We start from the raw sequence: 58,633 nt of genomic DNA on the forward strand, positions 1-58,633 counted from the left end.
CTCCAAGAAATACAGATGAGTGGGTGATTTGATTCAGGGCTTTCACATCTTGAATTCAACTCTGCTCCGGGCTGTTCAAAAAAACCTGCCCAAGCCTGTTCTCCTCCCGCGAATGATAGAGTAGGTCACAGAGCAGTGTGTGGGAACAGAGCTCTCCTTCCCGTGATGACAGCCAGGCTAGGAATGTCCGGCGTGCTCGGATTGGATGTCTCCAGATCGGATTCCATTGTTCAGTGGGAGGGGCGGGACGTCGGCGTCACCCGCAATGAATGAAACTTTTTTTTTGGCAAAAGTTTGCTCGCTCCAACTTTCTTTTCGAAGTTCGTCCGAGTCCGGCAGGCCAGCGGCGTGCGTGCAATGGAGCAGCAGCAGTTCTACCTCGCCACTCTGTTCCCACTGCTCCTTCTCTCCCACGTTGGCCCCACTCTCCAGACCAATGAGGGTAAGAGTCGGTTTTCGCCTCTTGTTAACGTCTACTCGGCCACTGGGCGATGATGGCCCCGATCCTCGAATTCTGGGGGGCGAAGGGGTTTGATTTTCCTTTGGGAATGTCCGGGGTTGCTGTTCTCCGTACGTGTCTTCATTACCGTAATGAAGAGCTCAAGACCGAAACGTTGGTTATATCAAGGGTACTGTTTGACCTGCTGAGTTTCTCCAGCATTATTTCAACCACGGTGTCTGCAGATTTTAATGTTTTACTCCGGGGAATTAGAATTCCCACCTGCTGAGTTTCTCCAGCATTATTTCAACCACGGTGTCTGCAGATTTTAGTGTTTTACTCCGGGGAATTAGAATTCCCTGGTCGAGCGACCCTTGTTAATACAATCCATGAGAAGTTTCACCGACCTGGACGGATTGCCCTCTCTTTCCCTCGGATTGGCGGCGAGGGTTCCAGCAGCTTGCACCTGCAACTCCCTTGTCGAGCGAGCGAGAGCTAAGCATGCTCCTGCCTAAGGATGTTTAACCCTTTGGACCCCGGGTCCCCACTTTCCGGGATTGGATTTTTTAAAATCCCTAACCACCAGCTGGTTCGTACTGTATACCCATAGACCCTGTCGGAGTAGGTATTATGAAAGGTTAAAAGTGGTCGGAGTCCAAAGGGTTCAAATCTTCCGATCCATCGTGTCTGTGGTTGCCCCGAAGTTCACTCCCACTCATGTTTCAATTCTGTGGTTTTTTTTAAAAAGTGTCATTTGCAGAAGCATTGGACCCACTTAGAGGGGTATTTTGGGGAATGAGGCGGCGCAGAATGCAATATGGATATTGTCGGAAATATTCAAAGGTGCGGTCAACGCCTGGAGTTGGATGTTTCCGATTGAACTTTCAGCTGAAAGTTCCCGATTCTCTCCCGCACTGCTCTTGTCAGGAGCCGGTCAGTTAGAAGCCTTTGGTGGAGTAAAACACGAAAGTCTGGAGACCCCTTGATTGAATTTAAAACACAACGCTGGAGAAACTCAGCAGGTCAAACAGGATACTTTATGCAACAAAGAGAAAGATACACTTTGGTGAGGGGCTCAAACCCGAAATGTATCTTTATCTTTGCTACATAAAGTTCTCTGGCTGTTTGACCTGCTGAGTTTCTCCAGCGTTGAGATTTTACAGTCCTGGTGGAATGCGCTAGGAAAGTTTAACCAAGTCCGACACGGATGGAAGGGCGCGTCCGTGGACTGACTCCTGCCTGTGTACCGGTCAAGGGAGAGGTGGTGTCCGGGGGAGGGGGGTTGGGGTTGAACAGGCGCACACCTGTGGGCCGCTGCAAGAGGCCACTCGACCCCAGGAGCCAGGAAGGGGAGGGCGATCATCGTCGACAGAGGATTCCAGTGTTTGAAGTCGTTGCGCGGTGTGAAATGGAAGGTGCTGGTTTAGATTTCAAAGGACTGATTCAACCCTTTGAAGGTTTAACGACCCATTTTCCACGAGGAAACATTAACAGGCTTGGAATAGTCACAGGTTGTAATTCCCTGTGTTGCAATTGAGTGTCATTCCTTTATCTTGTCTCGTTGGTTTTAAGGAGTTGTATATTCGCACATCACGGCACACCCCTTCGGCCCTCGATGGGGTGCCCACCTATATGTTCTTACGAAAAAAAGCGAAACCCTTCCTAATTTGCACTCCTCTATTTTTCTTTCATCCATGTACCTAAGAGTCTCTTAAATGCCCCCTAATGTTTCAGTCTCGCCACCCCCCCCCCCCGGCAATGTATTCCACAACTCTCTGTGTGTAAAAACTTACCCCCAACGTACAGATCTCCTTTGGTATTTGCTACTCCTGCCCTGGGGAAAAGGCGCCGGCTCTCTACCTTCCTCTCAGAATCCTATTAATTCATCCTTCTTCTCCAAAGAGAAAAGTCCCGGCTCTGCTCACCTTGCCTCATAAGACCTGGGAAATCTCCTCTGTGCCCTCTCCATCTTTCCTATAATGTGGTGACCACAACTCAGAGATTTGTAGAGTTGCAACATGATCTCTGGACCCTTGAATTGAGTTCCTCGACTAATGAAGCCCAGCATCCCATCGGCCTTCTCAACCATCCTATCAACCTGCCGGGCCACCATGAGATGACGATATCAGAACGCTAGACTGATGATTCTTTCACTAATGACCCTCGCTTAATTTTCAATCAATTCCTCCCCAACTCTCAGCACTTTTCACTGCAGTCCTCATCCGGTTGCCATGCGGGACAAAATGCTCTCCAACCACAAAAAAGATTCCTGTTTTCAGGAAATGTGAGGCTGTGGAAGTTGGGTCAGACTCTTCCCTTTTCCGCGACAGCGTCTTCCCCTTTGGTGCAGTCCAGGAGGATGTGAACGATGCCGCTCCTGAACCGCTTTTCCTGCTCGCTGAAGCAACAAGACGTCCTCGGGGAGATCCGCGGGCATCCTGCTACAAGATCTTTGAAGTGGCCCCACCGGATACCTGCCTGCATCTTGTGGTCCCTGACAGTCAACCCCATCGTGTATCCGTACACAACAGTCTCTGCGGCTTCCGAAGGGTTATTTGATTCTTGGGATGCGAGGGTAACTGGAGAGCCCTGTAAAAACCTTGAGGCTCCGCAGTCGCCATGTGCCCAGAGTGGGGGCTCTCTGGAGAGAAGCGCGGCTCCGTGTGTAACTGGAGACCTGAACGCTGCGGTCAGCGCGGTCTGTCTCAACTGTAGCGAGAGGCCAGGGTGACTGTCCCAGCCCCTCGCTATTCTGGATTTTTATCTTTTGGTTCTTTAAACTCTTCTCTCTCTCCCCCACCCCCCCCCCCCTCCGTGGTGCTGGATTCCCGGTTCCAGTGGAGGGACCCTGGACCCAGTCGGTGGCGGCTTCGCGACAGATTTCATTTCAGCCCTTTCTAATGGTGAGGAGTGCGGCACCTTCTCCAGTTCGCTGAAACTGAAACCCCCTTTGATTTATATATAAAAAATAAACGTCTGTGGAAAGTCCCCCATGCAATAAAGCGCCTTGGAAGTTTTTGAGTGTTAAATGCTCCCGGGTTCAGTCTACATCTCCTTTTCCCTTTGCCCTCCATGTCCCGCCGCCGCACCACCCGTCCCACCCGTATTGCTCTCAGAATCCTGGAGTTCGGAGGAGGGACGTGAATTCGTGCAAACGGGGTAGCACCGGCTCGGTGGGCCGAAGGGCCACGTGTCGCGCTGTCTGACAGTATAACACAGAAATGTGGCGGTGTATCTTTTTTTTAAGAAAGTGTTCAACTTGGAGAATCCAGCTCAGTTGAGTTAAACAAGAATGTCTGCAATGCTGGGGTGGAGAGCATGGAGAAACCCAGCATCCATTGGAAGTGAACGTGAACGTTTCCAGCCAAGCCCTTGTTCAGGTCCGAAATCTTGGTTACCCTTTCGTTCACTGGTTCTCAATGTTCCCCCCCATCCCATCCCCTCTCACGAGCACCTTAAGTAATCCCTTACCAACTACAGAGCACCAATGGCATAGTTGAGAACCACTGCTTTAGTCCCTGTGGATGTTGCATGACCTGCTGAGTCTCTCCTCCACCTTTGTGTATTGCACAGAATGCAGCTCTGATCCTTTTCCCATCCTATAAAGGTTATTGAAGCACTGGAGAGGATGCAGTAAAAGTGCTTGAGGTTAAGCATACCAGGAAAGGTTGAATAAACTTGTAGCAAAAAGGCTGACCTATAACCCTAGTCTTTAATGTGAAGGGAGTTGACAGAAATGGGACCAGAATCTTTAGGTGGAGATTGTTAATAAACCCACTTAACTCTGAGCCAGCTTGCTTTAGATTTTATGTCCATCTTCAATTTAGATCAGCCTACCATGCAGGACTTTGTCAAATGCCTAAATAAGATGCATATAGACCATGTCCACTTCTTTCACCAATTTAAAATGTTTAATTTAAATTTAAAAAAAATTAAATTTAGATATACAGCATGGTAACATAGGGAGAACATACAAACTCCTTACAGTCAGCACGGGATTCGAACCCCAGTCCCAATCCCTGTCACTGTAACAGTTTGCGCTAAATGCTACGCTAAGGTGCTGCCTTTGGTTCTTGGTTAGCTCCTCTAAAGACTCAATCATCTGTGTGGTAGAATTTCCCCTGCACAAAATCATACCTAATCGATCCCTGACTTTCCAAATAAAAGGACGTCCTAGCTAGTTGAATATTTTAGAATAATTTCTCTACCTAAGACTCACCAGCTACAGGGCTAATCCTTGTTGATTTAAATTAAAGAATATTAGCAATCCGTTCAAATATTGGGGACTTCACCTGCGGCTTACTACAGGCAGTGGTGAGTATTTATGAAAAGCAGGTGGCTTGAATGAGTTACACTGTGAATCATCACTTACACAACTTCCTCGCTTGCGGCCAGTCTTATCCTGGGTGCGTTTGCTGTTCAGGTCTGAATTTCCTCCACCATCACCCAATCCTCTCCGTCAAGCCCTGTTACAATTTTCTTACTTGATCCTTTGAATGGGTTCCTTCCTTGCCCACAACACTGACTTCAAGCTGGAAGACACTGTCAGTTGCTGACCCGTGACGGTGAAATGGGCAGGTTTGCTGAGCATGCACCGTGGCCTTTGCAGACATGATGCAGAGATTGGAGAAATCAATGTTGCATTGTTGAAGGATAAAGTCCCCGATTAATGTAACAGGTTTGCCTGCTTCCAACTCTCAGTCCACACCACTGCCACTCACACTGGGTCCAATGTAACACCTCTCAAATGTTGTAATCTTCATACCTTGAGGGGTTCAAGCCTGAAACATTGGTTAAGTATCTTTATCTTTGCTCTCTTTTCTCCAGCATTAGTGTATTTACTTCTGCAGACGTTTGTGTTTTACTTCCTTAGTGATGTTGATGTTGTGTGAACATATTGAATTGCTTGGTTCAGTGAGTGGAGTCCTGATTATATTTCTTCGTGTGTTCGAAATGAGATAGCCTTCTTCCCACGGTAGAATCTAAAACTTAAGATGAGAGGGGAAAGATTTAAAATAGGCCCGAGGAGCACCTTCTCCCTCCACAGAGGGTACTTGGTGCGGGTTGCCTTGAGAAGTGGGGATAATCATAATGTTCAAAACAGATTTAGGCAGGTATGTGGATAGGAACTTGGGCAGAATGTGGAGAAATGGGACTAGCTTGGTCAGTCTGTGCAAATTAGCCCTGTGTCTGTGCTGGGAAGGGAGGTGGACAGGGTGGGGTGGGGGGGGGGGGGGCTCCTAAATTACATATGAATGTTGGGTGATGTGTCATTCTCTGGAGGCCTTATGGGACTTGGTGGGTATTGGTTGGGCTGGAATATTTTAACGATAATTTAACTAAACATTTGTAAATAATGAATTGAGAATGATTAAATTATGTAGGGTTACTTAAAAAGTGTTGACTCCAGAATCCAGCTTCCCTTTGGTGTTGACTTGGGAAGGCAGCTGACACCTTGGGGAGCCTCGACAGTGGCCCGAAAAGTGGTGATGGGATGAGATGAATGAAACGGTCGAGGGGGGTTGGGTAAAGTGCTACACCTCCCTGCCTGTTGGCGTCATCGTATTGCCAGTTCCTAGGAAGTCTCACACGGAAGACCACCACTTTATGGAATCTTGCTGGCAGGGATTTTTAAAAGCCCAGTCTGGATCAGGCATCCGTTGTTTCCAAGAGGTTGACTCATTCAAACAGTAAAAAGGAGTTTAGTTACTCAACAGCGTAAATCTCTTAGCCACCTCCAGTTGATTACAATGTGAACTTTTGAATTTCAGAGGTTGCTCCATTTTGCTTTACATCTTGTAGTGCAGTTGGTGAGCAAAGGGGATGGTGCAGTACAACATAACCTGAGGTTTAAAATGATAAGGTTTCTGGAGGTATTTTTAATCAGGAGATATCCATAGGTTAATAAAGGTGGAACCCATCTGAGAGCATTAATTCAATAACTTTGAATATGAACTTTGGAAATGGGAGGAACCAGGGTCGGCATCATGGAGGGGGGTGGGGGGGGGAAATTTGCGAGCTATGCCCCCAAATGAGTTATTTCCCCCCCCCCACCTGCAGAACTAGCATCACTAGGGGGTTACGGACCACACTGGGTGACGCCATCGGAGAGGGTGAGATCAAAATGAATCACGTGGTTTCATCTCCACACGTGAAATGTGACAGTGCAGCGAATGAAGGTGGTCCATGGCAGTTTCTGCCCTCCACCCACTCCCTGTGGTTACCCTAATTGCCTCCCCACCCCACTCCACCGATAGATCTCTTCTAATGCTGACTCTGGTCCAGAGCATCTTGATAGAACAAGGCTGGATGAGGGAAGATTTTGCAGGCTTTGGAAGATGGAGCCTGGCAGGAATGGGGGTTGTCTTGTGAAACACTAACCAAAATATTGGTTCTACATTTATTTATATGGGTGTTTTTCTTGTTCTGGCAAGTAGGGTTTCTGCCTGGGGATTCGGGGACTGGCCTGAGTGAAAAACAATGTGTTGTATATCTCGACCATGGCTTGGAGCTTCATGACTCTCGGTTATACACATTGTGATTCTGTGCAATGCCCCTTGTAAATACTCTGGGACATTTTGAGTAAGATCCCCCAAATTAATTTTAAGGCGGCATGGTTAACTTAGTGGTTAATGCAGCATTGTTACAGCACCAGTGATTTGGGTTCAAATGGGGCACAGTCTATAAGGAGTGCTACGTTTTCCCTGTGTCTGTGGGTTTCCTCTGAGTGCTTGGATTTCCTCCCACCCTCCAAAAACTTGTGGGGTTTGTATGTTAATTGGATGGTGTAGACTCATGGGACATAGGGCCTGTTAGCATGCTGTATCAGTAAAATGTATAAATTCAGCACAGTGTTGAGTGGGGACGAGGTTGGTCTGCGCTGTACCATTTTATGTTTGACTGTTTTGACCCACTCCTATTTTTTATTTGTTCTTCAGTTGTCCTCTTGGATTTTGCCTCGGCACATGGAGAACTTGGCTGGCTCACCAATCCGTACAATGCAGCCGTAAGTATTCGATGGATAGCATCCTTCCCACAGAATAACCCGAACTGAAATCTGTTTGGAAGAGAGGTTGTTGAAGTGGTAGTTTTAAGATCTGTGAAATTAGCATGGGGATACGTCTTGAAAGGATGCCTGGCATCCAGGTGATATCAAGGCTTTTGGCCAGTCCCTAGGAAGTCTCACACGGAAGACCACCACTTTATGGAATCTTGCTGGCAGGGATTTCTAAAAGCCCAGTCTGGATCAGGCATCCGTTGTTTCAAAAAAAAAACTGCTGGAAATACTGAAAAGGCAATTTCCGAAGGGAGGAACTTTACAGATTAATAACTTTTTATCAAACTCAAAGGATTAATACATTTTAAAGATTAGAAAGCTGTGAGAATGAAAAGCAAGTGTAAAAACTAAGAGCTGTGATACAGAGGAATGTGAGAGATTAAATCACAGGCTGGTGGAACGAGGTCAAGGACAGTGTTTTTATTTGTTTTTATTTCCCGTTCTCTTCCTCTTGTGTAATGGAAGGGACTGCAGTCATGTAGATGGGAAGTTGATGAGAGGAGGGGAAGTGGGGATATTTAAGTTTATTAGTAGAAAATAACTAGTGCAATGAGAAGGGTTCTTCTGCCAGCCATCTAACAGTATTCTCTTGTATTCATAATGAGCACAATTTAAAGACTAGAGTTGCAATGAAAAGGAAGGTCATTTAGTCCCAGTCAAGGGCAACAGGATGGCTCTGTTAATGGTATTCATTCAGGGGACTGAATGTGGGGGAGAAACCATCTTTAAGCCTATTGGTGTGTTGTTGAACCTTCTCCTCAATTGGCAGGAGGGGGAAGAGAGCGTGTCCAGGGTTGTGATGGGTTTGAGTGCAGGCTCGGGTAATTGCTTTCCTTCTCTTCTGAAACCTTTTGACCATAGCTCTGAATCGTTGACATGACTTTTAAAATCTCTTCTCTTGAAGTGGGATCTCCTGCAGAATGTTTGGAATGACACACCCATATACATGTACAGCGTGTGCAATGTGGTGGAAGGCGATCAGGACAACTGGCTACGGACTAACTGGATCTATCGCGGAGAGGCACAGCGTATATTTGTCGAGCTCAAGTTCACCGTGCGCGATTGCAACAGTTTCCCCAGCATCGCCACGACCTGCAAGGAGACTTTCAATCTTTTCTATGCAGAGTCAGACTTTGATTACGGAACAATATTCAGAAAGAGCCAGTTCAAAAAAATTGATACCATAGCACCCGATGAGATCACAGGGAAAGAGGACTTGAATTCCAGAAATGTTAAGGTGAACGTCGAGGTGCGTTCAGTTGGTATGCTGAAACGGAAAGGCTTCTATTTGGCGTTTCAAGATGTCGGTGCCTGCGTTGCCCTCATATCTGTGCGTGTGTACTACAAGAAGTGCCCGTCCATGATGCGCAATATGGCTGTCTTTCCTGAGACGACTGCAGGGGCAGATTCTCAGCCACTCTCCGAAGTGACGGGCACTTGCATCGACCACGCAGTGGCTCAGGAGCCACCCAAGATGCATTGCAACACCGATGGCAAGTGGCTGGTGCCAGTTGGTCAGTGCGTGTGCGAGGCTGGATACGAGATGGCGAATGGTAAATGCAAAGGTAAGCATGGCGATTGAAAGTTAAACAAGGCCCAGCCTGACCCCTCCTTTCTGATAGAATCAACATTAAGTGGTGTTTGGAATGAGTAGCTGATGGATGGGTCAGATAAGGATTTGTTTGAGAGTTCTTCATGATCCACATCTTCCACCTGTTGGACTGGGATCTCCCAGTGGCTGACCATTTTAATTCCACAAACTCTTTTAACATTGACATGGCCCACATGCACTGCCAAACCAAGGCTACATGCAAGTTGAGGGAACAACTCCTAATATTCCATCTGGGCACTCTCTAACCAGGCGGCATTAATATCGACTTCTCCAGTTTCCATTAAATCCCTCCGTGAGTCTCTCTCTTTCCCCCTCCTTTCAGAGAGCTACCTCCTCCCCAATCACTTCTCAGCCTTTATTTCTTTTCTACCCTCCCGCCCATAGCCATCCATGACCTCTTGCATGTTAGCTTGTGCTGCACTCCTGCCCCTCACCTCCTTTTTATTCAGGAGTCTGGCTGCTGTTTGTCAAACCTTGGTGAAGGGTTGGCTACCTTTTATTTCCCATAGAAGCTGGTGACCTGCTGAGTTTCTCCAGCACTTTTGTGTATTGAGCTCCTGCTCCTCCCCCCGCCCTTCCTCCCGCGTCTCCTTATTCCTTCTCCCCACACCACCACCCCCCCACCCCCCAACCTTTCACTTGGGCACCTGCCTGTTTTTGCTTATACTTGGACTAAGGACTTGGGCCCAAAACGTTGGTTACCTGTCACTTCCTGTGTGTCTCCAGCATGTTTGTGTACTGCACTCAACCCCAGCATCTGTTGAACTCTTCATTCTCCTGCACCCTCCCCTGAAGATCAATGCTATTAAATAGGGGTAGGAAGTGGCCATTCAGCCCCTTGAACCTGTGGACTGTTCAATATCATGGTGATAGAACTGCCCCAGTCTTCTCTTGTGCCCGTTCTCCTTGGTCCTCAATTCCCTGATCTTTCAACAAGGGGATTATTTAAAAATTGATTTGTTTATTTTTTTGTGATTTAATGGGATGTGTGCCCTTTTAATGGGATGGAGGCTGTAGGCTAATTGGGTGTAATTAGGCAGAATGGTCTTGTGGGCCGGAGGGGCCTGTTACCATGTTGTATGCCTATGCGGAATGGGTCCTCGTGATAAAGGTACTTCCACAGTGCTGAAGGATCACTGAAATTTAAAGTTCCGAAGGAAGCATTCTCTCTTGTGTCCATATTGGTTGACACTGGGTTACTCACCAGTCCCAGTGCTTGCTTAATAGTAGGGATTTCCAAAATTTTGGCCCAACAATGATAATGGATCATTTCAAACTTTCCTGTTAACAACTACACTTTTTTTAGATATACAGCACGGTAACAGGCCAATTCAGCCCTACAAGTCCATGCTGCCAAATTTATGCCCCATTAACCCACACCCCCCGGTACGTTTTGAAGGGTGGGAGAAAACTGGAGTCCCCGGGGAAAACCCACGCAGATACGGGGAGGATGTACAAACTCCTTACAGACAGCGTGGGATTCTAACCCAAGTCCGCTCCCGATCACAGGCGCTGTAAAGGCGTTGGGGTAACTGCTACGTCAACCCTTTATATTTTCACATGATCCAAAAAATTATTTTCATAAATGCAGTTCTGGACACTTATTTTCTCTGCTCCACGCCTGGACTGTTCGATTTGCTTTTTGTGGCTTGCATTTCTGAGTGAAATTGTGGCTTGGTTTATAATGACAACACAGCACAGCATCTCATTAGATCTACTTGGATATGCCCAACTCTACCTGATGCCAGCTTTTTGTTTGCAGGATCTGGAATTCATACGTATGATCCACTTCATTTTAAATTACACTGAGATAGTTCTGATCTCAGGAGCTGCTTTATAACTGGGAGGAACCCAAGGAGGTGGTAAAGCAGACAGGAGCTATTTGTTGAGTCCTGCTTTAATGTTGGACAAAGAGCTTTCCACGAGGACTGGCTAGTAGGGGGGATGGGGTGGGGGTGAAAAGGGAGCTGCAGAAAGAATTCATAGGACAATGGGCACTGTTGTGCAGCGAGTTTGTTTAATGAGATATGGCCTCCATCATTCATCGGTGATTTATGGAGACCCTCCCTATTTCTGTGCATTAGTGAAATTCCATAACTGTATGTGATAAACAGGCATTCCACAAGATTTGCCTGCCTATTACTAGGGAAGGCTTGCGGATAGATTTTCTTCCTTGGACTCGAGACAAGTTCTGAGGATTGCGACGGGGGTGTGGTGGAGCGGACCAGAATTGCTCTGTGCCTCATGTAACCGACCGGCTTATCCAAGAGGTGTTGGATAAGCCTTGGAGACCTTTAGCTCTCCTGCCTACTGTGAGTGAAGTTGGAATGTTAACCATTTAGTTTTGATCTTGTGGTTTAGCTGAGCTGGGCAGGGTTAATTGCTGACCTTGCCAGCAGCAACAAATTTCCTGGAGCAGTCATAGGTCAGTAACCCTGCCCCTCTTTAATAGATTAATCCACCTACTTGCCTTTATCCTTTCATCTTGTTTTTAACTCTGTAAAACATATGTAAGTGTCTCTCTATTTTATTTACTTTGGCTGCTGCAATGCCCTTGCTTGTTAACAACTCTCCTTGGGAAGATAATTCCCCAGGCTGCCTTCTTCAGTGGAGCCCTCGCTTTAACTTGTGTTCCTTGATGGAGCTTCTTGACACCAGATCAATTCTGTTCAACTCACTCAATCACGCTGAAGTTGGGTTGTTTTGATGTCTACTTTGATTTGTTACTTCAGCTTTGGAAACAAATTTCCTCCCTGCAGGGGAGTAGAGCAGAACAAATCCATTCTTTTTTTTCTGAACTCATCAGGAGCTCCCTGCGGGTTGGGGTGGGATGGTCTAATTGGAGCACCTGCATTTGATTTGACTGTCCCTGTCTTTCTTCAGGTATTAAGATCAGAAAATACTTTCAGCACCCATCTGACCTGATCATATTACCTGCATTTACTTTAAATTTTAAGCATCTGCTGCTTTTAAAATAGTCTTTACAGGGTAGTTTTGGTACTGGGCTCCACAACTTCAGAAGAGCGCAAGATGTTTTGGTTAGGAATCCAAAACCTTCTCTGGTTTCTGCTAGCCCACTCTCTGTCTCCCTCCCTTCCCTTTCTCTCTTTTCTCCAGCTCACCACCCTTTCCCTCTCCATTTACAGAACTACCCCTCCTCCCACTGTTTGCTGCTGTGCCCTCCCTCCCTTATCCACCTATTTCAGTTCTGTGTGCCGCTCACAAGTCTGTCCATGGCCTCATCTACTGTCCCACCAAGACCACCCGTAAATTGGAGGAACAACACCTGATTTTCCATCTTGGGCATTCTCTGGCTGGACTGCATTAACGTCGATATCCCTGGTGTCTACTACTCTCCTTTCTCCCTCTATTCCCTTCCCCTGTCTTCTTTCCTATAGCTCTCCACTCCCTTTCCTCTCATTTCACCTCACCATCCCTCCTCCTCTTGCTGCTCTGCCCTCCCTCCCTTCTGCACCTATTACCTCTTGCCTTTGGAACCATACTCCTTCCCCCACCCCTCTCACCCTTACCTTTTTTTATTTGGACACCTGTCGACATTTTCTCCACTCCTTGATGAAGGGGTCAAGCCCAAAATGTTGGTTCTGTATCCTTATCTTTGCTACCTAAAGTAGACTGTTTGACCTGCTGAGTTTCTCCAGTGTTGGGTTTTTATTAATGAATGATTAACCTGCCTCCCGAGACTCCAGTCCATTTGGGAGTAGGCGTTGGTTGCCTGTGGAGGCGGCAAGGAACGAGTAGTGAACCTTTGCGGTGACCCATTCCATACATTGTGGCTGCAACCAGGATTTGTGTACCACTCAGCTACTTACAGGCTGTTGCTCTGTGCAATGGCCTTCCCTTGCAAAACAGGAAGTTCATTACATATCGAGCTAGATCTGACAAAGGCATTGACTTCAGTAGTTCTGAGGAGCTCTAGGTCCTTGGGAACTATGCACTTGATCTTTAACTGCGCAGCGTCTTTGTCAGATGACCAGGAACTCCAAGGTCCTTTAGAATTGGTGCAAGTTAACAAAATGGCTTATGAGGGAGGCTTCCATTGTTTTAAAATTTGGAGATACAGTAACAGGCTCCTTTGGCCAATGAGTGCACACTGCCCAAATACACCATGTGACCCCGTACACCTTTGGAATGTGGGAGGAAACCGGAGTGCCCTGATGAACCCATGCAGACACAGGGAGAATGTACAAACTCCTGATAGACTGCCAGGTTCAAACCTGGATCATTGACATTGCAGTAGTCTTGTGCTTGCCTCGAGACTAACCATGCCTTGGCTGCTGCTTTTGCAGAGAGAGATGGGGTGGGATTTGATTTTGTACAAAATGTGATTTATCCAATGAGTGGGAAAATTTGGCGAATGAGCGGCATCCTGTTTGATGTTTTCAGTGAACTGGTTTTGAAGTTCAAATCCTTTCAAGTTAAAGGCTGACACGGGTGTAAGAATGATTGGCATCAGGCTTTATTTAAAGGTCTTTTAAAATCTGGTATAAAGCTCCTCTGATAGTTATACCAGCTTATGTTTATGTAAGATTTTACTGAGTGTAAATAGGCATACCTCAAAACAAGTTCCTGCGATTATATTTCCCAAAGACCTTTCTCTTTTTTAAAATTTTTTTTATTTTTCACACTATGAACCATATTGACCAAGATACACATAAACATTTCCCTCTTGAATATACACAGTGTCATTTTCTCCCCTTTTTCCCCCTCCCTTTCCTCTCTCCTTCCCACCCCCCTCCCCACCCACTCAACGTTCAACATATATGATACATTAAACAATGTCACCACCCAATGAAAATAAACAAGAAAATTGTGTCATCTACTTTTACACACTGGGTCAGTTCATTTCGTCTTCTTCTCATTCTGTCATTTTAGGTGGTGGAGGTCCACGGTAGGACTTCTCTGTTGTGTTCCATGTATGGTTCCCAAATTTGTTCGAATTCTGTGATGTTATTTCTTAAATTATATGTTATTTTTTCCAATGGAATACATTTATTCATTTCTATGTACCATTGCTGTATTCTCAGGCTACCTTCTGATTTCCAGGTTGACATAATATAATTTTTTGCTACAGCTAAGGCTATCATAATAAATCTTTTTTGTGCTTCATCCAAATCGAGTCCAAGTTCTTTACTTCTTATATTACTTAGAAGAAAGATCTCTGGATTTTTTGGTATGTTGCTTTTTGTGATCCAAAGACCTTTCTCAATGTGGGTAGGAGCATCTTCTGCTTTTGCTCTTGGTGTAGCATTGGGTTTCACAGGACTAAAGGTCCCATCTTGGTTCCCATTCTGTATTGCATTGACTGAATTTTGGGCCTTTCCAAGATCTTACCCAATGCTTCGCGGAGGACTGGACTGACTTTACATGATGCTTTGTGTGGCCTAATAGCTCTCAGTACTCGGGGTAAATTTCTGTTGAAGTAAACCAGGTTCTGTGAAGATCTTTATTTGCCATGGACTACAAAGGGGTAGAATCCCAATTGATGGCATGACAAGAGGCAGCCTCTCCTCCAGTACCTAGACTAACTAATCTGATGAAACACCTCTGCCCCAAAGTGCTATACCCAAGGTTGGATGTATCAATGCCTCCTCCCGCCATGTCATTTCAGTATCCGTAGGATATTTTGTGTTCCAGATTACATTAAACCAGCCATTCTCAACCTTGTTTTTGGCTTTGGCCCCTTTGGGACTTTGCTCAAAGTTTATAGTCCCTTGTCCCTGTGAATCATTTTGGTTTCTTCCGTAGTTCTCTGCTACCGAATACTTTTTAAAAAAAACATTAAAAAATATATACGAGGTGAAAAGAAAACAAGGCTTTTACTTAAATGTGCTGTAGCCCCCAGGTGGCCTTAGGGACCCAGTTCGGAATGGCTGCATTAAACAAATAAACAGAACGTCCTTTATTGAAGGCAGGGACTCCGCTAAATAGCCATATCTGGTACAGCAGCATCTCCATGTCATGTTCACTCTGTTCCTTGGTGACATGCCTGCACCAATTGTTTCTCTTCACCAAAGCATCAGGAACCAGAGATTGAAGATGTGAGGATAAAAAGACAGGGGTTGCCAGACCTTCACACAGCATTAGACATTACTCTAGATTAAAAACCAGTGGGAATGAATTCAGTTAGTCCACAAAGGGGGGAAAAAAATATTGCAGGTGTGTAGGAAAGGAGTGGGGACAGGGAACATGGTGCGGAACCACCCTGTGCACCTGTGGTTCGATTACTGTGCTGGATACAAGTATGAATGAACCTTTCAGAATGGAAAGAAAAAGGTCCAATGCTTTGACATTATTATTGCCAGTACAGAGGTTTAGTTAAGGGTCACTGTCCTTCAGCGAAGGGCTTTCTGTTTATATCTTGACCTCATTTTATTTGATTGCAAACAGCAGCCCAAAGGAGACTTCCTGACAGCAAGTTTGGATGAGTGCAGTGATCTTGCGCAAAGAAAAAAGCAGAATGTGGATCTGTTTTTGGAGGAGGAAGACTGATGGCGGGTCAGATAGATCAGTTAGTTTGAGGTATGAGCCTTTGGAGTAAATGTAGTGTAGAGGCTGTGGAGCAGGTATTGGTCAGTGGGGTTACGATGGACAGACGTGATGATCAGCAAGGACATGGTGATGTAGGACCCGCTGACTCTAATCCTTATCGTTCTTGTATACATTAAGTACAATAGCAGCTCTTCCACTCAATCCACACAATCTACAGTGATTTTAGTCAGACATTTTTACACCCTCTCCATGTCTTTCACACCCATTGTATTTTGTTGTGCCCAGAACTAGGTGAAAATCTGGGGCTTTAGGAGTATTTCAGAGATTCCACATTCACTTAATTGTAAAGCCTGGTATCAGGCATGCCCTTTTGATTAATTTTCTCCTGCCTACCATTTGGATCCACGTGCCCTGACCCTCAGTCCCTTCACAGTTGTCCCTTTTATATTCTTTCTTTGGCTTGGCTTCGCGGACGAAGATTTATGGAGGGGGTAAAAAGTCCACGTCAGCTGCAGGCTCGTTTGTGGCTGACAAGTCCGATGCGGGACAGGCAGACACGATTGCAGCGGTTGCAAGGGAAAATTGGTTGGTTGGGGTTGGGTGTTGGGTTTTTCCTCCTTTGCCTTTTGTCAGTGAGGTGGGCTCTGCGGTCTTCTTCAAAGGAGGTTGCTGCCCGCCAAACTGTGAGGCGCCAAGATGCACGGTTTGAGGCGTTATCAGCCCACTGGCGGTGGTCAATGTGGCAGGCACCAAGAGATTTCTTTAGGCAGTCCTTGTACCTTTTCTTTGGTGCACCTCTGTCACGGTGGCCAGTGGAGAGCTCGCCATATAACACGATCTTGGGAAGGCGATGGTCCTCCATTCTGGAGACGTGACCCATCCAGCGCAGCTGGATCTTCAGCAGCGTGGACTCGATGCTGTCGACCTCTGCCATCTCGAGTACTTCGACGTTAGGGGTGTAAGCGCTCCAATGGATGTTGAGGATGGAGCGGAGACAACGCTGGTGGAAGCGTTCTAGGAGCCGTAGGTGGTGCCGGTAGAGGACCCATGATTCGGAGCCGAACAGGAGTGTGGGTATGACAACGGCTCTGTATACGCTTATCTTTGTGAGGTTTTTCAGTTGGTTGTTTTTCCAGACTCTTTTGTGTAGTCTTCCAAAGGCGCTATTTGCCTTGGCGAGTCTGTTGTCTATCTCATTGTCGATCCTTGCATCTGATGAAATGGTGCAGCCGAGATAGGTAAACTGGTTGACCGTTTTGAGTTTTATGTGCCCGATGGAGATGTGGGGGGGCTGGTAGTCATGGTGGGGAGCTGGCTGATGGAGGACCTCAGTTTTCTTCAGGCTGACTTCCAGGCCAAACATTTTGGCAGTTTCCGCAAAGCAGGACGTCAAGCGCTGAAGAGCTGGCTCTGAATGGGCAACTAAAGCGGCATCATCTGCAATTATATTACAGTTAAATTTATTGTTACATTCGCAGGTCAAGAGCACAGATACAGAGTATGTATAGCCTTTTTATTTCTAGCATGGTGTATTCCTCTGTACATCTGTTAAAATGTCCTCTGTTGCAGGGGTACAGTCCATCTCAACGCATTTGAAGTCTCTGCCTGTCCTCCTGTTTTCTGCCGTTTGTAATTATTCTTATAACACTGGATTCATTTTCAGCTTGAAGAGACATCTTTATGAAAGTCATAAATGAACGAAGGGGAAATTTGCTATTTTATGCAGCTGGATGGAGGAAGGTTGGCGTCTCTACATGGCATTCTAACGAGGGCTTGGTTATCCAGCCCTGTGAGAACTCTGACCTTCAGCTTGGCCTTGCCTACTCCATTCAAAGAGTCCTGGCACTAATTTCCCTACCAGATAAATACTTTTACTAACAAACAAAGTAAACTTCCATTTCATGTGGTATCAATCACAGGGCGGGTGTCTGAAGGGCTCTGCTAATGGGCGGTGCATCTAGAATGAAGATCAGAAGCAGTGATTACCTGACGCCAGTTAGTATAATGAATATGGCCTCTCCTACAGCTTTAATCTTGAAACTGCTACAGAATACAGACCCCAATCTAACACCCATATTTCTTCATGATGTGGGAGGGGAAATTGACTTCGCTTCATTTTGATACCTTGCTGTGACAATGTGATGCTGATACAGGATATGAATTTTGGCTTTTGCATTTGTTTCTAATGTATCTCATGTTGAGGTGTGCACAAACAAGCGCCTTTTGCAACTGAGTCTCTGCGCCAGAACCCTGCGTTCAATCCTGACCTTTGGTGCACTTTCTCTCTTTAACATTTACTATTAAATTGTTGTTTACCTTCTCAGTCAGAGGAATGATTAATTTGGATATGATAATGAAATGGGATACCACAGGAAACAGTCAGACTGACCAAACATAAAGCAGTTCTCATTAACTGTGATCGTAGTTAATTGGAATGTCCCACGTACCCTACCTCCTGTTTGTGGGTTGGCAGGAGGCAACATCTTCAGTATTCTCCCACCACGCTGAACATGTGGCTGGACCATCTACTTTGGATATCAGCCTGGGGCTATGAAAACTGCCAGTCCACATTTGGTGGCGGAATAGGTCTTGGGCCCTGTCTAATATGTCATTCTCCCTTCAAATACTGGAACTTTCCATGAACATTAATGAGCAATTTTAACTTCAGTGTCAGACTTCTTGCTCTGAATTGTCTTTCAAAAGCAGCAACCCTTCCCACTGCAGTTTGCTTGCTCGGAGCAAGTGTTTAACCGAAGAATCTCCACTCCAGATCCCCCGTTCTCCTTGTGACTTTTGTCGTCTTCAGTCATTACCTTTCTTTTCTTTGGCTTGGCTTCGCGGACGAAGATTTATGGAGGGGGTAAAAGTCCACGTCAGCTGCAGGCTCGTTTGTGGCTGACAAGTCCGATGCGGGACAGCGGCTGCAGGGGAAAATTGGTTGGTTGGGGTTGGGTGTTGGGTTTTTCCTCCTTTGCCTTTTGTCAGTGAGGTTTGTTTGGGAAATATCTGGTCTTGATGCATCAGAGTGCAAGTCACTTACTGCCTCGATACAGGGCCTGATAAGTGGCACACACATTGCTCTGCCCCAGACAAATCTTTCTTGCATGAGTCACCCCTGATTATCTTTTTTAGTTGAGTGTGGATCAGTTCCTTCCTTAACTGTGAGGTTGATTTTCTTGCTGTGGGTGTGGTAGGAGTTCGCTTGGTACATTGTTGCAACATTTTTCAGTCTGCCTTTCATTCCAACTCAAAATTCATCTGGGATCAAACCTATTTTGGGCCTGGAAGTTTTTCTTTCATCATATTTACCAGTAGAGATAATTCAACTGTGAAATACATTTCTGCGGGACTTTTTGTGAGGAATCGAGCAGGACTGTAACTGTGGCAACATTTACAATCCATTGGGATGCTTCCTGAGTTGGGAGACGGAACCTGGAGAATAATGACAAAACTGATTTAAATTTTCCTGCTGGAAAATTTAAGGTCTGTCTCCATTCACCTCTTTTCATTGTGGTTTTCCCCGCTAATCTGTAAAACATCTGGAGGAATTTCATCTCCCCCAGCGGCCCGTGCCTACTTTGCGGATGTAGCTCATGAGTAAAATGCACAAAAGTCGAGGTGATCTCGGATGCCAAACTGGTCTGACTTGTTCATTCTGGTGAAATGATGAGCTTGGCGTCTGACCAGGTCATGTGCACCATGAGTAACAAGTCTTGGCTGTGAAACCAGGGGTCCTTGATCTGATTTGGTTTAGGCAACTCCAATCCCAGTTCAATCTGGTTATTCTACTATTAGCAAACTCATTTAAGAGTGAATCCAACTTCCAGGAGAGTTGCCACCTGTGGGGCCAGGGCAAACAGAGGCAAGAGATGCCACCTCAGCGTTTGCCGCTCACACACTGAGCGAGAAGCGAATTTTCAATTAACTGCTCTCATTTGGGGAGAAGCAATACCTTGAGGCAGAGGAAGGAAGCCATTAAGGGTAGACAGCTGTGCAGAGGCTCCTGCATGATCAATGCAGGCTGATGAGGGGTTTGGGATGCATACCAACCATGGAGCTGCCCTCCAGTTACAACCAATACATGCAGTGAAGGGAAGGAAAAAAATATAGCATGTACTGATCAGACAAGTGTTTTCCTGTGATAGGCAGATTGGGCATCATCACTGGCTGAGATGTGGCAACCAGTCCATGGGCAGGGATAGTAGTACATCAGCCCACACCTTTGCCCTCAGCTGGAGTACTCGCACATGTAACATTTAACCTGGGTTTCTGTGACTCTTGCCCTTGACCTATTGCTACATCCTGTAGTAAATGAGAATACTTTTAATTTTCAATGTGCTAATTTATGGTGAGCTCAGCTGTAATTATGTTTTTAATTTCCTCCCTCTTTGGAGCTCTCCCTGTCTCCAATTTTACTGAATGGCTCCAGGGCAGCGCCACGATAAATGTGCACTTAAACTGCAGATTTGCACCAGCCCCAGCCAGCCCCTTCACAGTGGGAGAGGAGACACATAACCAGCTGGGCTGTGACCTGGAGGCTAAAGGGCTCTTCAGTGTTTTGCCTCTTGGCTGTGTACGGGAGAAGGAAGATCTTGGTCCTTTCTGCTGGGCTGAATTTTAATCCATCTCAGCTTTCCAGTCCTCTATAAACTATGGTAAGCAACGGACTGATGGAGGTGGGGGTAAAGAAAAACCCTTTGGCCAGCCAGAAGGGTTAGAGTAAAGAGATAGCCCAGTAGGTTTATTAGTGTTTCAAAGTGTTACTTAACCATATAACCATTTACGGAGCGGAAACAGGCCATGTCGGCCTTTCAAGTCTAGAACAACTCCACTAGCTCAAACCTCCCGCTCACCGCCACGTGATGTTCAGCTTGAAATTTTTTGATGCATTGATAAACATATCCAGATCTTGGTTTTGTTGTAATAGACAATTGCAAAACTATTCATATTTCTACAGTTGACTATAAAGGCACCCTCCTACCCTCTCCCTCATCCCCCAAACTCCTCCATCATCCCTCCCTCATCCCCAATCCCTCATCTCCCCACCCCTCCCTCATCCCCAATCCCTCATCTCCCCACCCCTCCCTCATCCTCAATCCCTCATCTCCCCACCCCTCATCCTCAATCCCTCATCTCCCCACCCCTCCCTCATCCCTAATCCCTCATCTCCCCACCCCTCCCTCATCCCTTCAACCCCCCACCCCTCTCATCCCCAATCCATTCCCCACTCCCCTCCATCGTCCCTCCCTCATTCCCACCCCCTCCCTCATCCAGCCACCAGTGCTCCGTGATTAGTAAGGGATTATTTTTATGTATTACTGCATGACCTAAAATGAACCTTCAGTAACTTGCAAGAGTAGATATAACATCAGAACTAATTGAAAACCATTGAATATACAGCATCTACACTCTGGAACGAAGCTTCCCCAAACCTCAGTTGTCGAGCTTCATTATATGAATGATTCTTATGTTTGAAGCCAGGGCTTCAGTCCATTTTAATCATACAGTACGGAACAAGCCCTTTGGCCCAACTCATCTAACTAACCAAATTGGCATTCCAGGATAGTTCCATTGTCCTGTTGAATTTCTATTGCTTCTAGGTTTTGCGGTCCTCTGGGCTCATAACAATATACATACTTGGTTATCGTTCTTATCATACAGGGTTCAAATTCTAATAACCAATCTATCTTTTCTTGAAGTATCATCTCATTTCCCTTGAGTTTTCAGATCAAAGGCTGGGGTGGATTTCACAGCCTTTTATGCAGATGTATTTGGTCTTGATGTGTGCCTTTTTCAGTGTTGTAGACTTGGGGCCTGATTCTGAGGGTTTGTAACCCAGATGAAATAAATAGAAATATATTGTCCTCACTGACACTGCAGTGTAATTGACATTGCCCAAAAATGTTTGTAATAATGGGATGTTTCACAGTCTCTGTTGAATGGATATTTTCTGCTCACCACCGCTTGTTTCAGTGGCGTTCCAGAGCTGGGGTTTATGCATTGTGGCGAATGGCAAGGATTGTGCAGTGACTAAATGGGTAGAAATACTTCCTCAGCGATTTTGCTAATGAACACTCCCAAGTGTCTGAGCCATTCATGGGGAAGTTCCAAAAGCCACTTGGTCTCTTCCTGCATTAAAGTCCAGGATTGGGTTGGTCCATTTGAACTGACCAGGAGTTGAGAAAGGAATCTCCAGGATGGTTAAGAAAAGAACAGGACTTCTTCATGATGTAGCTCCCAAATAAACATCCCCCTCATACATATGAACTGTGGCTCCACATCTCCACTTGGGGAAGGGCTGGGGTTGAAGGCAGACTGTGGGACAGTTGTCCAGATAATGACATTACCTTTGTGGAAAGGTTGGAGGAGATTGGGGGGAGGGGGTGTGTTGGTAGGGATGGAAACATCTCGTAAGAAATGGAGAAATTCACTTTGACATTTATTGAGTTAATCTGCAGCCACTTTGGATACGCCCTGATTAGTAAGAGCAAAATTTAAAAAAAATCTATAGAGCAAGTTGTGTTTGAACTTGCCCAGATGTGCCTCATAAGTGCGACAGAGTCTGAAGGTGTGATGTGGCATCGGAAACCAAATTCTTCTAAACATTGTTGCGGAGTTTACTCACTTCCTTGATTATAGGATAAAATTGGTGCTGGATATGTCTGGTCTTGTCCATCCCAGAGTCCTGTCACCACATTCTTTCAGAGCCTGGCTATGCATCTGAATTGCTAATCTTATCACTGGGTATGGTACCGCCAAAGAAATTCATACTCCAAGCTTTAATCCTCACTTGGTAGACTGAGTCAGTTGAACCCAACTTAGTTTTATAAACCTTTTAGCCATACTTGTCTTGCCTGTTTCAGCTTGTCATTGAGTCATGCGGCATATCAAGGGCCCATTTGCCACCAATTCCATTTGGCCTTCGCAGTTCCAATGGTTTGTCCAGATACACCATAACTGCTGTGAGAGTACCTGCCCCCACCACCCCTTCAAGCAGTGTGTTTAAGATTCAGTATTCCTTTATTGTCATGTAATAATGGGGAAAATGTAATACTGCACAAAATTTCCTTCTGCTTGTCATAAGGCAAAGAGTCACCATTAGTAATGCGTGGTGCCTTATATAATAAAAGAGCAGAAGAGAATCCCATCAGAGACACTTCATGGATTCACCTCCAGCACTCCTGAAGCCCCTGCAACTGCACAGACCCTGTTTGAGCCATTGGCAGCCTGTGCGCCAGTTCCGAAGCCTTTTGGGGGTCCTTCTAGCCTTCAGCATGCTCATGAATCCTGGATCCTTGAGTCCCTTCATTGCAAGTTGATGACCGCCCAGAGCCCGTGTGCATCCTTCAGTTGCTGAGCCCCTCGCAGGTCCGCTGCTGTGGTTACCGACCTGCCAGGTCATCTCCTCTGCTTCTCCTTAACCGGGGTGGGGTGTTCTCCCCTTTTTTTGGTTCCCTGCGCCGGTCTGGTGCTTGCCCAGATCCTGCAACCCTTTGGGACCACTGCCGAGCACAGGCGCCACTATCTTGGGCACAGAGCCCGACATGGCAGGACTTTAATTAAAAATATTGTTGGCTCTTTTAACAGGACATTTAAAGACTGTACAGACCTCCTGACATTGGGTGGTTGGACCCTGTGGAGCAGCACTGTGTCTCTGCTCCCCGCTCTTCTGGGTCCAGCTTGTCTGGAAAGTACTGGAAATCACAGCAGTGTCAGATGGAGTAAAAGTGTGCATTTCAGATAGAGTCAAGTTTATTGTCATCTGATTGTACAAATACAACCCGACGAAACAGCATTCTCCAGTCCTCCGTGCAAGACACGCAGACACACAACCAAATATTGCACACATACAGCAAAATCCATATGCAGGACAAATACTTCATTCATACAAATAAATAAATGAACATTGTTTCATGAATATGAGACTCTCGGATGGTCAGTGTGAGCAGCTCCTATAGTTATTTAGCATTCTCATTGCCTGTGAGAAGAAGCTATTTCTCAGCCTGGTGGTGCTGGCTCTGATCTCTTCCCCGATGGGAGCAGCTGAAAGATGCTGTGTACAGGGTGGAAGAGGTTCTCTGCGATTTTTTGTGAGCCCTTTTCATACAATGATTCTGGTAAATCACATCAAAGGGAGTCTCCAGCAATCCTCTCTGCCACTCTCATTGTCTTCCTAGATTGACCTCCAATCAAGAATGCAGGATAGTACAGCACAGTCCCTTCAGCCCATCAGGTCTATTCATATCATGGTGCCAAGTTAAATGCATTCCATCTGCCTGATTACAGTCCGTATCCCCCTATTTTCTGCCTGCTAACACGTCTGTCACTTCAACATTGCCACTGAATCTGCCTCTACCATTTCCCTTGGCTCAAAGCACCTATGACCCTCTGCATGCATAAAAACAAGAACATATTATATTTGCAGGTTGGATTTTTTTTAAATTAAAAATCCTGAGTTGCAAGTGGAACTTGCGACTGGTTGGTAGTGGATGACCTCATTCTATTCATGATTTGAATGACTGGTTCCACAGGATGTGCAAAGCAATTCCAAACTTCCTCACCAGATGCAGAACGCCATCAGGAAAACACTGACTTGTCCTCCCGAAAAGGAGAGAGGCTTCTTGGATTGAGGCCAAGCCCCTTTGTTTTTCCTTGCCCTCCTATTTTGCAAGGACCGGTTTCTCCTGTCACAAAGTAAATATAGGGGCCTTAACACAATTGGTTGGGTCGAGCAGCATCAGCAGGAGAGAAAGGATCATCACCTTTTCGGATGTGAACCCCTCCAGTTTTTAACTGGGCTGCTTCAGTTATGTAGGTAATGAGGAGAGTGGACTGTCAGCACCGTGTGACCAGGCAGTACATTGTGCTGGTGACCCAGCTCCGACAGATCACTGGCACCTCTGCACCTACACTGCTTTTCCTGCTCTAAATGGTCCCAGCTCTTCCTCTGCACTGTTCTTTTGGATGCCCTGTGTGTTACCATCTACATGTCGCAGTTAGTGTAATGCCATTACAGCCCCAGCGACCCGGGTTCAAATCTGGCGCTGTCTGTAAGGAGTTTGTACGTTCTCCCCATGATCTGTGTGGGTGGGTGCTCTGGTTTCCTCTCACCCTCCACAACCTATAGGGTTGGTAGGTTAATTAGGTGGTGTTACCAACAACAGAGTAGTTCTGATTAGGGTAGTACAGAGCCTGAATTTGTAAACAAACTGTTCTTGAACTGATATATGCCAGATATAGAGTACAGAAACAAGTCCTTCTAGTTGATGTCAAGCTATTATTCTGTCATGTCCCTCTGACCTGCACCCAGACCATATCCCTCCATACTCCTCCCATCATGTACCAGTCCAAATTTTTCTTCAATGTCATAATTAAGCCCGCATTTACCAATCCAGCTGGCAGCTTGTTCCACACTCTCTGGTGGGAAAAAAAAGTTCCCCCTAATGTTCCCTTTTCCCCTTTCACCCTTCACTTATGTCCTCTAGTCTGTATCTCTCCTAACCTCAGCGGAAAAAGCATGCCTGCATTTAACTCTCTCTACACCATGAGACCTTTCGCAAGAAGAGAGTTGAGATGTGGATCTTTTGAGGCAATGCCTGACATTGACATCTTCAATGGACTTCAATACATCTTCACTAGTGAGGTGTGATATGCCATAAGCAAGGACCAGACTTGTATCATTCTATAGGCTTTTATTAACAGTAGAAGCCCTCTCTACTGACCAGTGGGATAAGTTGCACCATCTGTTATACCAGTAGGGTGGAGCCAAGATACAGTCATAACCAATAGCAAGCAGTCAGCACAATACATTACATCACTACAAGGTGTAGGCTTCAGTGTTTTGTCACTGACCACAGCAATCCTCCCCAGGAAAGAAGATTCATGTGAAGGACCATGGGATCACATAACCCAGCAATGATTTCAGAACGGGTTGCTCTGCTGAGGCACCATAGGATCTGATTGTCTGTGGACTTTGATGCTCTTGGCAGGAGCAGGGATGGGTTGAGGTACTGAGGAGCTGGAGTTTATTTGCATTCCAGATTTTGCAGTTGTGGATGTGGTGCATACCTTTAGGATATGGCTGGAATGTTGTTGCAGGTCAACATGGATTTTGTTCTTTGTGATGTTGCCAACATACTCATTGAATTGTTTCACTGACAAAGCACCTTCCTAAATCAGTCCACTAGCTACATCCTGTTCTGAATCCGGCTAATACATGATGACCAATCATTGCTCACATTTTCCAGGTCATATCCTTTTCAGTAGAAGCTGCGGCCCGGATTGCTCAGGCCTCATTGTCCCCAAGGGACTGATATGCATTTATGTTTGTGTTGCTAGTTAATTGGAGGATCACAGGAAACGGAACTGTAACCAGGCTGGTGCTGACAGCTCGCTTCTAATGACGAGTCATTATCCTTTCCTAAAGCTCTATGCACCCAACGTGATAAAACCCTGGGCTTTTAGCTTCCTTTCAATTCTGCTCACTTACTAAAAGGTTAAGAGCCGTAACCTCTTTCCGTCTGGCGACTCTCTCTTCCCAGACAAGGCCCCTGTAAATCATACAGTATAGATGCCACCATCAAAACCATATGGGGAAGATAGTCCTGTTTCTTCTCTGTTGTAAACATCAGTCTTAAAACTTGAGAATGAAATCCAGGGGCCATGAACCTGGCAACTCTTTGTGACACCAGACTTGGTCTAATTTAAAACTCTGCAGAGCAGATGTTTCAGTTATTGAATTCTTTATTCCTTCAGATTAAAGGCTTCCTTTTTAACATTGAATTTGAATTGTCAATTGACAGCCATAACCAGACTGAGGTTATGGGATGTTTGCCTAAAGATTAACAGGAATGATTTGTGGGCTTTGATCTTGACAAAAGCTCCAGCCTTGTCAAGAACTATTTGACACAGCCTTTAGCTCCAGTGATCTGGCACCTCTTCCCCTCCCCCTCCCAGATCCACCATTTTTGACCTTGCTTTGATTTTGCTTTCTGGAATAGTGTGCGCCTACTCGCGTCTGGTCTCCTCAAAATTTTGCGTCTTTGGCTAAACTGCCCACTGTGAAGTGGTGGCCATTTCATTTTTTTTTCTCCTTCTGGGACACAAAATTTCTCCTGAATCGAATCCAGCTTGAATCGAGCTCGGATTTATGATGAAATACTATTGTGTCAGTTATGCCTCTCACACTTGATGAACCAGCTCAGGCTTTCCAACAAGCACATTTAATTTTGCTGCCTTTGTGCCTACAGAACAGGTTTGCTTTGATGGCAGAGTAAGTCAGGTTGCTTTGAAACCAGCCCATTTGGATGCAAATATTATTTGTACAGTCTGTGGAGTGGAACCAGTGGTGAAGCTGGTGGGAGTGGGGCTCAATTCTTGGCAGGTTGGCAGAGACACTCCTTCTCTTAGGAACAAAACAGCTGGACTGTGTTTATATTTGGTTACTGATTTACTTGCCTGTGGTTTAAAGTTAAAATTATAAAGCATGGTGTCCCCACCCAGGAAATGCCAGAGCATAGAGATCAACACTTGATTGCATCCCCAGTTCTCACCGTTGTGAATAATCCTTTTCAAGGTTGTCTCCTGTGACTGTAAACACCTTTACCCAGGCTTCTCCGTGTGTTGTCACTCTACCCCAACATCTCTCCATCATTCTGCTTTAGGGTCTGTGTAAACTTGACTGGCATATTTCCCCGAAGAACTTGCCTTTCCTGCTCTCTCACCTCTGGTCTCTGCTCTGCCCAATTCGAAAAAAAAATTTTTAGTGGGAAATTTGAAGATGGGATTGGGAAAAACTAGATGTGGGTCTTTATCAGAATGTCTGAAAACCTTAGCCCACTTGCAGAGACATCATGGTTACAGTCTATTTAATCCTACTGGGGCTGGAGAGAATGTTGCTTTCAGGACGCCAAGGTCCAGTGGGGATTTGAAACCACAGTAACATCACGTTGACTTGGAGGTTCTGCTCTAATATGGAAGATCGCCACTACCCGAACATAAATAAACTAAGATATTCTTAAAATTCCTCTTCCCCACAGGAGATGAGAAGACAATCTCTGCCTTGCATGGAAATTCTGAGCTCTATTGAACTGCAAACACCTGTGCACCTTGCTGTTCAGACTCCAATATATGCTTAATACCAGAGCAGGGCTACTTCAAAGATTAAGCTCACCAAATCTGGCAAGGAGAGGCTGTCACAGCACCAGGGAGAGGCCAGTGGAAAGGGTGGAGAGAGAAGAGCATTGAGCTTGCAGCCAAAATTCCTGTAAAACAAATTTAAAAACAAGTTTGCTTCGGGCAGTTTTTCTTTTACCCCTCCTTTCCCCTTTCAAAATTTTTGCAAGGCTCTCTGGGCGAGATCTCTATTGTGTGTTGTGCAGTCTTGACCAAAGCCTGCCCCAGACACAAAGATGTTCCTTCCTCCTTCCCATCCCTCTTCTGTGCAAAGAAAATAATTGGAATTCTTTGAAAGGGACAGCGCAGTTCGCTAACGTTTATTATTAGGTCATTGGCACCATTAGGAGCCCCATGTGATCTAAACCTTCCTCATTCATGACTTACACGTAGTGCTGGGTATGTACTGGACCGCGGGAATATTACAGAATCAGCGTTAATCCCTTGACAACGAGTGGTATTGAGGTAGCCAGTAGGGGCTCGGCTTCCCATTGTGTCAGCAAAGAAAAGAGAGAATAGATGAGCATTCTGACCGAGTCCTGACGACGTCAGCTCCACTCCTCAGTGCATTAGTATTACTGCTGCCCAGATAGACATTCCTATAAACTGCAAGCCGGGCTCAATGTGAGCTCCCAGCTCAAAGAAAGCAGTTTCACCATTCCTGCCCTCCCAGGGTCTCTGCACTACAGCTGTGCCATCAGCCCCTTGCAATTTTGGCAGCTGTCTGACATCATTATTAAGTGGAATGTCAGTGTTGACACGACCCTGTCAGTAAACGTTCTCTGGAATATAAAAAGTTGCCTGCGTTGCTGTCAAAGAGACCCTGATTTTCTTTTGATTCTGATGAGTAATGTTCCAACGCATTGGAACAATTTAAAGGCAGCAAAAGAGGTGAAGAGTGTATGAGCTTTACTGGCGCTGAAAGTTGCTCTTATAGGATTGCCAATTCTGTAGTAGGGGGTGGTGTATATATTCTGGAGACTCGTCGTCCAAAGTGTTTTGCAAACAGATTCTTTTTTCTTCTAACATCTTTGAGTTAATGGCTGTGGCTTCAATAAACTGTTCTAGTGCAGGTATTCAACCTCTCCAATGGGGGTGAGGCATCTGTCACTATATGAGGCGCAGCCCAGGATTTTCTAGGGTGTCCAGGCTGCTGTTGGTGACCATCACCAAAGCAGAAGACTCCAATCATTCTTGCTGATGGCAGCAATGATCACATTTTAAGTGATACAATTATTTGGGATTCTATTCTTCCTTTGTTTACCCCTGGTTGGCTCCTAATTATGTCACCAAAGTGTCCTGTAAACCTCCCGAGAGCTGGTGATTCGGACAAACCTTTGTGTACATTTGCATGAAACCTCTGCGATTAATTAGCCCTTGCCTGCCTGCTGAAGATGCAGTAGAGGTGCTCTCTCCTGAAGTAAAGCAATCCTCCTCCAAACATTACAAAGGGCGTTTCCGCCCAATCAATGTGATGAAATCCTTGATGTTGGCCACATGCTCAATGTTGGCCAGATGCTCGTGGTCCTGATAGCCACAGGATTGGAAACCTGAATCAACGTTTTATGATTATGTGTGCTTGTTGGTCTGAGGGTCAATGGATGGCTCCATTGATTGTCTGAAGGAAAAGTTGTTCCTGGAAGAAGGGGAGAAAGTCGAAGGTTATGAAGAACCTTGTCCTTTTTTTTCCTCTGACCTTCTGTCCTTGGAAAAACTCTTTCCTCGTGTGAACCTGCTCAGGGTGCGCTCGGCCTGAGAGATCAGCTGTGGTCTCCTGTGCAAACAGAGAAGCTGTTGTTATATGTCCCCTGCCATGAACCCGAGACCCCAGGCTCTGAAGCCATCGTGGAACCAACAGGAGGTGGCTGTTCGAGTGAAGCAGTTGTGTCCTCAGCTGTTGAGTACGTGTCGGGCTGGCATCTAGGGAAATGCCGAGAATTCTCCCAACGGGAGTGCGGAAGCAGCATTCGGACAGGGTTTCGCGGCTGCACAATTGGTACCTGCTGACGCTTCTCATTAGACTGACGAGCTTGGCATTTTCAATGAACTGATTGTCAGGCAGTTGACACTGTTTACACAAGTAGGTTGAAGTCACTTAACCCTCTCAACTGGAAAGCTGAGTTAAATCCTCCTTCACAAAGTAGCCACCTGTTGCGATCTCCTGTAAGTGCAAAGCCATTGCTGATTGTTTCTGCGTTGGGTTTAATAGGCTACTGAAGTAGCCAGGTGGCAGATGGTAAATGGTGCAAAATGAACCTGTCATCTTCCACAGATGGAGACTGTCGTCACCATAAGACACGAGTAGAAATAGGCCATTCAGCCCATCCAGCCTGCCCTGCCATTTAATCACGAGCTGATCCATTTTCCCCATTCACTGCCCGGCTTTCTCCCCGTGCCCTGGCTAATCAAACACTTATCAATCTCTGACTTAAACGTACCCGATGACTTGGCCTCTACAACAGACTGTGGAAACATATTCCACGGATTTACCACCCTCTGGCTAAAGAAATTCCTCTGCGTCTCTGTTCTAAGTGGATGCCCTTCAATTGTGAGGTTGTGCCTTCTTGTCCTGGACTCTTCCACCATGGGAAACCACTGATTGCTTGTGAGTGAGAAGGTTATTGCTGATATTCTACCAGGATGCCCAAAAGAGAACAGCTTTAATTTTCAATGGCTGCTGGGTTTTTTCGGTTCATTTTTTTGTAAAGAATTTAACCTGGTTCTCTCCTTTTAGTTCCACTCACTAAGTAACCAAGCCAAGCTTCCAAGGACATTAGTGTCCCTCTGCCCATGTTTATCCTGTCTCGGGTTCTATCTGACAACAGAGCCAGTAGGTTGCATGCCCTCTTCAGACAGTGATCTGGTAGATCAGATTGAAGGGGGGGGGGTGGGTGGGAGGGAGACTCCAGCGATCCTCTCTGCTACTTTTAGGGTCCTGTGGATCAACCTCTGATCCCTTTCTCATAGCAGCTATAATACACTCTGATGCAGCTGGCCAGGGCGCTCTTGATAGAGTTCCTGTCAAAGAGTGGCATCATGGTGGCCAGTAGTCTTGCCTGCTTCAGTCTTTTCAAGAAATGCAGTGGTAGTTGCTCCTTCCTGATAAGTGAGGAGATGTTGAGTGACCATGATGGGTCACTAGATAAGTTAGTTCCAAGGAATGGTGTTCGCCAGACTCTACTACAGAGTTATTGATGTGTAATGGAGAGTGGTTGATCCTGGTCCTCCTGTAGTCCATAAAACACAGAACAGAAACAGGCCTTCAGCCCATCTAGTTTGTGCCAAACTATTTTTCTGCCTAATCCCATTGATCCGCACCTGGACCATAGCCTTCCATACCCATCCCATCCATTTGCCGATCCAAATATTTCTACAATGGCAAAATTGAGCTCATTCTGTGAAAATATTCTTTGATATGTCTGTCTTATTGTTGATTGGGCACTAACTCCTGGATTTTTTTTTCCAGTGTGTAACGAAGGGTTCTTCAAATCCGAGGCCACCAATGCTCCCTGCTTGGTTTGCCCTGCCAACACCCAGCGCTCTGCAACAGGTTCCACATCATGTCCATGTGAGGAAGGTTTCTACCGAGCCTCCAGTGACCCTGCCACCTCCGCCTGCTCCTGTGAGTACACTCTATTCCTGCAGGGTGCACACAAAGCTTTGCAGAGCAATGCATGCATTGGGCTCTATGAGTTCTGTCCATTACCACCCAGGGGCAGCTAATGTGATGGTGCTTGAGCATTCACTTTCACTTTCTGCCCACTGGTGATTTAAAGCAATCGATAGAAGGATGATAAAAATATTTCCGTTACTGTATATACCCATGTAAACGTTGAATTTTGGACCAGGCCAAAAATTGCTTGTATAGGGGTCGAGATTGGGGGGGCAGGGAGAGGGGGAGGAAAATGACTGGAGAGTAGCCAAGACCTGATTGGCTTCTGGTTAGAAGAAAGTGGAGAGACAGGTTGAGGAAGAAACCATGGGTGAAGGGAGAGGAGAAAGGGAGAAGTAACGGAGAAATGGGAACAGTGGAAGCAGATCGAGGTCAGGCCTACTTAACAATGAACACTCGACTAACGTTGACAGGCCAGTGGCGGCCTGCCTGCAGTACTGTCATTTCCATTGTCTGTGTGTGTTTGATCTACAGCATTGCCCTCAGCACCAGAAGCTGTCAGCGCTGCTGTCTCTGGCTCCACAGTCCTGCTGAGCTGGAAGCCCCCCAGCGACACTGGGGGCCGCAGCGACATCACCTACAGCGTGGTGTGTGAGCGTTGTGCCCAGGACGGAGGAGGCTGCAAGCCCTGCGAGGCCGACATCCGTTTTACCCGCCAGTCGCCGTTTCCGGACACCACGGTCAGCGTGCTGGAGCTGAGCCCGTACACCAATTACACTTTCTTGGTGGAAGCGAGGAACGGGGTGTCTGATCAGAGCTCCATGCGCAGCGTGGCCACCACCATCGCCTACGTGAATGAGACAGGTGAGTGTTGGTTACGTGTCTGAAAATCAGGCACTCAGCAGGTCCGACAACGCCACAGGCATCGAGTAAGCAAAGAGATGTTGGAGAGACTCAGTAGGTCCACCGAGAGAAATGGTCGTTCAGTGTTACAGTCCGGACCCAGACTGTTTGCTGTACTGACTCGTAGAGTCCCTCCAGTTCCTCTTTGTTCATTCAAGATTCCAGCAACTGCAGGGTTTTCTCTTTTTCACCCTTACAGATGTGACCTGACCAGTTGAGTGTTTCTAGTGCCATGTTTGCAATGCGTGGGCATGGGATGATGCGGAGTGGGTGTTGTGTGGAAGAAAACCAGTTCGATGGACCCAAAGAGCAGCGAGGCTGAACATGCTTATAGAAGTGGCACACACACACACACACACACACACACACACACACACACACACACACACACACACACACACACACACACACACACACACACACACACACACACACACACACACTTGCAGGATTGAGAATATGGGACCTTTGAGTGTTATGACATTGTGTCCCTTAGCCAGTCATTGGTTCTCAGTAGTGGAGATCATTTTCCTTGGGTTCTCGCTCCTTCTCACGGTACAGGATTTGCTGCAAGGGATTGAGGTGGACCTGCAGGAGTAGAGGGCTCTATCTAGCACAGTTGTCACTCATGATGCAGAACCTGTACCAGGCAGGGTGGGGGCAAGGCTCTGAAGTCCGCAGTGGAAGGTTACATTCCTCACCATGGTGACTGGTGTAGAACATAGCTGAGAGCAGAGTTTTAAAAAAAAGCCATGCTTTTGTGACATTGTCTCTTCACTCCTATCATCGTCTTTATATTTTTTTTAAAAAGGGTTGCAATGCGGTCTAATTTTCTCAAAGCCACTGGACCAGGTGATCATCCTTCTGTTTGGTCAGTGAAGAAATGACTCGGGACTGAATTCAACTACGTTACTTGCACCATATTCATTACTGCTTCCTTCTCTCTTCCACAGAACCTCCGAAAATCACTTCAATTATCATGGAGAAACAAGAGAAGTCGAGCCTTACCCTGTCTTGGACTGTTCCCAGTCGGCAGATGAGGAGCATAATGGGCTACAAGGTCATGTACAGCAAGAAGGTGAGTCCTTGGCCCACTTTGCAATTTCTTGGTCTCCACTGAATCCATTGACCGTCCTGCAGTTTCCTGTACTGATGGTTGATGCCTTGAATGGATATTTAATGAATTAGCGATGAGGTGAAGTATTGGGTGATGCTCCACATTTCAGGGCTGTGGCCTTGTACATTAGAAGAAAGGACCGAAAAAGTAAAAGGGATATGTTGCGATTAGCACACAAAGGTTCTAGTAATTGAAGGACTCCTGAATGAGACAGAGAGAAAGCAAAGAACACGGTGATATTGAACGCAAACTCTCAGTCCAGGTGGTGGTGTAAACTGCCACTCTAAACTGTTCTCAATGCTATGTTCTATATTCATAATACTGGGAAGATGCCATTTGGCCCATTCACTCCTGCTGTGCTTTCCAGTAGCTATTTGATTATTCTGCGTATTTTATGACCTCCAATCCCTGTGTTTAAAAGTCTACCAATCTCAGCCTTGCGCGCATCTAATGTCCTTCAGAGGTCGAGAATACCAAATAATTACATCACTCTGCATAATGAAGCAGCTCCAGATGACCAACCCTTTATCACAAGGTTCTTCCCCCTTTGGTTCTGGGCTCTCCATCAGTAGGCAAACAGTCTGTTGGTCTCTCTCAGGATCCAAAATCCACGGTCAACTTGGCACCCACCTGCAGCCAATGCGGCAGATGTAGGAGGCAGCTGTGACACGGATTTGTTCCCAGAAGTGAATCGGCTGAAAGAATGGATGATTTGCAGAGTGGGAGCTAGTAAATGATTGTCCAACTTCTTTTATCCACCCAAAGGGCTTTATCCATGCAAAGGGTGGTCAGTGGGTGGGGCAGTGGGATCATTGGATCTAAACTTACAGGAGTCTGGCTCAATGTATACATCTCCCTGAGTTCCAACAATTTTTTGTTATTTTCATAAACTCAGACATACAGCATGGTAACAGGTCCTTCCAGCCCATGAGCCCGTGCCACCTCAATACCCCAATTAACCTGCAACCCTCCATATGTTTTTTGAAGGGTGGGAGGAAACCTGTAGCACCTGGAAGTAACCCACACAGACAAAGGTAGAACGTACAAACTCCATACAGACAGATGTCCTCTCCCTCACCTCTCCACCTATCACCTTCCTGCCTTTGTGGCCACTTTTTTTTATTCTGACACCTGCCGACATTTTCCCACACCTTGAGGAAGGGCTCAAGCCTGAAACGTCAGTTACGTATTTTTACCTTTGCTACATGAAGGACACTGCTTGACCTGATGAGTTTCTCCAGCTTAGCGTTTTTACTTCAACCACGGTGTCTACAGACGTATCGTGTCTTATTCCTTGCGGGCGCTGTAGTGACATCGCACCAACCACTACACTAACTGTGCCTCCCCAAAGATCGGACGGAATGGGTGGGGAAAGGTTTTGGTGGGAAAACACAAGCCCTTCACCTTTGGTGTCATATTTAGACATGAAACTGGGGGTGGTTTTTTTTGCATTTAAAAATCCAGCTGGCAAAAAGAATTTCAAACCAAGAGATGCCCTGAAACCAGAAGAGATCTCAAACCTGTTTGCAATTTAATTAAGGGTGCAAGTTGGCAAAGGCAAGTTGCAAAGCAAGTGCAACATCCTGAAACATCACAGATACATCTGAGGACTAGTTGCATTAATCCATCATTGAAACCAATCAGAAAGCGTCTTAATTAATTCCCTTGAGGTGTTAATTGGACACTGATAAACCGGCAATGTGCATTAGTGGAACGCTAGGCTGTGCTCTTCATATGAAACACAAGAGAATGCAGATGGTGGAATCTGGAGCAGGTTCTTGTTTGATTTTTGATTCCTGCTTATTCCTTCTTGTATATTTTTTTTCCCCATTGCATCATCTGGAACGTGGCTTTCCCTGGATGTCAGGCCACTAGATTAACTGATGTAAAGTATTTGCAACCTGAGCGCAGTCAGAGGAACTGCTTCAATTATTCAATTATGTTTTTTTAGACTACAATGTCAGGAAAATTGCTGAAAAAATTGACGTAATTGCTACCAGTGTGGATGTTCGCACTGGGCGTCTTTTTAGACTGCAAATACCTGAGTGCAACAGTCCCCGGTGGTTGGATGTGCAGTCGAGTGGATAACTGTCAATGAATTTTTTCCGGTACGATTTACACTGCAGGTTTCCTCCAAAAGATTGTCAGGGTCCTGCAGGATAAATTGCAGTGCAGGAATTGACTCAGAATTCCTACATGTTCATTTTTAGACTGCCCGTGTGGCGGCAAAGTTCCTGGACTGTGCCGTTACAGGCCTGCAGTCTAAAAACCCCTAATGTTTAAAGAAATGCTGAACAGCTCCAGCCAGATTCCAGTTAATGGTGTCCTGAATTTGTTAGGAGAAGCTGTTGTATGTGATAATTAGGTGTTAATGATCTTGGGCTAAAGGGGGTTGGAGGGGGTGCGATCAACATTGAAAGGGAACATTTCAAAAAACATCAATTGTTTATCAATCCACAGATACTCTCTGAGACCTATTGTTCTCAAAGCACTTTCTGTTTTTCAGTGCATTATTGATGAAGATAAGAAAAAAAACGCAGCAGATGTTTGGAATGCTGTGTGTGTAAAAAAAAGCAGATAAGGCAGCCCCTGTGGAAAGAGAAATGGTCACCATTTAAGTCTGCGACCCTATAAGTGGGTAATGTTCTTAATCACCACACACAGGAGCAGAAACAGGCTATTCAGCCCATCGGGACTGACCTGCCATTTAATCTATTTTCCCACTCTGCACCAGCCTTCTCCCTATAACCTTTGAGGCCCTGGCTAGTCAAGAACCCATCAGTCTCTGACATAGATGTGATGAAATGGTCAGATAACCTAGAGATATTCCCAATTTAAAGCCACATTGGACAAAATGGTGGGTGGAGGGTGGGGGGCGGGGGGTGCTACTTCTGAGTAAATCTTCAACAGAGAGAGAAAACCAAACCAATTTTATTGTGATATTGCCTCCTGAACATTGTAGCACTATATATGCGACCTCTTATGTAAGTAGCAATAAATTAAAGCGATTCTTTGTGGTTTAGGAATTTATTGTCCTGTGAATTACAAAAGCCATGTCCTTTCCCCTTACTTAACATTCATGTATTCCTTCTGGTTAACCCCCCAGTGAATGAGGGCTCCTTGAGAACCATGTTCCTTTTTGTGTGATATTGGCCATTCACTGCTCCATTAGCACCACTTGATCACAAAAAAAATCCGCATCTCGACCCTGAGCAAGGGAAAATCACAAAAGGGAGAAGTTCAATGGTTATACTGCTGACAGCAGTTGACCCAAGCGGAGCTGGGGTCAGCTCGCCTCGCCTCAATGGAAGCCGTTGCTTTATCTCCCTTTTCCTCTCCATATCTGCAGGTGGATCAACAGACCTACACGGTACTGCAGTCCAGCAAGAGCTCAGTGAAGGTCCCAGACCTGCAACCTGGAACAGTGTACACATTCCGCGTTCAGGCGTTGACACAGGACGGGGCTGGGTTTTACAGCGAGACCCACGAATTCCTGACACTCGCTGCGAAAGGTGATTGTTTTTTAACCCATAATGTCTTTGTTTCATCTCCCCTCTCCTGTTAACTGAAATCTGAAAGAGCAAGAAATGACGAGAAAAGAATTTGAAGAGGCCAACCTTATTAACCCTTCAGAAAAGGGTGGGGTCTCCATCGGCTTTTGTATCTAGCTTTGAGTTTTCCCCCTCTTTGTTTTATTGCTAAAGGTACCCTCTTGCAGGCCAGTGCACAGAACTTGGGTTACTGGGCCAAGTTAGGGTTGGATTGATCTGTGGACTCACTGAGGGCAATAAGTTGGTGCTGGACATGGTGTTTATTATTGTTTGAGTGACCCAGACGCAGAGAGGTATCCAATCATTCTGAATCCTGCTCTAAAGGATGCACTGGCTGGCCCTTATCAGGAGGTCTCCTCTGAAACACAAGAATTAGGAAATTCAGGCACAGGTTACGAACGAGATCCGTTCCTAAATCTGTCGAATTTATGTGTGTCGGAGCTCGATGCACATGCAGCTTTTAAATCATTGAAAAGGCTTCAAGCCCTTAAAATGGTGGGGAGCATTCTCCTTCCTTGAACCGCTGAAGCCGCACATTCGTAAGCACGAGTTGTCCGTAAGTCAGATGTTCGTAACCCGGGGACTGCCTGTAAAGGAGACTGCAGATGAGAAGGAATCTCCACAGGACTCTCAAGGAAGACCAAAAAGATCAACTTCCAGTTCGTTTTCTCCCGCTGACGCTGACTTCCTCCAGCAGATGGTTTTTTGCAGATTCAAGATTCTTTCATTGACGTGTCATAAAACAAAAAAAAAGTGATATTAAACAAAATTTTCTTTAGCCTACCGTAAGGCAGACAAAGGATCACCATCAACCTGGTGACCCCTTGCAGTCAGAGAAAGGGAAAGCAGAAGAGAGTCTCCCCAGAGTCTGTGGATTTGTTTCCAGCATTCCCGCAGCCACATAGACTGTTGTCCAAACCATCAGCAATCTGAACTCCAGATCCAAACCTGTGATCAGAAAGTCCATCAGCACCCTCTCGCACCTCGGTTCTGACATCTGCTACAGCTTCAGCCAGTCGTGAGCCAGTCTCCAGCTGCCCGCAACCTGGTGCAAGTCCCTTGTCTATCGTCGTCCGCAGCCTGCCTGGGATTCCTCACCCCGCTGCCTTTGTGTTCTTCAGCCTCTGGGTCCCTCGCTGGTCTGTCGCTGTTGGTCACCTTCCCACGGGTTGCCTTCTCTGCTTCTCCTTCTCAAGCGAGGGGTGGTCTCCCCGTTTTCTGGTGAACTGTGCCTGTGCTTCCCCGCCATCTGCCACCCCTTGTAGCCATTGCTGATCATAGGCGCTACCATCTTGAGCTCAGACTGCCATCAACTCCTTTAATAGGGCCACTTAAAGCCTGTACGGAGCCGTCGGGAGCTGGACTGGGTAGCTGGACCCTTGCGGGTCAGCACTGTCTCTCCCCTCCCCTCGTTCCCCAGGTCCACACTGTTCCAGCAGCTCCAGCAATGTTGCCATATAGTTTTCTTCAGACCCCTTGAGCCAACTCTACCAATCTGATACCCACAGCTCCCTCACCACTGCCCCAAGCTCTCATTGACACTCATAGTCCGAACATCCTCTGACCAGTGGGGTGAAGAATCCCAAACTCTCAGTCCACAAACAGTATTCATATTTAATACTTTAGTTCCTGAGAGCGTCTCCATTGTTCAGCAGAGGTTTCCCATCAAAATCAGAAGGAAATCCTGCACAAAATGTAAATCTGAAATAGCATCGAAATGCAATTGGAATATAAAATAATCCTCTTTCTGCCTACAGAGACTAACTGGGTAACCCTGGTAGTGGCGATGGCAGTGGGGGGAGCTGTTATAATTTTGGTGATTGCTTTCATCTATCTCCGACGGAGGTGAGTTGTTAACTTGATTACAGTAATTTGATTTTTTTAAAAATTTAGCATGGTAACAGGCCATTTCAGCCCACGAGTCCCAGCTGCCCAATTTACACCCCCAGAGCGTTTCGAATGGTGGGAAACCGTAGCCCCCCCCCCAGGGAAAATCCACGCAGACACAGGGAGGTCGTACAAGCTCCTTACAGGCAGAGTGGGATTCGAACCTGGGTTGCCCGTGCTGTAACGGATTTGCGCTAACAGCTAAGTTAACCGTACCTCAACCCTATGCTAACCATGCCATGCTGGGCTTTACATTGGTAAACATTGTCGGAAACAGGAGCAAACTCATGGGATGATATCTTAAAAAATCACACCGCAGTAATATACCGGGGGTCGTGCAAACAAAAATAGTAGCAGAAATTATAGGTGAAGATAGGATGACCAAGTTCACTGACACCTCATGCAAATTGAGAATGAGATTTGAGGTGTAGACTTCAATTACAAATTGAAGTATTTTTCCAGCCAATTCTCCCTGTAACCCGGCTTGGTCTGATATCCTTGTTTTTTTTTCCTTTCTTCCTGGATTGCTTTTTTGTTTAAAATAAACCTGTTTTATTTTTAGGAAACGCAGTTCCCGATCCCGACAAGGACCTGAGGATATTTATTTTACCAAACACACTGGTAAGTCTCATTTTAGCTAATGATCCTCGCTTTGAGAAATAAGGTCCATAAGATATAGGAGCAGAAATGGTCTTCAGCCCATCGAGTCTTCCCCGCTATTTAATGGTGAGCTGATACATTTTCCCCACTCAGCCCCTCAGTTGGCCTTCTCCTCTTGATGCCCTGGCTAATCAAGAACCTAGCAATCTTTTCCTTAAATACATCCAATGACCTGGCCTCCACAACTGCCTGTAGCAACAAACTCCACAGATTTACTACCTTTGGTGAAAGAAATTCCTCCACATCTTTATTCAGAATGCAAGCAGAGGAAGATTTCTCTTTAACTTTTTCTGAGTTTCCAATTACTTTCAAAATATGAATTTTCAGCTACCAGATTACCCCTAATTTTGCATCGTCAGCTTTCCTCGAAACCATTTGTATATTTGGATGTGTTGGGGTCGGGGGGGGGGGTGGAATTCAATATTCATTTATTGTCATGTAATAAAAACAGTGCAATATTACACGGAATTTGTTTTTGTCTGTTGTAAGGCAGACTGATTTGGTCTTGCAGTCAGAGCTCCGAACCTCCGACACGATCAGTAAACCTTCAGTGCCCTTGGCACCCTCTCAGATCCCAGTTCCAATACCTGGAACCCATTCTGCCAGTCTCCAGCAGCCCACAGCCTGCGTTGGTTCCTCGCCTTGGGTCGCCAACAGCCCGCCGTCTGTGTGTTCTTCAGCCACAGAATCACTCACTAGTCCGCCACCGTGGTCACTGTCCCCATGGGTTGTCTCCTCTGCTTCTCCTTCTCAAATGGAGGGCAGTCACCCCATTTCCTCTTCTTCCCTGGAGTCTGCAACCCCTCGTGGCTGATGCCGATCATAGGTGCCGCCATCTTGGGTGCAGACCCCACGGTCACGAGATTTTCAATTAAACCACCATTGACAGGCAGTTTAAAGCCAGCACGCAGAGCTAATGGCAGCCGGGCTGGGCTGTTAGACCATATGGGAGCCCTGTGATTCCACTCTCAGTGGGTCCACACCAGCAGCAGTGCTGCCATTTGGTGCTCCTGTGATGTGGGTATTGTGCGTCCCTTCTGGGGCCAAACTGGAGTCCTATCCCCCTCGTAACTCTTTTTTTTAAAAATTTTTTATTTTTCACACCATAAATCACATTAGCCATGCTACACACTTTCCCCTCGTAACTCTTGGTGTTGGAATTTCACCTGCTGTGAACAAGGTAAGATGAAAATGAATATTTATGCCGACAGACCAGTTGAAGCCTCTGAAGACCTACGTTGACCCACACACCTACGAGGACCCAAACCAAGCTGTCCTGAAGTTTGCCGATGAGATCCATCCTTCTGCGATCACCAAGCAAAAAGTGATTGGAGCTGGTACGTAACTTTTCACCACAATATTTTATATCCAGTGTCCAACAGTGGAACTGTGCTATGAGCCACACAATGGCAGCTAAGGATAGACGAGCATCTTCAACTTTATGAATCAAGCCTGTGTTCTTGGTGTAATATTGTGGCAGTACTCAGTGGTATCAATTGTGCTGTTCTGTTTGATTTTTAGGCATGATAAATTGCTGCTTTTTTGCACATTTCTCAGGTGAATTTGGTGAGGTCTACAAAGGAATTTTGAAAAAAGGAAGGAAGGAGATTAGCGTGGCTATAAAAACGCTGAAAGCCGGTTACACTGAAAGCCAAAGGATTGACTTTCTGAGTGAAGCAAGTATCATGGGACAGTTCAGCCATCACAATGTCATCCATCTGGAGGGGGTTGTCACCAAATGTGAGTAAACCTCAGTCACTTGGAAAATAGCTACTTCTGCCGAGAGTGTTAATTGGGAGGAACTCCCTTGTTGAATCGTCTGAAGTGAGATGGGATGCTCTTGCCTGACTTGTTCCTCTTCTGTCCCCTCCTCACAGACAAACCCCTGATGATTGTCACCGAATATATGGAAAATGGAGCACTTGATGCTTACCTCCGGGTGAGTACCTATAACTTCGATCACTGCTTGAAGTCCATGGGATTGAAACATATTTAAATATTTTAAGCAACAGTGAACTGACAAGTTTTTGAGCATCTGATGTATTACACTCTTTACCCTAGTTTGGACACTAATCCCTCTGCTGCAGTCAAATGGCTAATACAGTATAAAGTCTGATTTGCTGTATGTAGCCAGCACAGATATCGAGACCATAGAACATTACAGCACAGCATAGGCCCTTCAGCTCACAATGTTTTTCTGACTGATAGCAACCTACTCAACAAACTTAACCTTTCCTATCTTACACCCATTAATTTATATTTATTGTGGTATTCATGTGCAGGTCTAAGACTCTTTTCAATGTTCCTGACTCTTCTGTCACCACCCCTGTCAAACATTCCAAGTGCCCTCTACTCTCTGGATTAAAAAAAAACACTATATATACTCGAGTAATAGTTGAGTTTTTTTTTAACTAAATTTTCGGGGCAAATTTGGGGAGGTCGAATTTGCATGGGTCATACCTTTGACCACGTTAAGTACCTGTGCTATTCAAGGCATCGAGACCTTGGATGGCCGGGACTGGGTGGTAAATCCACGTTCGGAAAATTGGGAGCTCGGATTGGCCAGAGGCCAAGGCCTAGGACAGAGTCTGTGGTCGGGACATCGGGAGCTCAGTCGGGCGGGCGGCCAAGGCCTAGGAGAGAGTCTGTGGTCGGGACATTGGGAGCTCAGCCGGGCGGGTGGCCAAGGCCTAGGAGAGTCTGTAGGTGCAATGGGCTGGCGATCAGGGCCAAACATAGGGGGTCGACTTTTACACAGGTCATAGCAAGACTCGCAATCTTTTGGCCAAAATATGGGACGGGGTCGATTATTACACAAGGTCGACTATTATACAAATATAATGGTACCCCTGACATCTCCCCTACACTTTCCTCCCCTCACCTTGTATAGATATCCTCTGGTGTTTACTACTTTCATCCCAGGCTCTGGCTGTCCACCCAATCTCAGCCTCTCAGAGTGTTGTAGACTTCTATTAAGTCATTTCTCATCCTTATTTGCTCCAAATTGCCTGAAATTACATGTATTTCTATATTTTCATACATAGTAACCCCACCATGAATGCATTTCATTAAATTTGATTTCATCAGTTTCTAAAGTGTGTGATGAACTCCATCACTGGATTTCTAGAACTACTCAGTCGTGTTTGGTATTTTGTTAAAATGCCTATTAATGATAAAGGATTGGGTTCATAAATCTGAATACACTGGTTACAGATTAGTGTCAATTTCTTCCCCTGCAGAATAATGATGGTGAGTTCTCCTCTCTCCAACTGGTTGGAATGCTACGAGGGATTTCTTCTGGCATGAAGTACCTTTCTGACATGAACTATGTACACCGGGACCTTGCAGCACGCAATATCCTCGTGAACAGTCAGCTGGTGTGCAAAGTGTCTGACTTTGGCCTCTCACGCGTGTTGGAGGACGACACAGAGGGCACGTACACAACCAGTGTGAGTACACCCTTTAGTGGCTAGAACAGATTAGTGTGCTGAGGAGGTCAGGATACCATTTAGGAAGATGTGAAATTCCTCAAGTGCTTGAGGAAACCTTTTGACTGGGACCACCTAAACTGTGGTGGAGTGCCAAAGCTTTTGCAGTTTGCCTTACTTCAAGCTAATGAGTTCCAGAAGAGCAAATGATCAAGAGTTGGGTGTGAACACTGTTTGAATATACTCTCTGAAATGTGAGCTTGTGTAACTATGGCCTGAGCTCAGCTATCTTAAGACTATCAAAAAAATATATAACACCATTTCTTTAGATTTTCTAACTCCTTAACTAGGAGGGATAGAATTTTATAACCTCCACGTCACTAGAAAGGCTTTTCCTGTAATCCCCATACATGTGCTATTCTATCCAAACCCACCAAAGCTTAGCGTCGGTAGAGTCCTAATTTTAGAGCCTGCATTTATCTCATTCGCTTGTAATTCTGGAGCCCTTCTCTTGTAAATCAGTTCACGTGGGGTTCAAAGAAAAAGGGAATTTTTGAAAAGAAAGGAGTTGATCCGATGTTCTCTTGCATCCATTTCCTGGTCAGTTTTAGAGCCTGGTCATGATGACGTCCTCTTCCTTCAAACTTGGGTAATGCTCACCTGGTTTTCTCATTTTCCCCTCATTAATTGTCAAGTATGCAGCTAACTGGTTCTCCAAGTCTGCCATATGTTTTGTTTTTTGCTGTCACCTGCTATCTGGCAGGGACACCTATTGTGCACAGGACAAATGGTTGAGAGTCATCCAGTGCTGGCAGGCCATGCAGAAAGGACTTGGCTGCAAGTGCACTTGGAACATTTAAAATGGATGTCTGGTGCAACTGTCTAACAATCTGTAGGGGCAATTGTTATTTAAATGCCCATAAGCAATCCATTGTAAGGTGGGACCAAACTATTCTCTGATTCCTGGGATTTATTGCTAATCTGATCCAAGGAGATTGTGATCTTCAGTTGATAATTATGTATTTCTTTCAGGGCGGGAAGATCCCCATCCGATGGACTGCTCCAGAAGCAATTGCCTATCGGAAGTTTACCTCGGCAAGCGACGTGTGGAGCTTTGGCATTGTAATGTGGGAAATCTTGTCCTACGGAGAGAGACCCTATTGGGAAATGTCCAATCTCGAGGTGAGGGGCAGAGATCTGAAAATAATATAACTTCTCGTGTCTTGGATTTAACTTAATTCTATCTTAATATAGCATAAATCTTTTGAGGCAGTTTGTCAGTGTCTCACTGGACGAGGAAAAGATGTATTTGATGTGACCAAATACTCTGTGAAAGAGGGTTGAGGAATGGAAAGGACGGATTGAAGAATTAAGGGCATGGAAGAGTAAGAGGCCAAAATTGCACAGATAACAGAGAACATTGATGGGCATGTTGGAGGTTACAGAGATGGAGTGTGACACAGTGGAGAGTGAGAGCATGACGAGAATTTACAAATCGAGTCTAGCTAACTGGATGTCAATATAGTTCAACAGTCAGGTGAATGGAATGGCACAAAGGATCTTTGGATGAACTCGTGTTTAGGGAGAATTGAATAAAGAAAGATTGAGGAGATTCCGTCCTCCCCCTTGACATGTAATCTCAAGATCATTGCTCAGCTCTACCTGCCAAGTCTATCAGCTGTTAGCTCTTGATGAGTCAAGATGGAGTTGGGTAATATAGTGAGTGGGAAAAATATATGTTTGTCGGTGATAATGCGGTTTGGGACTTGATTAGGACTCGGATGTTGTGGACAGTGTGGTTCAGCTCCAAGCACTTGTTGGGGAAAATGTAGGGGTAGTGGGTTGTCGATGAAGACTGTGATGGTTCAGCCAGATAGATGGGGAGCACAGGAGAACCGTAATGTTGAGGTGTCTGCAGAGACACATGATGTGAGGGTCTGAGGGGCATGAGAGGGAGGAGGGCCAGTTGAGGGGCAGTAATTGATGGAAGGGCATCTGGGAGGACAGTGAGTGAGGTCAATGTGAAAGGATGCAAAATCCCCAAAACTGGAATATTTGCAGAAAAGAATAATTTTTTTTCTAGTACTTAAAAGTGACACAAGGTGCAGGTGCGGAATAATCCGAGTTAAAGATCCAGGAGATGAATTTTGGATATTTCAAACATGTTGGCTTTTTGAGTCAATGAGAAAGTTTGACTATTCAAAACTCTTGTAACCAATTGCAGTGAAGGTTGTAAATGTGACTGTACCTGCAGTGAGACATTTTCCATTTCCCACACAATGTAGGGAGTGTCAGTCTGCTTTATTTTACTGGAATCCACTCCATCCTCTTTTCACTTTGGGCATTACGGCCAGCATTAGGCTGAGCTAAGTGAAGAGTCGGCATTTCCAGTCGTGTACGAAGGCTGATTTAAACAACCTTCGTGCCTTTTTTTTGTTGCAGGTAATGAAGTCGATAAATGAAGGATTCCGCCTGCCTGCTCCAATGGAGTGTCCCTCTGCCATTTACCAGTTGATGATGCAGTGCTGGCAGCAGGAGAGGGCCAAGCGACCCAAGTTCTGTGACATTGTCAACATCCTCGACAAACTGATCCGTAGCCCCGAATCCTTGAAAAGTATTGCAGATTTTGATCCACGGTATGTCCAGAGAGCTCTGCTGTAAAGGTCAAATCCCTTTTTTTTAACCCTTTAGACTCCAGCCATTTTTAACCTTTCATAATATATACTCTGGGCTTGGTCCATGAGTAAACTACAGTACAAACACCAGCATGAACCAGCTGGTGGTTAGGTATAAAGGCAGTCCCGGAAAATTGGGACACAGAGTATATGTGCATGTTGGTAGTCCCTGAAAACAAGATTAAATCATTCCCAAATCTGGTTTGTCGGTTTTGGATGGTGTATGAAGGAGAAGAAGGGGATGATAATGTCAGTGGGAACTCCAGCTTCCAAAGAGTTGGATTGATGGAGACATACAGGGGACTGCTGGAACCTGACTAATTTACTGCCACTGACTGTCATGCTTGGTTCACCAATCACACACAGGCCCCTGAACTTCCCCTCTCCCCCCAGTCTTGATGAAGGGGTTCCAACTGAAGGCTGGGCTATTCACAGATTCAGCTCGACCTGCTAAATTCCTCCAGCAGATTGTGTTCTACTGGATTGATGGAGCTTTTGAGGTCACAAGTAAACTAATTTTGTTCAGGGACTTACAAGCTCCGATTTGCTGATGGCAAATGCAGCCACTTCCCAAGCCCACCACGGTCGTGGTCACCCTATTTATCTTGGGTCCATGCAATGTCACGCTCGTCCAATGGGCTGCCTGTGGGAAAGTCATTCGGGGATTTAAACAAAAATACCCACACAACATTCTCTGCTCACTCACTGCTGCCAAGAGAACATGAAAGAGCAGGGACTTGTTGATAGCAGTGGGAACTGGTCAAAGGCTCCAGCAATATGTACAGGGGATTTTGAAATGTACACACTGGAGCTGGACAATTTCCAATTCTGGTCAAGCCCTGAGCTTCCATTTACATTGGAGTGCCAAACCGGTTAAAATGGTGGTTAGTATTTTGAACTGTGGTAATGAAATCTCTCCTTTGGCAGTGTTCCAGCTCTGCTGAGAGCTCAAAAGTCCCAGAAGTGTACATTCCAATGCCCCAGGTGCACGAACAATGGAGAAACCACAAAATCCTATTAGTGCAATCTGATCAGTTCTCTCCAGTGTAGGCATATCTGACTAGCATGGGACAGAAATAATTAAGGATTAATCTTTGCTATGGATGAGTAAATGAATTGGAGCAGACCTGTTCTATTGCTTTTTTGCTGTGAATTGGCCGCCTTTATTGTTTAATATCTTAACCCATTAAGATAGAAAAGATGATCCTAAGATCTAAACAATAGTATTATGAGCTGGGGGAAAGAGCCCATAAAGTCTTGTCTTGGCAGATGAGGGTGGAGGAAGAGATCTCAAGAACAATCAATGCGATTGAAACGGGTGGGGGAGTGGGAGGGGATGAGACAAGATTTCATATAACCAAAGGAGATAAATGAAACATTTAGAAAGTTCTATACAGAGCTGTATAAATCAGGAATCAGTGGGAAACTCCACTTAAATAGATAATTTCTTGCTTACTTTGGACCTACCACATTTGGAACGAGAGGGGATGAGTGCCCCTTCTCTCGAGAGGAGATTGAGAAAGGCCTGGGATCATTGCAGGCTAACAAATCACCAGGGGAGGATGGGTTCCCTGCTGAATTTTATAAAGAGTTTAAGGATCTTTTACTACCACTTATTATGAAGGTGGTGGAGCAGGCAGCAGAGTCACGGACCCTCTCTCAACAGCAATTATTACAGTAACCTCAAAAAAAACAGACAAGCCCATTGAACCCCACCTCCTATAGGCCTATTTCATTATTAAATGAAGATTATAAAATCATAGCAAAAGGCGCTGGCCAATAGATTGGCTCAACATTTACCAAAGTTAACAAATGCAGATCAAGCTGGATTTGTACAAAAGAGACAATCATCAGAAAATATATGTAGATTACTCAATATAGTGCATCTGGCACAATTGGGGGTGGATCCAGGTGTGGCCATAGCTCTGGACACAAAGAAGGGCTTTGACAGACTGGACTAGGATTTCTTATTCAAAGTACTAGAGAGATTTGGATTGATCTATCATAAACTCCAAGCTAAAATTATTACAAATGGGCAAATGTCTCCAGTGTTCCTGCTGGGTAGGTCCAGTGGGCAGGACTGTCTACTGCCCCCAGCATTGTTTTTACTGAATCGCTAGCAGAAGCCATCCAATGGGATCCAGACATAAAGGGGTTCAAAGTGGGCCAGGAGGAGTATAAAGTCAATTTATTTGCGGATGATGCGTTAGCATATTTGACTGAGCCGTGGGTCATTGGCCAGGCTGAATACCACACTGGAAGATTATGGCAAGATTTCTGGGTATAAGATAATCTACACAAGAGTGAAATCATGTCCTTGACAAAGGGGGATTATAGGCAATACCAACAAGGGAGTTAATTTAAATGGCGTCAAGAGGGAATTAAATATTTGGGGATAAAAGTAGGTAAGGATTTACACAATTTATATAAATTCACTTATCTACCTTTGCTCTGGAAAATTGAGGGGGACCTTGGTAGATGGAGAACCCTGCCCATAACTTTGGTGGGCAGAGTTAATTGCATTAAAATGAAGGTGATGCCAAGGCTACAATATCTATTTCAGTCCTTGCCCATTCCATTGGCCCAGGGCTTCTTTAAGATGCTCAACAGATGTATCAGGAAGTTCATGGAATGGTAAAGTGGCTAGAATCTCCACTATGTGTAATGAGAAGGAGATTCTAATTTGAAAGGTGAATATGTCCAAGTTCATCTCTTCTATTCCAAAGTGAGGGCCCAAAGCTTGGCTTGCACAAGTCGAGGGGAAGGTGGGAGACGGACTTGGGCACAACAATCCATGAGTGTGTCTGGACAGCATGAGAGCAGTTATTAATGCCAGGTTGGAGCAATATAATTTACTGCATCAACTATACCTCACACCACAAAAATTACATCAATCTAAATTAGAAATTTCAAAAGATTAGAACCTTTATCCATTCAACCTGGTTGTGTACAAAGGTGTGATCCTTCTGGGAGAACCTGGGGAACATTCTGAAAAAAATTACAAAGGTGAATTTTCCACAAGATCTGGAATTGTACCTTCTGGGGAACATTATGGACACAAGTTTTAAACTGTCCAAATACCAAATTTAATTTGTGATGGTCACCTTGTCAATAGCCAGGTAGTATATAGTGGTCAGGTGGAAGTCTGACTCCCAGCTAAATATTACACGATGGAATATAGAAATGCAGAGTTCTATTCCCCTGGAGAAAATCAAGTATAATTTAAAGAGGAAATACAACATGTTTGTTAGGGGATGGCAACCCTATCTGCAACACATTGGAATGCAGATATAATCCTACCCCTTCTGAATAAAGGAAATACAACGATCTGTGCCAGTAGTGGAATGATTGAGATCAATGAAGTGGGTTTGGCACAGATGACGGGCTCTTGTATTTTGTTCCTTATCTTGTTTATTTTAGGTTTCTTTGGGGTTTTTCTTAAATTTCCTTAAGGGATTGTGATTTTACTGATATTTGGTTCTTTGCATTTGTTTAATTTATATAATCTTTTCTTTGTTGTATTATGGTTTGGGAGGGAGGGGAGAGGGGTAGGGAGAAAAAATGACTCTGTATGTTATATCCTATTGTTGAAAGAGATTGGGTTGTTTGATTGGATTTGTAGGAGTCTTTGAAAATCAAAACTAAAATTTTTTTAAAAACCTTAACCCATTGCTGCCCTGGATCATAATGAATAGAGCAAAAGTTTTTCCGCAATTACAGGCCTCAAATAAGATTAAAGCACAAATTGAACATGTCACTCACATGGGACTGGATGTGAAACAGATTCTAATAAATCCTACTGATACTGAGCCGGTTATGACATTTAAGAAGAACGAGAATGTAATTTAGTTTCAGAAAGGGATTACTGATTGTTGGGGGAGGGGGTGGGGTGGAAAGTGAAATCAAAACTCTCCCAAGAGATTCATCAATGCCTAGTGCCAATAAGAGTTCCCTCCTGTGAGGGAAGCCTCTCTATGCACGGAGTTTAAATATTGCAGAAATGACGATAATTTGTTAATAATTACTTTTGGATATTGAATGAGCAGTACCAAATTGTCTAAAAGTAAATGGGGTGGAGTGCAGTTCAATGATTGTACATGTTCTGCGAGGGGAGTGACTTAAAGAGATAAAGGGAGTTTTACCCATTCTTTTAAGTTCTTGTGGTGTTTCAGTTCAAAGTCATTCATGCCAGAAATTTCAGAATATTTAGCTACATAAAGCCTCAATAATCCATGAAGCCTGTTCATAAGCTGCAGAGTTATTGGTGAGATTTCTTGTTGCTTTGGTTATTCACGTCCCTGTCAGAACTTCATAAACTGCTGAGCTGCCAAATGTATTCAATGCATTCTGTTTCATAGACATAATCCACGCATTATTCATAAAGTTGCTGCAAGATTGCAGCATGAATGTTCCCCGTCACTCCAACTCCGAACATTTGTTGTTGGAGGTGGGGTGGGGGAAACAGGTGATGGAGACCCAGAGTAAAGCAGGCCAACTGTACTCTTTGAAATCAAAATAAATGGTCAAATGGCCCATTTGACTGGACCATCTGCAATGAGGCTCTGGATTGATCTGAGCAATTAGGAAGGTTTGGCTGTTGTAATGTTGGAAACCTATTCAAACGGTGGCATGGATTGTCAATGAGACCAAAAGGAGAGCTTTAATGACAACTTAACAGCCTTCATCACGAGGTATAGAGAGAGAAAAGATTGTTTTGTGATATTGATGTTAGTCCAAATGTGCCTACACTTTGTAATAAATTCTCACTGCTACTGTTTAACTCTGCATGTTCCCTTTCAGTGTGTCCATCCGCCTGCCCAGCACGAGTGGGACCGATGGTATGATCTTTCGCACAGTCACTGAATGGTTGGAGTCGATAAAGATGGGGCAGTATTTGGAGAACTTCATGGCAGCAGGATATAGTACAATGGAGCACATTGTTCAACTTACCTCAGAGTAAGTACAAACTGAGCCGATGCATTTTTTTCTCAAGCTTCCATTTATTATCAGATAATAATACATAGAAAATCAGATACACTGTACATGATATACTTCCAACTGTCTGCCTTAAGACAAATGATGTCTCCATGAGCATTGCCAAGTGCCCCAACAGTAGGAGAAAGGGAAACAAAAGAGTCCCTTCAGAGACACTGAGTGCCACTCCCACAGTCTCTGCAGCCTAACAGACTTCTGTTCTAATCAATTGGCAACCTGAGCTCCAGGTCCAAACCTCTGATATGATCAGGATGCCTTCAGCAACCCGAGGCCAATGGAGACCTTGTCTTGCCCTTGGCGCTCTCTTGAATCCCAGTTCCGATATCTGGTTCCCATGAGCCTATCTCAAGCAGCCCGCAACCTGTGTGGTTCCTTCGAGTGCAAGCCGCCGGCAGCCTGTGTGGGTCCTTCCAGCTGTTGAGTGCCTCGCTGGGCCGCTACCATGGTTGCCTTCCCCTGTAAGGTTGCGTGTTCCTCCTGTATCCTCCTGTATCTCTGGATTCTGGCATGGGGGAAGCTGGAGGGTATCCTTTTGCTCTTGTCAGTTTTCTCGGCTATTCTCTTTGGAGGTAATTCCCAATAGTTGTGAGGTGATCCCACAATGACTTGGTTTGTGACATCGAGTAGTTCTAAACTCTTAAACCAAGACCAGTGTGCTGGAGTTGGTCTCTGTCAATTTGCAAAGAAAAAAGTGTCACTCCAATGCCACTGTCTGAGGAAACTAGATCCCTCACCGTCGCCAAATCACCAACACCTGAAATTCATCAGTTCACAGCTAGAGTCCTCAGCATTAAAGTGAATCCTATCTCTATTTGCTGGGAAAATGTTTGTTTTCCTGAGGAATTTCACATAGATATGCTGACACTTCAAGGAAGTGCTATTAATAGTTTCCATTGCACTGAAGTAGACAGCAGTCTAACCCCTCACAGAATGATCACTGACTAAACATGTGAAGCCCAGTGCAACTCTGATCAACATTGTGACCTGACCTGCTTCAATAGCACAGGGTTCCCACTGAAATAAGAGAGAGCCCATTTTTTCCAAAAGGCCAAATCCTTCTCATCAGCAGGCCTGCTATTTAACGACCAAGCTTTGTGTGAAAAAGGCTTTGTCTTCAAGACGACAAAGCTGATTCCAACCTGTTGTAACAGGAACGCAGATGATCTTGGGCTTTAGCAAGTGACCAGACTGAATGAGTGTAATTAAAAAAAATAATTAAAGGCGCAAAATTAAATGATTTGGGGGAAGGTGCTGTGAGTGTGGGAGGGAAGTGCTAGATTCACAAGCCAGGTGGGGTTTTTAATTTCAAAAGTATCTATTCATGAAATTTGCAATTATACAATAATAAAGAACATTCATCTTTCATCATTCACTGTATTGAACATATAATTGCATTCTTTTATAAAACTTACATAGGATCACTGTCTCATCCCCAAATGTTCCATGAGCATTAAATCAGAGATGTTATTATACAGATCCTACCCCCCTTCACTGTCCAGAGGCAGGAGGACCATTTAGGGGGTAAAACTTTCGTGGCAGCTACCCCAAGCTTCAGTGCATCCCCTCAGCACACAGTCTGACCCAAAGTCATTTGTCTGTCTGCAGCGCTCTGTCGTAGACAGCATCTTGTTCCTGAAGAAGTGTCTTTCCAGTGGCAGTTTAACCATTGGACAGAGTAGGCTGAAGCCTAGGGGCCTGGAGGCCAAGAGGTTAGGGTTAGGCTTTAGCCTACATGTTAAAGGGTACCCTGGTCTTGGTTTATCATTTCACGCTTACCCCTAACCCTTCACAACAAACTATTGTATTAGATTTGTAACATCCAATTTGATCGGATAGATGTTATAAATCTCATAGTTCGGTGGGTAGATGGAGGATTGGGGGGGGGGGGGGTAGGGGGGTAGAGTTGAATCCTGTCCATAACCTTCAGTATAACAAGGAAGAGTTTAGGACACCCCACGAAGAGCACGACATGACCTGGGTGGCACTCTGATTCAAGGTACTTGGCACCAGAATCGCAAAGGGCCGCTAAGGATTTTATTTATGTCATGAGCCACTGCCTGAAAAGATGGGGTCCTTGGGGACCATTTCAAAGTGAATAGGCTGAGTTTGAGTGTCCCAAGGGCATGGTAAGGGGAGGGGGCGGGACCAGAAGAGGGGGACAACCTACCTTTGTTCCCTGAACCTCCCCACTGTCTCAGCTTATGTTTTCCCATGAAGACAGGGATAAAGTCAATGCCTTTCAATGAAAAGTGCAATCACCTCGCTATTTCCAGGCAGTGTCTCACATCCCGGCGATGTCCTAAGTTAACATGCATCATAAAAATAATCTTGTTCTTGCAAGTCTCCCAACCAAATAGAAATATATCTGTGCATTTTCAGCATTGCTATTTATAATTTAATGAATCTGAATTGATCAACAGAGAAGCATTCAATGAGCAAGAGCAAAAAGGACCCTGGACAGAACGTAATTAGAGGAAAGGCAAGGCTGGGGAACCGTGCGGAAATAGAAATATATGATTAATAATAACAAAAGTAAATTACATCTTAGAAATTCACCAATGTCTGATTTTTACCCAGCTGTTTTTTGTCTCCAGTTATTTCTCTGAACCTGAATCAGAAGGTTCAGAGGGATAAAACGCCAACACTGCCAAACCGGTTACATGGGCGGTTGTCAGTGTCAGAGCCTGGCGATGAGGTCCCCGCCAGCGGCCAGCTCACCAAGGCACCCCACTACCAACCCAACACCTCCCCTCTTCATGCACCCCTCTCCACCAGGCTATTGCCACATGGCCCATCAATTCTATCCTGCCATTGCCAAGCACAGTGTACACACGCACACCCCGACTACACCCCCTGTGGATAAATTTAGAATATATGAGGGGAGGCAAGGTCGGGTTGGGGCCTCAGCCTAGGGACCCGGGTGGTAGTTAATCCGCCACTGTTGATGATCGTCCAGCAGCAGTTGATGGTTTGCCTCTGTTTGTGTCCCAAGGAGCACAGTGACCTGTGGCTTGGAATAGACCTTGACAAAGACCGTCAACTCCATCCCTCTCTACATATACATGGAAAGAATTGGGTGAATGTTAGACCGAGGACTGAGCCAAAACACTGGCAATAAAAACCTTTTTTAAAATAAAAGGTGGAGATGGGGCACGAGTAAAATCAACTTCAGTGCAGGTTAATAAATGAAGGTATCCTGAAAGGGGTGTCTTGTCTGGAAAACAGACCATAATATCAGAGTGCAGCAAGTAGAGGTTTAAAGCAAAACCATAAACAATGGAAGAATTTGCATTCACACAAGGAGTGTTGGGCAAAGGAACGAAAAACCCCAGGATTGCATGTTTGGCTTAATAGCAGACTGCTGTCTCTCGAAACAGGAAATAAATGTCAGGTTCTTGTCGGCATAGAAACAAGAACAAGACCAATGAGTTTCTTTGAGCTCCAGTTTATCATAGGACTATAAACCCCCCGCCCCCTCATTTTTATTTTTTAAATATTTTATTTACAAATTTTAAACCACATTTCATTCAATAAAGAACTTTCAAAAGTGCAAATCCTCCCTCAATTGTGAGAATAGAGTAATAGAAAGGGAAGTGCGTTCATTCCTAAGCTGTGTTTAAGACCAGACATTGTTGCTATGAATTTCCTTGTGTGTGTAGGTTCTGAGTGTTAGAGATCTTGCTGGTTATGTGAATTCTCTGATCAGTTTGTTTGACGTCGCCTTCAACTAATTGAAAGGAGTCATGGCCCAGGTCTGAAATATGAACCTGCTATTTCTATAGAATAGTTCATTGCACGAATGATGAGAAGTCCATTGCGTGTGAAGGCCACCATAACCAAGATGCATAGAACATTACAGCACAGTACAAGCCTTTAGCCCACATGTTGTGTCAACCTATGGAAACCTACTCTACAACAATTTAATCATCCCTACCTGACACCCACAATCCTCTATTTTCCATGTGCCTATCGTAGAATCTTTTGAATGTCCCTATTGTGCCAGCCTCCACCACCACCACCCACCCCCCCCCCCCCCCCCCGGTAATGCCGTCCAGGTGATAAATATTAACCAAGAGGACTCAAAATAAAATGAAATTCTGGTGTTTGCATTTCAGGAGCCATTTTACTGATTCCTCTACTTCCTTTTCAGGGATGTGAAGAAAATTGGAGTTCGGTTACCGGGGCATCAGAAGCGGATTGCTTTCAGCATACTGGGACTGCAGGAGCAAGCTAACAGCATGGGTGTATACACAGTGTGAAGTCTTCCTGCACCCAAGGAGATGCCAAACCCCTTCTCATGGACTTGCATTACTTGAATGGAACAACAGTTCTGCACTTGAATGTTGGAGTGACCAGCGCTGATGACGAACTCGATTCTTTGTTAAAATCTGGCAAATGGGGGAGAAAAAAGGATACCTTGCCAGCCAGCCTTTGTGACTCCCTCTTTTCCTATCTGTGATACCCACTGGCAAGGGTCCAATGCATGACAAGGAAGAGAAGCCTTGCAAAATCCTTGAATCCAAGTGGCTATAAGTGATTTTCTAAAGTGCTTGTGTGTAGCCAAGGTCAGCTCCTTGGCTGTTTGATTTAACTGGTGCAATGATTTGTTGACTCCATCCCTTGGGAAGCCATTGGGGACCCAGGAGTCAGTAGTGGTAATGCGGTTGGAATGCTCCTTATCTAATACCATTGCCAGAGCTTCTTTTTAATCTTGAAGTTGAAACTCTCTCTCAAGAAACAGGCTTTCTGATGATCTTGAGAGTTAAAGCTCGTTGGCAAACTTGAGAGTTAAACCTGGGGCCAAGTTTAAAGGATGGTGTGCAGAACTTGGTACTTCCAAGTTTTAGCCACATCTGCCATCACATTTTATCTATGACCTTAGTGATCCTTCTCTCAAGTCCTGCATGATTTCCTTGTGTAATGTACAAGCCCAATCACCAGGGAAATGGGACTGAAAATGTACCCGATGCCATGAAAGCGGTTCGTTTGTGATCAGAGTCTGAACTTGCCACCAAACTATGAAACACTGGATCTCTAGGTGAATGTTCACCGGTTTGGATCATTACTTCCCAATAAACAAGTTAATTGTGAACTTCTCTTTAAATTAAGACACTTTTAAAATTTAAATTTAGACATACAGCGCGGTAACAGCCCATTTTGGTCCACAAGTCCGTGCTGCCCAATTTATATCTAATTAACCTAAACCCCCCCCCCCCCCATCAGTACGGGGGAGAACATACAGACAGCGCAGGATTCAAACCCCTGTCCTGATCGCTGATTTTGGGGTCTGCACGGACCTTCAGTAATTCAGACTACCTCTGCCCATCCTAGTCATGCAGCTGGACCAGGATGTTAATTTTTTAATACAAACCGCCAACCATGTGTCTAATCCATCAATTCCATGGGTATAAATGCCTCCTGAATCTCAGTGTCTGGACTCTGCCTCCTGCAAAACATTCCTGATTTCAGGAATCCCTCTCCCAGGCAGTAAAAAAAAATTGTGCATTTGCATGTGATCCATAAACATAACTGGCTGCCATGGCGAGAAGGGAAGAATTTTTCACACACGGCCGTAGGGAAAAGTGGGGAAAGAGGGGCTGGAAAATCCTTTTTTAAAAAAAACAAATCGAGTTACTTTAAACAGAATTTGCACAGGCTGAATTTTTATTTTCCTGATTTATAGGAATCTGATAGATATAAATATATATATATTGAAAATCTTTTCACAAATAGTTTGATAGAAACCTTTGCTTTTTTTAAAAAAAAGAAACATAATTAATTTAAACAGTATTTATTCTGTGCTTTACCAACCGACTGTTTTTATTTATTTAACTTAGTCTTGTTGCCTCTGGCTGTAAATGTGTGATATTGCTCTTTGTCCTTTAATTTGCTTGTACTTAGAACATGATTTATTTATTCAGACTGAAGTGAACAGAGCGCATGGACATGCTCTCTGTGCAAGATGTTTCTTTTTGGTAATAAAAGTAGGGTGTTCTGGTCGTGAGTTTCCTTCCTTTCATTTTAAGATGTTGGGAGTAAGTTTCTATTAAACCGGTGCAATGAGGTGGGATAAATGGTGATGAAGCTTCCTGGCCAGCCCAACGTCCTAGCATTCAGCAGCATGCCTGCGAACAGTATGGGAATCTCATCTCGTGGGAGAAAGATGGCATTGAGACCATCTTGCCTGAGGCAGTTCTTTGAAAGAAAGACCCAATTTGTCCAATTCCCCCCCCCCCCCACCACTTTCCTCCACAGCCCTGTGGTTTCTTATCCCCCACCCCCTCTCAGGCCTATATTGAATTTCCCTTTAAAAGTTGCTACTAAACCTACTTGCATTATTGTTTCAAGTGTTGCATTCCAGTTCGCAAAAGAATTTATCCTGGTCCCTCCCTCCTGGTTCTTTTGTTAATGGTTTTGTCTGTATTCTCTGACTATTGACCCAGACAATTTTCTCAGCCCTTCACATCTGAATCACTTTATTTTTAACTGCTTAAACCCAAAATGTTTCATGCTTTCTTGAAGATGATGAGGTAGGTATTGAATCTCAAGGCTTGCTAGTGCAATAATGAAAATAATTCCTTCCGATTTGCAATAAACATGGTTCACACTGAAACAATATACTAACATACTTCACTATTTTAATTGATCCATCCCATAGACTGGTCGTTTACAATTTGCTCACACCGGTTTGAGATTTCATGTCACTTGGATTCCAGCCAGTGGTCTAATACATTTAATTATTCATTTCTTTCTGTGAGGGTAAAACTTCAATTAACTATTTCTAAAGAGCATGAAATGTGAACTTTAAACCACATGGGTGTGTGGAGCAGGACTGGGAAATTGGATTATAAGGTCTGCCAATAGATAAACAATGGTATTAAAGAAATGTTCCAAAATTCTCAAACAAATATTCCCTGCATTGAAAAATAATTGAGAGTGATCTAAACAGAAAACTAATCATCGCATTAGTTTAAAACCAATTGCTGCCAAGAACATTAACCCCCCCCCCCACCCCTCGGACTGGTAGAATCGACATTGGGTGGGGAGGAGGGAAATGGCTTTAAATAGGTATGGGCCACAAAAAAGTTTGACTTTCTGCAAGGATTTGAGCAAATAAGTGGATCCCTTGGCAAGAGAAAGTATGCTAGGGAATAAAATGGATATCTGAAATTGAATATTCTGTACGGTCTTCACTAGTTGACAAGAATAGGCCAGGGATCCATGAGGAGCTTAGTAAAGCACAATTAGTGAAACACTATAATCACGCCAAAGGCCCAGTTCAAATCTGGCGCCATCTGTAAGGACTTTGTACGTTCTCATGTCTGTGTGGCATTCCTCTGGGTGTTCTGGTTTCTCCCCACATTCCTAAAACAACAGGGTTAGTAGGGTGATGTACTTGGGCAGCGTGGGCCGGAAGGGCCTGTAATCATGCTGTATCTCTAAATTAAAATGAAAAGCCAACGAACTGCCCCCTCTAACCCAGAACCACATATTGGGCGGGACATGACAGCAAAGCTCCCTGGACTCGAGAACAGTCCCAGAGGATTGGGGAGTACGGATATAACACTTGTATTCGAGGGACCAGGAATCTACAGCTCAGTTGATGAGAAAATGCTACGATTTAAAGGTATTGTAGCAAGGAAAACATGATTAGCAATGTTAATGTAGCTTCACGAAAGAATAATAGTATTTTGATGGTGTAACATTCAGGGTAGCAAAGCAGGAAACAGTCTCTCTGGATTCTCAAGAGCCTCAGAAGAAATTAAATAAAAACTTGATATTAGGAAATGGAGTAAATATATTAGCATAGATGGAGAATTAATTTAAAAATTGAAAATTTGTTGAGATTGGTAGGATGTTGACCAGTGGACAGAACTAGGGCGTCAGATACAATCTACATGAAGGGACAGAGTGTGGCCTGGGAGAGTGACTCAAGGAGTTTGTAAGGAGATATGGACAGGCTGACGAGGGAAGAGAAGGTAATCTGAAGTTATTCCTTTTGCTCAAACAGC

The 58,633-nt window shown here is 45.0% G+C and overlaps 1 protein-coding gene across 2 annotated transcripts; it reads left to right on the forward strand.

Annotated features, from left to right (window-relative positions):
• Positions 1 to 248: 248 nt before the first annotated feature.
• Positions 249 to 56,620, forward strand: epha2b (eph receptor A2 b). 2 transcript variants are annotated; one of them, XM_069918875.1, is made up of 18 exons: positions 376 to 442; positions 3,687 to 3,819; positions 7,378 to 7,445; positions 8,401 to 9,061; positions 31,259 to 31,414; positions 31,940 to 32,269; positions 33,262 to 33,386; positions 36,775 to 36,937; positions 38,734 to 38,821; positions 39,426 to 39,484; positions 40,735 to 40,860; positions 41,081 to 41,263; positions 41,401 to 41,462; positions 42,763 to 42,972; positions 43,984 to 44,133; positions 45,394 to 45,587; positions 50,427 to 50,582; positions 54,772 to 56,620. In XM_069918875.1, the coding sequence occupies exons 2-18, from the start codon at positions 3,732 to 3,734 to the stop codon at positions 54,878 to 54,880; spliced, it is 2,928 nt and encodes a 975-aa protein (XP_069774976.1). In that variant the 5' UTR covers positions 376 to 442; positions 3,687 to 3,731; the 3' UTR covers positions 54,881 to 56,620. The 2 variants fall into 2 exon arrangements, with proteins under 2 accessions (XP_069774977.1, XP_069774976.1); XM_069918876.1 differs by lacking the exon at positions 3,687 to 3,819 and having other exon boundaries at positions 249 to 442.
• The last annotated feature ends 2,013 nt before the right edge of the window (positions 56,621 to 58,633 follow it).

This window comes from Narcine bancroftii, chromosome 2, assembly GCF_036971445.1.
Source record: "Narcine bancroftii isolate sNarBan1 chromosome 2, sNarBan1.hap1, whole genome shotgun sequence".
Classification (NCBI taxonomy): Eukaryota; Metazoa; Chordata; class Chondrichthyes; order Torpediniformes; family Narcinidae; genus Narcine; species Narcine bancroftii.

Bases quoted from the DNA above. Each gene is read 5' to 3' on its own strand.
- epha2b (XM_069918875.1), top strand. From the start codon at position 3,732: ATGTCTGCAATGCTGGGGTGGAGAGCATGGAGAAACCCAGCATCCATT. The intron at 36,938-38,733 runs GTGATTGTTTTT...TTCTGCCTACAG, and splicing joins CCTGACACTCGCTGCGAAAG to AGACTAACTGGGTAACCCTG. The intron at 38,822-39,425 runs GTGAGTTGTTAA...TTTTATTTTTAG, and splicing joins TTCATCTATCTCCGACGGAG to GAAACGCAGTTCCCGATCCC.